Raw genomic sequence first — 60,948 nt, forward strand, 5'->3', positions numbered from 1 at the left:
CTATCGGGCAGGTAGGTACAGGAGGAGCAGGCGGAGAGTAGTCAGGTCACGAGCCGGGTACAGCAACTAACGGACAGGTAGGTACAGGGGGTCAGGCAGAGAATGGTCAGGGTCACAAGCCAGGGATCAAACAGGAGAAGTCAGCAGAGGTCAGGATCAGGCAGGGTCGGCAACAAGTCAGGCAGAAACAGGAATGCAGGTTACAAGATACAGGGGCCCATGGAAAAACACACACCAAGGCACCGACTGCAGGTCTGGCCATCCCTCAAATACACCACCTGCAATCAGCCCCAGGTGATGACTAATTGCCGAAGTGAACCTCTGGTTGTTGAGAGCACCCGCTGGCCAGCCCTGGTACTGCAGCCCACAAGGCAGGTGAGTTCCACCACTATTGGCAAGTCCATTCCTGACAGCAGCCGATGTGTGTGCTGTATAATACTGTAGCCCAAAGAACTATCAAAGTACTATCAAAGTAAACCTGGAATTGAACTTCAAAGTAGAATTTTGAAATACTTTTCCCCCACCTTGCTAACTTGTGTAAGAAAGATGTATATACTTACCTATTTTCAGGTTGTTTCGGGCCAGTCACATGATCTCCCGTCTTGGGCAGGGGTAGAGCAGGAGAGAGCACTTGACAACAGCTAGTAAAGCCTAGAGCAGTGATGCCACCTATAGACTTTTATGACCCATACATTGTTGGCACTTCCTCCTCTCCCCTGCAGCCACCGCTGGCACGTACAGGGGAGCTGGATCAGGTGATCAGACTGAAGGGGCCTGAAAATAGGAAAGTACATACAGTGTCTCACAGAAGTGAGTACACCCCTCACATTTTTGTAAATATTTTATCTTTTCATGTGACAACACTGAAGAAATGACACTTTGCTACAATATAAAGTAGTAAGTGTACAGCTTATATAAACAGTGTATATTTGCTGTTCCCTCAAAATAACTCAACACACAGCCATGTCTAAACCACTGGCAACAAAAGTGAGTACACCCCTAAGTGAAAATGTCCAGATTGGGCCCAAAGTGTCAAGATTTTGTATTTTCACCATTATTCTCCAGCACTGCCTCTTGGGCATGGAGTTCACCAGAACTTCACAGGTTGCCACTGGAGTCCTGTTCTACTCCTCCATGATGACATCACAGAGCTGCTGGATGTTGGAGACCTTGCGCTCCTCTACCTTCTGTTTGAGGATGTCCCACAGATGCTCAATAGGGTTTAGGTCTGGAGGCATGCTTGGCCAGTCCATCACCTTTACCCTCAGCTTCTTTAGCAAGGCAGTGGTCATCTTGGATTGTGTTTGGGGTCGTTATCACATTGGAATACTGCCCTGCGGCCCAGTCTCCGAAGGGGAAGGGATCATGCTCTGCTTCAGTATGTCACAGTACATGTTGGCATTCATGGTTCCCTCAATGAGCTGTAGCTCCCCAGTGCCAGCAGCACTCATGCAGCCCCAACCATGACACTCCCACCACCATGTTTGACTGTAGGCAAGACACTTGTCTTTGTACTTCTCACCTGGTTCCAGTCACACGCGCTTGACACCACCTGAACCAAATACGTTTGTCTTGGTCTCATCAGACCAGAGGACATGGTTCCAGTAATCCATGTCCTTAGTCTGCTTGTCTTTAGCAAACTGTTTGCGGGCTTTCTTGTGCATCATCTTTAGAAGAGGCTTCCTTCTGAGATGACAGCCATGCAGACCAATTTGATGCAGTGTGCTGCGTATGGTCTGAGCACTGACAGGCTGACCCCCCCACCCCTTCGACCTCTGCAGCAATGCTGGCAGCACTTATACATCAATTTCCTAAAGACAACCTGGATATGAGGCTGAGCACATGAACTCAACTTCTTTGGTCGACCATGGCTGAGGCATCTTATATAATAAGATTTTGAGTCATGGGGTCAAGGTACATCCTGGTGTCGGTCTGGAATATCATTTAAATAAATGATCTGTGACCTCTAGGGGTCGAATATTGGAGGTGAGGAGGCACTCTGCATATTTAGGATTGATGCACTGGAGTGACACCTTGGTCTGAGCACAATTTGGATGAAGAAGCACTTATTTATATATTAATTTTTTCACAAAAGAGTGATAGCATGATTTTGCACATGATAATACATGTATATTGATTGTAATTTAAACACTTGGCAATTTTTGATTATTCACTGTGATTTTTATTATATTTATTAAGACACTATTTATGTAATTAAGCACTTGGTCACTTTTGTTCAGTTGTGTGTGCACATGTATAACCAGTTTAGCCACTTGGGGGCAGACTGGTTTTATATTAAATAAATATATATATATATATATTTTTTTTTTTTTTTTACACATATTAAGCACTAGTCACTTTCGTCTTTATATATTTTTTTGTATAATATTTTGGTTTTATGTATAGCACTATTATAGCAGAGCGCTTCATCCAATATTTAGTATTTATTCTGTGTGTCCCACGATATAGGGTGTAGATGTTAGCAGCTAGCTATATTTAGGCAGTCTGTGGAGCGCAGGAGGATACTTATAATGCATCCCTATGTCTCCATTCACACTGCATTTAGCAACATTTTCATAACATACGATTTTATGCATTTAGGAAAAGTAAAGTAAAGTTGACTGCTTCCAGGAGCGATGTACCGCAGCTATCTGTACATAGAAGCAGTTAATTGCAGTACAAAGAAAAAAGTAAACAGTTGCATGAAGAAAAGGCAAAAATTACATGCGGCTGCATTTAGCTGCAGTAGTAAAACACAGATAAACAGTGTACAAACGCAAGTGATCTGTGTGCCAGGAGTGTTGGAATTTCAAAATGAAAAAACATGCATTTACAAGCAGAACAGTCCATGTGAAAGGGGCCTAATATACTATCTTACAAGACATTTATAATTCATTTCAACTATATTTATATTCACCGCCCCATGTGTTAAACTAAACATTTTGTTTTTCTGTTGCTCATTCAATTTTGTTCCAAGCTCCTTTCCCCAATTATCTAAGAACACTTGGGACTCCAACTAATTCAATTAGGATCTTGTAAATCCTAGCGGTAGCATGTTTTTGTATTGTACTTGTCTACCTGGTACTTAATACTCCCTTCCTGCCCAGGCCAATCTTCAGCTTTCAGCTTGAGTCCATGGAACATTTTATTTTTTGCCACAAATTTAAAAATGATATTTTTTTTATTTTTTTACACAAAGTTGTCACTATAACCACTTCCATTCTGAGCACTTTTACCCCCTTCCTGCCCATGCCAATTTTCAGGATTCAGCGCTCTCACACTTAGAATGACAATTGTGCAGTCATGCAACACTGTACCCATATGAAATTAGCATTTTTTTTCCACATAATTAGAGCTTTTGGTGGTATTTAATCGCCACTGGGTGTTATATTTTTTGCACTATAAACAAAAGAGAAAAAAAGTTTTTCTTTGTTTCTATTATAAAATTTTGCAAACAGGTAATTTTTCTCCTTCACTGACAAGCACTTATAGGTGGCACTGATCACCAGTGCCGATCTGTCTTCTGACAATTGCCAGGTATCGGCAGTACTTTCCTCATACTGTGACAGCGTGAGGAAAGTGCAGCCGATAACTGGCAACTGCATTCACCCGGTGATCTGCTGTGTCATTGGACACCGCTGATCACGTGGTAAAAGGCTGCTGTGATCAGCTGTGTCTGTAGGACACATCGATTACGGAGATCGCACCGGTTGTGGCACGTTCTGGGAAGATATCATATGACGCCCTCCCAGAACAGAATCACGCTGTAGCAGTCATTCGGCTATAGCACACTTGTCAAGTGGTTAAACTGAACATATGCTCTACAGGATACATATATCTTCCTCTGTCCTTAATGGTTCTGGGAGCATTGCAACAATGTCTTAATTGATAGTACTGCCATTCATCTAAATGTAGAAAGTATTTCCTTATCTTTTTTTTTTTTTTTTTAAATCATGTAAAGAACACAATTCCCCTTAATCTACAATATCTTTTAAAATGTGCATTACTATCCTTTATCCATTTTGATGAAATATATAACCAAGAAAATAACATTTTGAAGTCATACTGGTAGTTAATATAATGGTCAATAACTAATATTTTAATGGTTTGGCAAAAGTAGTATGGGGACATATTAGGCAATGCATTTGGGGGGTCTGTAATAGTAAAACATAAGAACCTCAAACACGGATACTCCATTGGATTGTGGCCTGAGTTTGTCATTTTAGGACAATGAGGTTTTTGGTTGTAAGCCACTTTAACTGTAGTTTTAGCTCTAGTGCATTTCTTCTGCAGGTCACTTTCATAATGTTCAGTTTTGTGGGGTTTCCCAGTTTAGACATGTCCAATGACTGGCTTCTCCCATCTCAGCCAAGGGTCTTTATAGCGCTTTTGGAGTTATCACTAGCTTCCTGGGTCCTTCTCAGACATCCTCATCTGATTCCTGAGTTTTGGTAGACTGCCTTACCTAGGAAGCGTCACACTGATTTTTTTTTTTTTTTTTTTTTTTTTTTTTATTTAATGGTGCTTTTTTTCCCCAAACATGGGGTTGTTTTTTTTTTTCTTTTAATCAACTAATCGTACATCTCCAAAACTTTCCAGACTTGTTTTGGTAGTTTTGGTTTTCATGATGCCATTTTTTAGAGAAACGTCTTACCCACTTCTTTGGCCAGTAATGTGAATCTGTGATCATTTTACACTTTAATTGCTACAGGTGCACTCCATCTAATTATGTGACTTCTTGGGGAAAATGGCTGGGCCAAAGCTTATTTGGGGGTTACATAGTTAGTCTGGTTGAAAAAAAAAAAAAAAAAGGACAAAAAAGTGCACCAAGTACAACCATTTAAGAAGAAAAAAAAAAAAGTTATAATCCTACACCCACAGTGGATGCAGAGAAAGGCAACAAAAAACCCCCCAGCAAAGCATGATCCAATTTGCTCCTGCAAGGAAGAAAAAAAAATTCCTTCCTGATCCCCGAGAGACAATCTGATATTCCCTGGATCAACTTTACCTATATGTTAGTATCCAGTTATATTCTGTGCATCCAAGAAATAATTCAGGCCTTTTTTAAAGCAATCCACTGAGCTGGCCAGAACCAACTCTTGAGGAAGTTTCCATAGTAAAGGAGGTGAACACTAGGCACAGTCAAGATATTTCAGTTTTTTTTCCCCTTATCAAATACTTTGAAAACAAAATACATTATATCACTAAACACTTAAGATAATTGATGTAGATTTGCTGCAAATTAAAATCCTAATTTAAAGCAGTTGTAAAGGCTCAAGGTTTTTTACCTTCATGCATTCTAAGATAAAAAAAAAAAACCTGTGTACAGCAGTGCCTCCAGCCCCCTCAAGACTTACCTGAGCCCCACTGAGATCCAGCGATGTGCATGACGGCTGTCCCTGGTCTCTGCCTCCTCACTAGCACCCGCTACGGTCAATCACAGCCAGCGAGAAGAGGGGGTGGGGCCAAGTCACAGCTCCAAGTGTGAATGGACACACAGAGCAGCGGGTGCCCCCATAGCAAGCTGCTTGCTATGGGGACACCCGACAGAAAGGAGGAGGCAGGAGAGTCTGCCGGGGACCTGAGGAAGATCCAGGCTGCTCTGTGGAAAACCACTGCACACAGCAAGTACAGACACTTGTTATTTTAGAAAAAAAAAATTAACCTTTTTTAAATCGCATTGATCTATTTATGTTCCAGACTGTATTACCACCAAATCTAAAGTCCAAGGAGAAACACTTGTGTAAATCGCCGTTTAAAAGCTTGCTTTTGGTTCTCTTTCCTCAAATTTTAGAACAAAGTTCTAAAGAGCAGGGCCCTCTGTTTCCTCTTGTACCAAATTGTATTGTAACTAATGTCTACCTTCACTTTGTGAAGCGCTGCGCAAACTGTTGGCGCTATATAAATCCTGTAATATAATAATAATAAAGCAAGCAATATCTAGGACCCTCCGTGTGACATTGACCCTATCAAATGCAACTGGTTAAAATGATTTGTTTCAATAAATTCTACAAATTCTTCACAATGTAGTAGTAGTAAGAAGTCTATAAATCCTGGATATTTAACATTATAGCTGAATATTTTGTATACGTACGCTACAATTATAACATTAATATCCAGTGAATTATGTGGTGTCAATATAAATTCATTAAAACAATAGGAAACTTAGAATGCATTTTAGTATAAATACTATTTATTAAATAATCTCTTACAGTTTACATTTTATGTATTTACATAGCTATTTCAGTACGTAAAAGGTAATCTACCAGGATGTTATTACTTACCATAGCCAAGACTTCCATACAACACTTGAGGCTGCCAAGGCCTCCAGCAACTAGTACTAGTTTTAGAGCAAGTATTGTGCATGATGCTTCAGAGGCGTATACTGCCCAGGAAACTGCAATGGGTGCCTCATGTGCTGGATGACATCTTCAAGCGGGCCAGGTAACACCATCCTAACAGGTTCCTTGACACATCATACATGAATTGCAGACATTTGCATTTAGAAATAAGCAATGGTATATAGACTTTTTAAAAAATCAAGTATAAAAGTACTTGGTTCATGTACCCTTGCTGCCAATGACTACTTCATACAGTCTAAGGATCTTAGAAGATTTTCAGACTACAAGAGGGAAATTGGACAGTCTCATAACTGAATAATTACACAATCATTGATAACTTTGCTGAGTCATGGTTCCTTTCTTTAAATTACCAATATGTAAGGTCAGGTTTCAAATCCCAGCCCTCTAAAAAGGAAGCAAAAAAAAAAAAAAAAAAATGCACCCCATGGGGAAACCTGGTACAATTTTAACAGACAGAATGTCACACATTCACCCAAGTACACCAAATTCTACATTACAATCGTCATTCAGCACACTTGCAAAAACGAGCACACACTCTCACTAATGCATATTGTACACTATGTAGTGACATGCTGATAAAGCAGCATTGTAGTAGCTATATATCCCTTTTTCTATTAGCTTTACTCTCAACATTCACAAGATCACTAAAATCTCCACCAGTAAAACTATACGTATATGCCTCATCAAACTGACATAACATCTCGACTGATCACATGACTACTTCATTTTAGTAAGTGCATGGGTTTTTCTTCGTAAAATAACTTGTGCGCAGACAGCTTTGTAAGGAAGAGACTAGATCGATATGTTAAGAGTGCAGAATTTCATACAAGTGACGGTAAAAATAAGCATTTATATTACAGTATTGCTTTTATAAACCGATGGAAAGATATTCACGTCTTTGGCGTTTCTTGTGAGAGAAATTAAGAGCCACACTTTGTTATTCCAAACTTTGAACACGTGAATAGAGGATTCGCAGCTGACTAAGCAAAAGGATTCATCTGATTGCATAATTGTACTATACAGATGAAAAAACAGACTGTACAGTAATTATACATTGAGTGAAGGTTGCAGTTCATAATGCCAGCCCATATTAGGATGGTATTAAACAATTACAAATGACAGGTGAATTGCCATGTACATCAATACACAATGCTATGGAGTTCCAGGATTTATGACAAAACTGTTCACAACCTCATAGCAAAACCCACAAAACCACAGCAAGTTTTGGTCCCATGCAAAATGGCTTAGCACATAGGGATAGAAGGTAAACACAATCTCCACAGAGATAAATGTGTAAGGGTAATGAATGTGTTATATGCATCTCCATAGTGTCTAAGGAAATATGACATTTAAAAACCATGATTTCTACCAATATGCGCCCACTACCCACAGTCTCTACTTCCTGCACAGTGTAGGTGAAATAACCAAAAGATTTCTGTGGGGGCTGACAACTTACCTTAAGAAGCTCGAGAGCTAAATGCAGGGACTTGCATGCTTGGAAGAACAGTGAGAAAAGTGTAAAAAAAAAAAACATTTCCTAAAGGGCATCATGAAGGTAAATATAACTCCACCTCATGCTTCTGAATTCATCTTCTTTAAATTCAATATAGTCATGTCTTTAAAACGCATGTTTAGACAGGGCAAGAACGCCACTTGGCAAAGTATTTAAAGTGGTTGTAAACCTCCATTGTGAAATCTGAAGCACAGACTGTATTTCTATGTTTATGTGCCTCTCTCCAGAGGACCAAGTTTAATTTCTGTCTGCTGTCTAGTTCCTCTATCAGCAGGAGTTACTTCTGACAAGCTTTTATGACACCAAGAGCTAAAAAGGTGACGGGGAGGACACAGCCTGTGATTGACAGCCTCAGCTCTGTTCATGTATGCTGCGTGAAGGGGGGTGGGTGTGTCTCTTCCCTTCAACTAGCTCTCAGAGCTCTTGTACACTGTGTAACCACATCTCCCCATCTCTTGCTTTGTGATTCTGTGAAAAATCCTTTTCACCTGAGTTTTACAAGGATGTACAGGACAAATGCCTGAACACAGGTACACCTTATGTATGAGGATTTGTTTCACCCCTGTGTATCACCTGAATCCAGTCACTTCACTGGGTATATGTAGGAGTTTGCACCCACTTTAAAGTAAAATTTTAGGCATACTTTGACTCTAGTTTGTTTGGGCTAAACAAAATATTTCCATTCTAACTGATGCAGCCACTGTGTGCTATACTATACTGTGGAGCAGGCATCACTAAATGGCAGACCGCAGTCCAGACCAAGTGACAGTCCTGTCTGGACCGCGACTGTACCACTTAGCCTGAGTGGACCCTCTCCTCCTGCAGCTGTTAATCCCAGCATTGTGGAGGGCAGCAGGAATGGCAGGGTGGACTCCTCTTCTGTGTGACCTGTCCTGCCACTGAACTCACAGCAGGAAAAAGGGCAGGAGGAATCTCAGGGTGGACGCCTCTTCTGATAGTACTCTCCTGCCGCCGCTGAACTCACAGCAGGAAAGAGGGTGGGAGGAATGGCAGGGTGGACTCCTTCTGTGTGACCTGTCGCCACTGCTGTTGAAGTCACAGTAGGGAAGAAAGCGGGAGGAACGGCAGGGTGGACTCCACTTCTGAGTGTACTCATCACTGCTGCCGCTGAACTCACTGCAGGGAGGAGGGTGGGAGGCACGGAAGGTCTACAGGGGGAACGTCAGCTGCCCAACTTTTATTATTAACAAGCTGGTCACTCACCTTTTACCAAGAATATTTGGGCAGCTCCTGCCCTCCTACCTGCAGTAAGTTCAGCGGCAGCAGAGACGAGTACACTCAGAAGAGGAGTCCACCCTGCCATTTCTCCCACCCTCCTCCCTGCAGTGAGTTCAGCAGCAGCAAGTACATTCAGAAGAAGATTGCACTTTGCCATTCCTCCTGCCCTGCACACTACTGAGTTAAGCTAGGGGGAAGATTAGGGGAGGGCTTTGATGTCAGAAGGGGAAGCTGTGATTTGGAGGGCTGTGAAGTGTGGGGGGGGGGGGCTGTAAAATGGGGTGTAATGGGGGGTGCTGTAATACTGGGGGCTGTGATGTGAGGATGAAGCTCTGAGTGGGGGAGCTGTGATGTGATAAGAGGGAGCTAGGATATAGGGGGCACTATGATATGAGGGGCTGTGATGTGAGAGAGGGAGCTGTGAGTTGGATGGGCTGTGGTGTAAGAGGGAGCTTTGATCTGGGGGTTGTGATTGCAAGCAGGACTGATGTAAGCAGGGCTTTAATGTTGGGGGGCTCTGATGGTAAAGGGATTTGCGATGTAAGGGGGGCTGTGATGGGAAAGCCTCGAGTCAGAGGGAAAAATGAGATTTGAACCTATGAGCAAAGAAAATGTTAAATGGTAATTCAGTATCCCTGCTGTAGAGTAACATCAGCTAGATATGGTAAGGGAAGCCGTGTCCCAGCAGCAGCACAGGCGACGTCCCATCTGCTGTAAGAACTGAATTGAGTCGTCCTGAATGCTTCTCCACCAATCCAGAGAAACCGGTATTTTTTTTTTTTTTTAATCAGTGAATACAAGGCTTCCTCTGACTGGTTGAGGTGGAAACTGAGACATCATCCACCCACCTCTCCAGAAATATGGAGTTTTTATTATGCAGATTTCACTAAAGGAAATCTTTAGTGGAAAAGTAAGGTGGTCTTCAAGGCTGGTCAGGTCTCTTTAAACATTCAAGCAGAGCTTGCACTTTTTAAGAGGACACTGGCAGTGTCAGCACTAAAATTGACATCATAGTATATCTGCTCTATTAGAGGGGAAAGGTGTTTAACGCAAATAAAAAGGATTTATGGTGCTATTGCATGGCTGTGTCAGGAACATGTGAGCCATAGCAATAATGCTACTAAAAGTCACAAATATTTCTTTAGACTGATGCTGTGCTAAAAATACCCGCCAGGTCTTGTCCTTTGGCTGCACTGATTCCTTTACAATTTATAGAGTTTTGTCTTTGGGTGCTTTTTTACCGGCATATTCAGGCTTGAGAATTGTTATTTTAGCCAATGGAAAGCTAGTTACTAGGAGGAGATGGTTGTTTAAGGCGAAGTTCACACCCAAGTGGCTCTGCAATTTGCCTTTGCACGCAAATCAGCCCATTCATTTCAATGGGCTACTGTGCCATTGTTTCATGCAGGAAAAAGGTTTCTGCACTTTTTTTTTTTTTTTAAAAACACAGCTGCAGGGATATTTCATGGTGCTATTGTGCTGTGTTTTCAGATGCGTGGGGTGCCATTAAGATTTAAGGCCTGTTATTCTGCAGAAGAGCAGCATGCTTTGGCTGTGGGTGGTGGAACAAGTGCAATTTACACGCTGTCCTGCACCCAAAACCACCCGCACAAGTGTAAACCTAACCTGAGGCTTTGGGACAAAAATAAAAAAAAAAAATTAATTTTCAGGTGTTTTTAGGCATTCTTCATGTGCTGCAAGTGAAGTCTATGGAGCCAAAAAATGCCTCCATTTACTTCCAAAGTAGATCAAGTATCTTAAGTTTCAGGCATTGAGCTACAGGTGCCTGACCGCTCACATGTGAACAGGCACAGTCAGATCATTGGATTCTGGATATTGAGCACTTTGGAGCTTTGAGCTTCCAGCTACAAAACACTGAATCAGGGTTTAGTGTTGTACTAAGGGTCATATAGTCATCTTAACATTTTCAGAAATGGGCAATGCCTTGACCTAACAAATAGCAATGGGAAATAGCACCAGATTAAAACTTAGTTACATCTTGCAACACAGTCAATATACATAATAAAAGTAACATTTTATCTGACAGAGCAATTGTAAATCTGGACCAGCAACATTTGTGACTCACATACTCCTGCCACACCCCAGAGCAGGCAGCAGCTACAGCAGTGGGAACATGTTACATGTTCCACCCTAAAACCAGGTGGAACATGTAACAAACCTATCCTTGAATGTATCCAACTCCAATGAAACATGCAGCTTTGTCCTAAAGCCCCCCAGAATAAACTACATCTGAGTGGTACTTCCACTTGCCCCAGTATGGAAAATCAGTATGTTCTATGGAGAAGACAGAAGGAACCTACAGTCTCAAAAGCCACTTACTACCTATGCAGTGGCTGGCTGCCAGTGCAGGGACATGTACAGCTGGAATTTATGGTACATAGATGTTTGCAGGCAGTTTGGAAAATAACTGGATCTTTTTTTTCTCTCAATATGTTTCTCTGTAGTTCTGCTTCAACTCAAGCTCTATTCACCAACACAAACTGGGATCTAGTGACAAGAAAAAAACCTCAACTACCATTTACATGCACTGTGTCATTTGATTCATGCTTAAATTCCTCACCAAAATAAACAGCTAAATTGTAGATTTTCCACATACAGAGATGCAGGTTTATTTAATTCTACACTGGGAAAATGAGGCACACACAAAAAAACGGGCAAACTTTGTTTTCATAAGTAATCCAGATGAGAATAAGGCTTGTTAAAAAAGCCAAAAAAAAAGTAAAAACTATGTTCTTTGTGATTTCATATGCTGGTTTTTGCTGCTTTATCAAGTTTTCAGCAGTTAAGGCAATATCAGAAGTCATTCTAGGTGACCTCACATGGACAACATACCACATTAGCAAGAGAACACAACTTTTTTTTGACTGCTTGCAAATGAATCTCTCATTGTGAATTCAATGCCTGTTACAAGCATGATGTGCAACATTACATGTACATGGTACATGTTAAAAACAACATATTTAAATAAGAGCTTGACATGGGTATGCAAATATACAGTACAATTCCATAAACGTGAAAAAAACAATATGTACAATATGAGGTAACATGCACACACGCAGCACATAAAATGCAATGAAGATACAGTCAAAGAATCTTTGAGAAGCAATCTTAAATCCAAACATTCACTAAGAATAATTTGATAAGAAAGTTGCTTCCAAAGAGATCAGTGGCGAATATCTCTTCACTGCACAATCACTAATGTTACCCAAAATATATATTATATACAAATCTGTATATAACACATATATAAACATGGCTTTAAGTTAAGTTAGCGATTACATAATAAACACTGGAAGGAACTCCATGTATTGTACAACAATTCGGTATATCAAAGGTTTCTAGCTGAGGCCATGTGATTTAGCATGATGGCCAAATTGAAATTTCATTCAAGTTCAAAAATGTGAAAATAGATCAAAATATAAAGCATGAAAACTATTTCTAATAGCTTTTGAGGTTTTTCAAGTGTGCTTTTTTGGCAATATAATACTTTACATCACTGTGAAAAGCACTGAAAATAATTTTTTATATAAAATTATTAACAATGCTTTTTACAAAAAACATATAGAGATCGAATCTGCACACAGTAGGTCACACACACACGATGCAGCGGTGCAGTGGCTGCTCACTGACTGAAGTATGTGTGCAGTACACATGCATATATTCAGGAACACAGACTGCATATCTGTTGTGCAGCCTAAATTCCTTACTACATTAGCAAGAAAAGGAACCAATCAGAACAAAAATACGGAACTGCCATTAAGAACTATTTTTTGAAAGGTGCACACTTCTGGGCTATTACCACGGTCCTTATTTTACTACTTAATGAGTGACGGATCTGAGAGAAGCACACGTAAGGTATCCTGATGCCGGTTATGCACACGCTTGTTCTGTGGCATTGACCCACCAATAAGTAAGGATTAGTCCAGGAGTATGCACCTTAAAACTAGTCAAATGGAAACTCCCTGGTTTTTATTCAGATAGACTTCCTTTATAGAAGGTCTGTACTGAGGACGTATGGAGGCTGCCACTGATGACCTATTCTGAAAGAGCTAGTTCACTGCCGGTCATGCTGATCCAATAGCGTCAATACTTTTTGTGAAGGACTCAGAATAAATATTCTGATCTGGAGTTCTGACTTTAACTTGTACGATTGTTTGCATTATTGTTTCAGGACAGTTAAGGAAAGTATTGCAGTTCAGTAACTTACATCTATAAAAGGACATCAACAATAGATGCTGCAGTACGTCTCTCCATGCAGGTTTCCTTATTTCTTGGGAACGCAGATGGAGCCTGCTATTCCTAACAGATGTTCTGAGCTTACGGTCCCAGCTGTACCTTATCAGTTTTGGTACAGAAATTATATTTGATCATAAGGACTGTTAGGAAAAAAAAATCGTCAGGTGGTACACAGCAACTTGATGAATGTATTACTGTGAAGTGGTTGGTTGCTATGGCAACAACTCCACTTTCATCCTACTTGTCCTAGTTTTCATAATACAGCCCAGTAGTGAGCCTCACTTATTGCAAAATGTGGAATTTGTACTGCCTGTATTACCCTACAGTCAAAGCTCAAGCGTTCTACTTGTGCTGTAAAATGCCAGCTCCAACTTTTATGTTTGGATCTAGAGGGTTGCTCCAGGGCAATACAGTTCAAATAACTGCTAAATAAGGCTCAGTGTTGTTGCTGCACAGCACACAAGTCACAAGGCGAACACACTGTTACGTATGTGCCTACACACCCCCAAAGCATGCATGTGTATAAGACTAGAAATGGATTAGAACATTTGAGGCAAGTTCCTTCTCTAAGCAATAACTAAACCATTAGACAGTAGTGGTTCCTATGAAGACCCCAGTCTTCATTTGTGGACAGCATTTCATTGCTTGCAGAACCGGCCGATGAAAATACGCTGAAAGTAAATTGCAGTCCTGCCAGCAGGATACAGTGCAACACATCATTAGTCCTAGGATTGTACAGGAATAAAAAAAATAAAAACTAAATTTGTAGCAGATGTTTCAGGCATCTCAGTCTGTATATTCAGCTACAATCGAAAGAAGAACAGTGATGTCATCTGGCTTTCCTCCTACAAAAAAACAATTTAAAAAGAGTTAGTGTTGTTAACTGCCATGTGAGTTTATAAAAACAGCCTCAAGACAGCACACCAACATGTAAAATACATGTTTACTGTTACGTTCTAGAAACATTCCTGTAATAAACCTAATTCACAAGGGAGTTTGAAACATTTTCAAATGTGCATACAGAACAGTTAAAGGGACATCAAACTAGATCATTTCCAAAAATAATCCACACATCTCCACTACTTAATGGACCTCTAATCTACTTTTCATGGTATCATTTCTTACTATGTTTTTCTGCCAACTTGTAGCTTTCTCCATGAGCAACTTCTCCCTTCCCCCTACCCTCACGTCCATTGGTATGGAATGAGCAGTGTACGTTAATTGCAGTATTGTGCAAAACAGCAATTCAGAAAAGGTGGCTATGTCCCTACATACAGTGGGAACATGGAGAATGAGTGCAGCTACCCTCTAACAGGGAGTTGGATTGCAGCACAAAAAAAAAAACAAAACAAAAAAAAAAACGCACATTTGGAGGAGGGCGAATCCTCATTGCTTCTCCATAGCCTCTTGAAGTTCCCATGCACACACACGATTTGTATGTGAGCTACTGAAAAGCTTAATTTTCCCTAAACTGTACACAGACGATGCATTAAACTTTTACAGCGTATCAGTGTAGAGGTAATAATCAATTACCCTAAAATGATTACTCTGGCATGAGAGACTACCTGCACAATAGGTGTTTATGTACATGTGTGTATCCAATATATATTCAACGGGAGAAAAAAACACGATCAAATCCAAATAGAATATATAGAACCTAGGGGGTGATAATTGTTTATATGTGCAAGGTGGAAAGGGGATCTTTTTGCGATTTCTATTTTTTATAAACCCAACCCAAAAGCAGCATGCTTAAATGTCTTTACAATGAAAATGGAGCAGAGACATGGACCCAATGTTGTTTTGTACCAGTTTCATCACTTTTATAGAGAAGAAACCTGACCATAAAGGGAGGAACTATGCTAAATGGAGAAGAGTATGTCCTCTACTAGGCCTCAGACCGATTCAGGAAAAGAAAAGTAGACGGAGGAAAAAAAAAAAAAAAGCATGGGGGAAGAGGGGTTGAGGGCTAAGGGTGGAATGGAACGAAGGGGAGGGTAAAAGGAGATTGTGGGGAAGTCACTGAGTATCTACAGTAATACCCCGGTTTACGAATTTAATTCATTCTGCAGGACATTTCGTATAACGAAAAATTTGTAAACCGAAACACTGTTTCCCATATGAATGCATTGAAAACCAATTAATCCGTTCTGAAGGTCAGAAAAAAAGTAAACGCTACTAAAATACCAAATGTTATTTTATTAAGTCATGTGGTATTTTAGTAGTGACAACCATGCGTTAATGTTTCAGCTGTAAGCAGGGTTCCCCACTGACAGCTGAATGTAAAAAAAAACAAAAAACAATTGCTGGCAATTAAATACAAAAAAAAAAAAAAAAAAAAATATATGAGTGGGGTTCCCCCTCCCATCCATACCAAGCCCTTCTGGTCTGGTATGGATTTTGGACCTCCACGCCATTTTTTTTTAAATTTTGGCGTGGGAGTCCCCCTTAAAATCCATACCAGACCTGAAAGGGATTGATATGGATGGGGGGGGGGCACCATGCAGTTTTTTTTAAATAATTTTATTAATTGCCGGCAATTCTATTACACTCAGCTAACAGGTGCCAGTTTTTAAAGGTAATTACCGCTTTTTTTTTTTCCTTCACTATACAGTAGTTCAGAAATTCAGCTATCACTTTCCCCCTCTAAAGAAAAGAGTTTAGTTTATTTCCCCAAGTTAAACAATGTTTCCTTTCAGTTTCTTAAAAGATATAAAAGTTTCCTGTAACTCCTGGGATAGTGACAGCTCTGTGAACTATAGTGAAGAAAGAGAAAAAAAAAAAAAAAAGGACTCCAATTGCATTTAAAAAACAGCACTGACATACACTTCGTATTGCAAAAAAAAAAAAAAAAAAAAAGAAGTGTAAAAAAATTTGTAAGCCGAGGCATTATTTTCAATGGATTTTCATTCTTAAACCGAAAATTACGTTAACCGAGGCATTCGTAAACCAAGGTATTACTGTATTTGGTTTGTGGGTGGCAGTCTTTTTTTAATTTAAATATTTATTAGTTTTCAACATATTAGGAAATTTAAAACCCACATTACAAATTCTTTACATTCATATGTATCAATAAGAAAAATAGAAAAACCAAATTATTCACTAATTTCCAATATTTTCCTTTTTTTCTCCCATCCCTCCCCTTAGCAAATCTAAGATTCCCCACCCTCACCCCTCCCCTCCCCTTTCACTCAAACACTAGAAAAAGAGGCCTTAAAATGTTATTACTGATGGGTAGGAATTAAGAGATACCTTTTTTCATCTATTCACTTTTGATCTAAACTCTTCCCATGTTTTCCATTTCGCATAATATGTCGCTAACCTATCTTCTTGAATATAAAATAATTTCTCCAATCTAACAATATGGTCCACTCTATCCAGTCTTCCTCTTTTGGAGCTTCTACTTGTCGCCAGAACTTAGGGATCAAACCCTTGGCTGCATTTAAGAAGTACCCTACACCTGATTCTTTATATTCATTTACTGATGATTCTGTATTACGTAAAAGGCATGTTCCAGGATCCAAACTAATATCAGTTTTCATAATAATAATTTCAGTGTAATATATCCTCGGCAAACATTTGTAATTCATTTCTACCTTCCGTGCACTTATATTCTCGTGAACGAAAACTAAATATTTTCCTCTGTTTACCCTCATCTATCTCCACCACCAAATCTCTTTCCCATTTTTCTATATACACTTTAATTTTTTTTCACCTATATCTAACTCAGTAAGAATTTTATATATTTTTGCCGTACCATGCTTTCCATCACCCCGTGATTCCAACAGCCTCTCAAACAAATTCCAGTCTGCTCTAGTTCTCAAAGGCTTAGGTAATTTCTCCACAAAACATTTTAATTGATTATATCTCCAAATATCTATCTTAGTGAAAATCTTTCCTTCTTCCTTTTCCAAATCTTTAAGTGCTCTCAATTCTACACCTTTCATTATATCTCTCAGCTGAACTCCCTCATTCTTGATCCATTTCCCTGAATTTTCCTCCCTTCCTGGCGGGAAATACCTTGAATTTCTCAGTGGCATCAAAAATGAGTTAAATTCCCACTTTAACTGTTTGAATGTGTTAAGAGTGTGGGAAAGAATGCACAAAGTGTACACACTTGTGCTCTCTTTTAACCCTCTATACTCTGATGGCACCCATATACTCCTACTTAAATTATTACCACTAAGTGAATTTTCTATTGTGACCCAATTTTTCCCTTTTACATTACGTGTCCAGTCAAATATTCTGGCCAAAATTACGGCTTTATATTATCTCTTAAAATCTGGAACCCCCAATCCCCCTTTCTCTTTATTTCTAGTTATCACTTCATATGATACTCTAGGTTTTTTATTTCTCCAAATGTATCTTATCATCTTTTTAATCATCCTAAAATATATCTCTGGAATCTTAATGGGGACCATTTGGAATTTATAAAGGATCTTGGGAACCACTATCATTTTTATCAAATTTATCCGACCCAACCAGGACTGCTTTTCACCTCCTAATCTTTTTAGTGAATCTCTAATTTCATTTAGCATTACTATATAGTTTGATTTATACAGGTTTTTATATGCCAAGGTGAGTTTTACTCCCAAATATTTTAATTCTCTCTCTTTCCATACAAAAGGGAATTCCCCTTGTATCCCTCTTTTTTCCTTATTTGGAAGATTTATATTTAATATCTCTGTTTTAGCTGGGTTGATTCTTAGATTTGACATCTCTCCATATTCCTTCAATGCCCTCATTAAGTTAGGGAGCGTTATCCTAGGATTACCGACATAAAACAATAAATCATCCGCAAAAGCGGCTACATTATGCTCTGTATTTCCTACCCATATTCCTTTTATATCTAAATTTCTCCTTATTGTTGCCAACAGTGATTCCAAGGACAATATGAACAACAATGGGGACAACGGGCAGTGTTGGTGGCAGTCTGAAAGTGATTTTAAAGGCTCCCACTGCTATCTCAGCCAATGAGAAGAGGGAGTCCTGGGATAGCTGGGACTCCTAGTCCACGTCGCCGAATTGAGAAGGGGCTTAGGTGACTATTAGGGGGGCTGGCGGTGATGCTGCACACACAAAAGTATTTTTGTACCTTCATGCACAAGATAAGGATCAAACCTTGAGCTTTAGAACCACTTTAAGTTTGTATCCTTGAAGACCAACCAAACCTGAAGGAAACCGGGTGTTGTGGAATGCCATATGATTACATCAAGAAGAATGAGAGGAAAACCTGTAAACATGTCATGGGAGTGTGGTATTCAGGTGTGAAGTAAAATCTATCCAGCACAACCACATTTTCCAGAATAGTTCTTGAAGTGGTAGTCAAGTCCTTTTGTCCACTTTTACCTACAGGTAAGCTTATAATAAAGCTCACCTGTAGGTAAAATGAATATCAACTAAAACATGCACCATTTAGGAGACATTCGCTCCTTTTGACAGCCAGCACATGCACTCTGAAGGGACGGCATAGCCGTGCCATGGCCCAGGACTCCCACACGCGGTTTACTCTCAGGGTGGTTTATTCCCAGGGCAGTTTACTACCACTTTAGGGATTTGAAGGCCACCAATAGATCTTCTATATATTTGATTTTTACACTATTTAGCCAAAGGATAATTGGTGGAGGTCAGGTCTCTTTCCAGTAGAGTGAGCCTGGGGAAAACAGCGGATGTAGGGACTGACAATATGAATGTGAAGATGAGCTAAATTGGGAATGTGCAGGAGGGAAGGATCGACATGGAAAAAAGGAAAAAAAAATAAATTACGGGTGCTGTAATTGCTTATTTCCTTCTAAAAATTACAAGCTACCCAAGTGTTATGCTGTTCTCTGGGCTGAATACCAGAGAATATTTAGGTGAAGAGCCAATGCAGGGATGTCAGTCTCTAATGCTGGCTACATGAGCTTTGAAATAAAATAAATAAAAGTATAGATGGCATGGACAGTGAATGTTCCTTATCAAGGAAATGTTTGATTTTACAAATGGTTTGTTTTGCAGCACTTTAAAAATATCAGGTTTGATAGTAAAAGCATGAAACATCCACATGTATATTTGAAATGATAAAGCTTTTTGCAAATCAAATCCCAGACTTACCTCTGACATTCAGTCCATAGTCGCATGCAAATTGTGCAAATGGTGACATGTAATTGGGATCGTAGGCTAGATCATGAGCTTGCTCTGCAATGCTGCGGGCGGTCTGTTGTATACTTTCATAGTTTGCATTCTGGAGGGAAGCAGTAAGACAAACGACTTTAAAGAATACCTATATAAGCATGTTCCTTCCAAAGCATATTGTGGCGATATGAGATGAAGAAAATACTTTTAAGGTGTTATCTGTAATATTAAAATGAAATGCGGTGGCATTTGTTTTTTTTTCTCCCCTCTGTTTTCACCTGGTGATCTGGCCAGTAACATCTGTATTAGCGAGACAACCCCCCTGGATTTAAAAACACAGAGAAAAAAGGAAGGGGAGTCATGTAAAAAAAAAAAAAATATATAATAATAATAATAATAATAATAATAGCTGTAACTGATTATAAACAAAAGCTAATCACGTTAACCACTATCCCTACAGAGGATTTACCCCCCTTCCTGACTAGGCCAATATCTGCTGTTCAGCACTGCGCTATTTCAACTGGTAATTATACCGTCATGCAATGTTGTACTCAAACAAAATGTATGTCCTTTTTTTCACACAAATAGATATTTCTTTTGGTGGTATTTGTTCACCTCTGAGGTTTTCACTTTACACTATAAACAAAACAAAAAAAAAAAATGAAAATTGTGAAAAAAATAATATTTTCCACTTTTGGTTATAAAAAATATCCAATAAACGCAAAGTTGTAACGTTAGGCCAAAATGTATTCTGCTACATGTTTTTGGTAAAAAAAATCTCAATACATGTATATTGGTTTGTGTGAACGTTTTAGCGTCTACAAACTATGTTATACAGTGAAGGAAATAAGTATTTGATCCCCTGTTGATTGTGAATGTTTGCCCACTCACAAAGAAATGATCGGTCTAAAAGTCAAATGGTAGGTGTATTGTAACACTGAAAGACAGAATACCAACAAAAAATTCAAAAGAAATGCATGTCTAACAAATGATGCACTGATTTACATGTTCATAGAGGGAAACAAGTATTTGATCCCCTATCATTCAGCAGGATTTCTGGCTACCAGGTGTCTTTCATACAGGTAACAGGCCGAGATTAGAAGCAGTCTCTTAAAGGGAGTGCTGCTAATCTCATTTTGTTACCTGTATAAAAGACCCCTGTCCACAGGAGCAATCAAACAATCAGATTCCAAACTCTCCACCATGACAAAGACCAAAGAGCTGTCCAAGGATGTCAGGGACAAGACTGTAGACCTACACAAGGCTGGACTGGGCTACCAAACTATCGCCAAGCAGCTTGCTGAGAAGGTGACAACAGTTGGTGCAATCATTCACAAATGGAAGAAACACAAAACAACTGTCAGTCTCCCTAGGTCTGGTGCACCATGCAAGATCTCACCTAGTGGAGTGTCAATGATCATGAGAACAGTGAGGAATCATCCCAAAACTACACGTGAGGATCTTGTCAATGATCTCCAGGCAGCTAGAACCACAGCCACCAACAAAACAATGGTAACACACTACGCCAACAAGGATTGAAATGCAAGGCCCCTCTGCTCAAGAGAGCACATGTCCAGGCCCATCTGAAGTTTGCCACTGAACATCTGAATGATGCAGAGGAGGACTGGTTGAAAGTGTCGTGGTCAGATGAGACCAAAATCGAGCTCTTTGGCATCAACTCAACTCGCCATGTTTGGAGGAGGAGGAATGCTGCCTATGACCCTAAGAACACCATCCCAACTGTCAAACATGGTGGTGGAAACATTCTGCTCTGGGGTGTTTTTCTGCTAAGGGAACAGGACAACTGCACCGCATCAAAGGGACGATGGACAGGGAAATGTACCGTCAAATCTTGGGTGAGAACCTTCTTCCCTCAGCTAGGGCATTCAAAATGGGTCATAGATGGGTGTTCCAGCATGACAATGACCAAAAACACACGGCCAAGGCAACAAAGGAGTGGCTCAAGAAGAAGCACATTAAGGTCCTGGAGTGGCCTAGCCAGACACCAGACGTTAATACAATTGAAAATCTGTGGAGAGAACTGAAAGTTCGAGTTACCAAACGTCATCCACCAAACCTTAATGACTTGGAGAGGATCTACCAAGAGGAGTGGGCCAAAATCCCTCCTGATATGTGTGCAAACCTGGTGGCCAACTACAGGAAACGTCTGACCTCTGATTGCCAACAAGAGATTTGCCACCAAGTACTAAGTCATGTTTTGTGAAGGGGATCAAATACTTATTTCCCTCATGAACATGCAAATCAGTGCATCATTTGCTAGACATGCATTTCTTTTAAATTTTTTGTTGCTATTCTGTCTCTCAGTGTTGCAATACACCTACCATTCGATTTTTAGACTGATAACTTTTGTGAGTGGGCAAACATTACAAATCAGCAGGGGATCAAATACTTATTTCCTTCACTGTATATTGGAATTTACGTAGCTTATACTTTGATTGCCTATCACATTTCTTGAGGTGCTAAAATGCTAGGGCAGAACAACCCCCCCACCCAAATTACTACTTTTTGGAAAGTAGACACCCCAAGGATTTTGCAGAGAGGCATTTTTTTTTTTTTTTTCTACACACAGTTGTCACTTTAATGATATATTGCTCATGCATGCCATGGGTATATGTGGAATAACACCCCAAAACACATCCTCTACTTCTCCAAAGTACATACCACATGTGAGAGACTTTTTGGCAGCCTAGCTACATACAGGCCCTCAAAATCCAATGACCACCTCCAGGCTTTCAAAGGGCATTTTCCTCATATCACTTCCCCACTACCTATCACAGTTTCGTAGGCCCTAACATGCCAGGATAGTACAAACACCCTCCCAAATGACCCCTTTTTGGAAAGTAGACACGAAGGAATTTGATAAGAGGCATGGTGAGTATTTTACAGATATTTTTGTCACAGGGTTTTGAAAAAGAATAAATTTTTTTCATTTTCCAAAAACATGTGGCAACAAATGAGATCTGCAAAATACACACCATACCTCTTAGCAAATACCTTGGAGTGTCTGCTTTCCAAAAAGGGGTCATTTGGAGGGGTTGCTTCTACTATCCTGGCATTTCAGGGCCAACATTAGAAGCTTATGCCACACTTCACCCACTCTTGAAGACCAAGCCTTTTTCTGACACTTTTTGTTCACATTAAAAAATTCAAAGTAGTCTTCTAGCAAAAAACAGTTTTTTCAAGTAGAGACCATAGAGAATAAAACAAAATCGCTTTGTCAAGAGCTGCTGCTCGGCCGCAAAATGCAGGTAAGCGATTGGCAAGTAGTGAAAAAAAAACACTTAAAAAAAAAAAAAAAATTCTCAAATAAGGTATTTTTAATTTTAACTTTTTTTTAAAAAAATACTTTTTATCAGAATAGTACAATGTTACCATAGCAACATTGTTCTAATGGGGGGGGGGGGGGGGAGGGGGTCAGGGATTTTTCTCTTTTTACACACTTTGCATTGTAGGAGAAATGATCTTTATTTCTTTGTGGTCCTGCTGAACTGTGACAAACGAGTTAGGTTTTTGACAGCTCAAGATAGTGATCTGTGATTGGAAGGAGCTGGTCACATAGTACAGGGTGCTGTGATTGACCCCATCATGTGACAGCTGTAAGACAATCACAGCTCACTAGGAGAAACAGAGCTGTTATGAATGAGATTGATTCATAACAGCTTTGCTTACATTGTGATCGCATAATGATCACATGATCACCAGGTCCCGTTCACCGGGATCTTCATTCTGCTGTGTGTCAGTGTTAAATGGTCTGTCTCACGCCAGTAACTGCAAGAGGGTTTTTTTTTTGTTTATAAACAAGCTTACTGGCTGAATCACCGAGTGGAAATAAAAGAAAGAAGCCTTAAAAGAAAAAAAAAAAAAAAGCAGCTATCACATCTAAGAATTGGTAAGCTGCAACATAATAAAGGTTGGGTTTAATATCACTATTTCGTAACACTGCTAGTTTTTAATGTTCTAACATAAGATCTGGCAACACATGTAAACATTGGTATTGCAATATCATGAAGAATCAATTACTAAAACGTATAGGCTTATTTGTTGCATGGTCAGCGTGCAATGAGGTGGCCATTAATCTAGAAATAGACCTTTACTTCTGGGGTGGGGATAAGGGGGCTAGCTAACAGCAGAAGAGATGTTATACCAGCAACAGCTCCCTGTCTTCTAGCCTGCTCTGGCAATCTCCCAGTTCACAAATGGCTCATCACACTTACCATGTAACCCAGGGAGTAACAGATCTTGTCAACTGCAAGATATTTTCCAAGTATCACAGACCTCACCTTCCCACCAGTGCTACCAATACGACACAGGCTGCTGCCGAAGATCCACTACCTCCACATAACCTAGACTCCCTTCTTTCCAGAGATCTTCCTCCATGGACTTCCCCAATTTGGGCCAACATTCACCTGAGCCTGACATGGATGTGGAGGATGCACAACTATTTGCATTCAACCACTGACTATCCACACAACTGAACCTGGGAGGGATATACATAATGTACAGAAGAGGCCCATAAAGCAGAGATGGCCCAGTCACTAGAGAGGAGGTTTTAAGGGTGGAACATGTAACATGTTCCCACTCCTGCAGTGGTCCAAGTCCTCTTTGTGACCGTAGTACAGGGAGAGTTCCCAGTACCAGCTGTCATTTTCTGAAAAGAGTGTGGCCGTGCAGGGCTCTGTCCACATCATACATTCACAGAGTTCTGTGAATGTATCAACTACAAGTACTGACATTGTAGTCCTTAATGAACTACCACAGCACTGGTGAGCAGCCTGGTAGTTCACGGATTCTTCCTGTCAGTTTGAAACTGCCTGCCCGTATGACGCACGATGTGCAGGCAGATTACACTGACAGTCTGCAGGAGTCCTGAATTATACCCATGATCCTCGGACTGGAAAAAAAAATAGTAGAAGCACATTCCCCCTCCCCTGGCAAAAAAAATTAGCATATTATTTTTTTTTTTAAAAGTTGACCTCATCTTTTAACAGAGGGAGCACCGGAGTGTGATTTGGCTGCTCAGTGTGCACTTGTACTGAGCACCCAAGTGCTTCCCATGTGTGCGGTAACCTGGAGGAATACAATTTTTCTTGTCTCATTGGGGTCGGCGCTTCATTTACTCATGCAGGTGTGCTTCTGCTGAGCATTAAGAGAGCCCGATACTGCCCTTTCCTGAGGAGCACCCAATTGATGCTCATCTGACTGCAAGGTCTCTCCCCTCACCGCATGTTTCCGAGTGTGGTGCTGGAAACAGGCAGGGAGAAGGAGATAAAACAGCACAATCTTAAACATATTACAAGTTTACGTCGCCATAAAGCCCCTTTCATTTTTAAAATCCCCAGAAATTCCTAAAAACACCTCAGATTTAAATAAGGTTTTGGATAAAATCATCTTTTTTATCAGGACAAGTAGATTGTCGTAAGGGACAAGCAGATTGGGACCCAGAGTTAGACAAGCAGATTTTTTAAATTTCCACACCCCTTGAGTAGTGTCCATGGCAGACAACCACTGCTCTCAAAAAAACCCCCAAAAAAACATATTGCTGTGCATCTGAAGTTTGCCAAAGAACACCTTTGCAAACCTCAAAGCTACTGGGAAAGGGTTTTATGGACTGAAAACAAAAGTTGAATTGTTTGGGAAGAATATTAAGCACTATGTATGCCACAAAATTGGCACAGCTTAAAGCGGAGCTATGGTCTAAATGTAAATAAAATAAAAGTCAGAAGCTACAAAAAACTGTAGCTGCTTACTTTTAAAAACAGACAGACATTCGCCTGTTTCACCAGCCGTCCCCTCCCTGAACTGATTAGTCTATGGGTTTCCTTACTTTTTCCTCCAGCACTGTGAATTTTTAATGGTCGTGTTCAATAAAGACACAAACTAGAATGGTTTGTATGTTAGCTTATGTAAACTCTTGACCAGGCCATTTGGGAGATTTCTGTTATTAGGATTTAAAAAGCAGCCAAAACAAGTATGTGACAATAAATTGCTTCATATGATCACTATACTTAAAGACCTATTTTTGGCATGATCAGCCATATTTTCAATATCAATGCCAAAATGTCACAATTTTTGCCAAGGTATGCAAACTTCGGAGCACATCTGTAGCTTCAGCTGCCTATATGTTTGGATAGACATGCTATGTAAAAGAAGGTAACAGGCTTGTGTCCAGTTTTCTTATGCAAGTATTAAGACATCCCCAGTATCTGTCAAACAAAGCATAATACAAATTGTAATGGACAAAAAAAAAAAAAGTCACATGTCTGGAATACCTAAGAGGTACAAGTAGATAAGATTAAATGTTATTGGTTTGGCATACCTTTAACTTTTTTAACTCCTGAAGAATCATGTAGTCAGGCATGTTATCAAAAAGTCCATCAGTGGCTGTAAGAATGATGTCACCAAGCTGAACATCAAATGAACTACTGTCTGCAGCATCAGGGCTATTAAAAAAAAAAAAAAAAAAAAAAAAAAAAAAGGGACACGTTAGTAAATCATAATTGTGTCAGTACTTCTAAAGCTCATCCAATTATACCCGAAGCATAATGCGTTTCTTTAATTTACATCACTCTTAGTTATGTGTGTATTTAAAAATACTTTCTACATTTAACATGTGTTTATTAGAACATTGTCACATATCAAGGTTCAGTTCAATGGTCAAGCTCCTGCTGAATGTGCACTGTGTGCCAATGCTGTCTGCTCATGTGATTTAAATAGAGCTCTCCCACACATCCTATGAGCAGCCTGGTTTCTGTACACTCCCATCAAAAAGAGAGCTTGCTGCCAAGTGTGGAACTGCTTTCCTTTTGCAAGTACACTATGTGCTGCTGGAAATTCTTTTTGCACTGATGTGAAAGCAACATGAGACCACTTTGATCACATGCCCAGTGTTTTGTGCTAAGGAAACGAGAGGTCAGATACAAGGCCGTGCTCATGTGTCGGAATAAAAGAAATACATCATTGACAGTGATTTTTATGCAGATAAGGGAAAGCCTGTACATTTAACTACAAGTCCCTGATCACACTGACTGTATTTAGGGCTTTACAGATGCAAACAATTGGTAAAATTGAGGCAGTCTGCAACTATCAAGGCAAAGCTGCAAAAACATGTTCAGCTCACACTCCAAACACAAAAGGAGGAAAAAGGACTGCTTGCAGGGGGTTGGGGGGTGAGCTGTACTCCCCTCGTACAGGAAACTTGCAACTATGCTCTGTTCATTATCTTAGAACATGTGATTTCAATGGGATTCATGTTACAAAGTGCTGTAAAAAAACAAACAGTTTCTCCACCTTCTCAGTATGGTTTACATGTGTTTAATACCACATACAGGATACACACCTGTCACTAAGAACTACTCCCTCAGCTTCGGGCGGTGCTATTGACAACTGGAATGGAGTGTTGAAGTAATGTTGCTGTTCGTCTGATCGATGTACAACTTCTCCTGCTCGTACTACTAGAAAGCCGGAATCACCTAAGTTTGCTGTGTGTAGTCGATGACTTGTTCTATCAAGAATCACTAGACAAGCAGTGCTGCTTCCTTAAATGTAGAGGCAGAAATGGCAATATTAGACTTCAACTCATTTATTTCTGATCAAGGCATGCAATCAGTACAAGTGCAACAGAAAAGTCTTAATACAAAAATTAAAAGTAGGATAACAACTCTTAAAGTAGAACTATAGCCAAAACGGGTACATTGTTCTGGCCTTACTAACACAGGGGCACGCAGCGCTACCCACCCATGACCACTGTGCTCACTGGAGACAGTGGAAGGAGGATCTCGGTGAACGGGACCTGGTGGCCATGTGATCGCAATGACAACAAAGCTGTTCTGAATCAATCTGATTCATTACAGCTCTGCTTCTCTTCCTAGTGAGCGGTGACTGGCCAAGAGCTCTCACATGGTACATGGGGCTAAATCACAGCATCATGTACCATGTGATCAGCTTTAACCAATTACAGATCGCCATTATTTTGAACAGTCATGAATTTAACCCATTCGTGACAGTTCAGAGCTATGGTAACCTTGAACTACTCTGATAAAAGTATTTAAAAAAATATAATTAAAAAAATACTGTATTGATAAATTTAAAAATTAAGTTTTTTTTTTTTGTTTTTTGTTTTTTTTAAATACTTGCCGACCACCTGCCACTGTGCAGGCAAGCGGCTGCTCTGCGCAAAGTGGCGTACCCTCACGTCGCTTTCTATTTTTTGTGTGTACGCCTGTGCGTCCCGCTGCCCCCCCCCCCCCTTCCCCATCGGTCCATGGAGAGAAGAGAACACCTCGCTGAGTAAAAGCACTACATTTTACATGCGCATGTTAGATTGGCACATTTAACCCTTTGATCACCCTGTCACCCTGCCATTAGTACAGTGTCATTATATAGAATTTTTCACTATTACTGTCACTAGCGACATCAGATAGTGTGCGCACGATCTAATACTAGCTGACCCTGACTCTTATCGCACTCATGCTACAGGTCGCTGATCACCGCCATGACTATTATAGTGTTTTTACAGATCAATATATTGATCATGAACAGAACTATACTAGTGCCTCCTTTGTACAGTGTTAGCAGGATCAAACCAGTTTGCTGCCAACACTAGCATTTAGCTCCTCTGCTGTTTTTCATTGAAGATTTGTATCAATTGATTGTGGACCAAAGCAATTTATACACACAATACATCGCCACCCACCCAAATTCAGCTCTTGCCAGACCATTTGCATGGAAACCTATAAGGGTTTCTGGATTTAAAACTTTTTTTTTTTTTTTTTTTTTAGGGCCTAACCCTCAACATGGACATTACAAAAAAGAATGAATTGCGGTCATATTGGTCAGACCCAATTCATCATATGCCCATGTTCTCTGCTGCTACATAAATGCCCAACATGGACCAGCAACATACTGGTACACCACTGGACTTTGAGTGGTTATACCGGGATGATGCCTGCAACTACGATCCTGGATCATTTTTTTCCAGTTGGTGGTCGGCTTTCATGGGGAAAAAAAAAAAAAAAAAAAAACAAAAAAAAAAACAATCCTAGCAGCTAATTAGCGGTTGAATAATTTTTACAAGCAGCAGGGATGTTCCCACAAACTTCATGGTATTTGCTAAGGGGCATGGTGAGTATTTTTCAGATCTCATTTGTTGCCAAATAAGTTTTTGGAAAATGAAGAAAGAAAAACTTAATTTTTTTTTTCTTTTTCACAATCCTGATCTGAAAAATACTACCTTGACGCTTATCAAATTCCTTGGGATGTCTACTTTCCAAAAAGGGGTTATGGGGGGGGGGGGTTGTACTATCCTGGCATTTTAGGGCCTTTGAAACTGATAGGTAGTGAAAAACTGATATGAGGAAATATTCCCTGTAACAGCCTAAAGGTGGTCATTGTATTTGGGGGGTCTGTATGTGGCTAGACTGCCAAAACGTCTCTCACGTGGTATCCTCATACTCGGCAGAGTAAGGAGAATGAGTTTTGGTGTGTTATTCCACATATAGCCATGGCATACGTGAGCAATACTGTATATCTAAGGGACGCTATAACTTTTACACAAACCAATTTTTTTTTCAAAGTTTTCAGTCTTTTTCGTGTATTTCACAAAAAATTAAAAACCCAGTGGTGATAAAAATGCTACTAAAAAAAAAAGCTCTATTTGTAAGAAAAAAAAAAAAAAGGACATCCATTTTGTTTGGGTACAGCGTTGCATGACCGTGCAATTACCAGTTGAAATTGCGCAGTGCTGAACAGCAAAAAAATGGCCGGTCAGGAAGAGGGGTAAATCTTCCGGAGAGCAAGTGGTTTAAAAAATAAGCCAACCATTTTTTTTCAAAGATATCCTAAAAACAAGAAAAAGAAAAAAACAAAACAAAAAAAAAAAAAAAAAACCTACACACTGATTTAGACTGCATTCATACTACAGTAGTATATGAAAAATGTGCATTCACAAAATGCGCTAAACCGCATGTTATGTTTGCAACGACATTGATTTTTTAACAGCACACCAAACGTGACAAGCAAGGTGCATGGTACTGAGTGCGAAAAAAATGCATGACTAAAAAAGCCCAGGACCCAAAGCTGAAAAATACACTTGTGCTCATTTACTGCGCTTCATGAACGTAGGACAGCCCATTAATATAAATGGGCAGCCCTATGCAGGCAAGAGTGGAAACATTCATACACCCGACATGCTACAAAGTGTGAATGGGGGCTAAACATTTTTACAATTTAAGCTTTATGTATATGAGGACCTAGCCGAACTATTCAAATCAATCTGTACCCACTGAGGCATATCCCTGCAAGACATAGTTGTCAAATTTGTCAACTTTACGCTTCTTGGTTTACTGCACTTTGCCATGCATATTGGGTGTTGCATCCTGTGTTCACATACCCTTCTTTGCACATTAACTGTAGTCAACTAACATATTAGACAGTATTTGAAAGAGAATCTTTTGCAAGCTGATGAGATGTTATTGGAGTAAACCCATCTGCAGTGACTGTTTACACTAGAGAAACAAGCAAAGAACAGGCTGAAATGTGCTCACTAGCATCATGCGGTGAAAATTTCACCACAGTTTTGTGCAAGAGCAAAGAGCTAGCATGCTGTGTAGCACAACCTTGGTACAAAGCAAACTTCTGTGGAACATAAATCAGCATATACTTCATAGTAATCAGTAAGTCTCTAAAATAGAATATGCTTTAGGGCTTGGGTTTATGGCTTCTTTTTTATAAACCATTCCTAATTATATGTTTACAATATCAGACACTCAGTACCAGATCTCTAGTCAATACTCAAGGATCAAAGTGATACTAAGCTAAAAAACAAATTTCTATTTCTCTGCCGCCGCCAGTTGAAATATTTCTCTTTTCGATCTACGCTGTGTTAATGACTTTCAATGATGTAAGGAGCTCTCTGCTAGATTTTAGCACTTGGACCAGTTATAGTGGGCTCTTTCTGAACCCATTCCCATCCGGTGTCCCAAGTTATTAATATAAATGCCTATACTTAGAAAGCAGTAAAATGGCTTCCAGAAGAACATGCTGCTCCTGTCTGACATTTACATTTAGGTAGAGAACATCATACTCTCTATCACAAGACCTGCAAGTGTCCAGCAGATACATTTCAGTATGCACTTTTTAAAAGGCTAGTCATTACTCTGCTCATATATAGCAATACGTCTAGTAATATTTAAAAATAAAGTAGGATTTTATTTAAGGATTCTGAGTATTTGGGGGAACACTTGCAAAGGTATTTTTATCCTGGCTGATCAAAAATGCAAAAGCATAGAACAAAACACTACTCTATTTTGCATTATGTGCATCTACATGTACACTCAGCGTGCGTGTCTATTTCATGGTACTTTGGTGACAGTGTTGATTGGCCCTGTGCTGATCACATGCACTCTCCCAAGAAAAAAAAAAAAAAAAACTCTAGCAATACACACCAAACCGAGCATGTGCAGCTTGCCCCAGGCTGTTTTATCAGCCGATGGCCTAAAACAGTAGAAGGGGAGGATCAGAGAAGACCAGATCAAACATCCTTTTTACACAATGTGGAGGAATAAGCCCTTAGGTTCCAGAGTATAACAAGCATGCTTTACTGCATATACAGACTGATTTTATTGTTGTGGATTTAGTAACACTTTAAAAGCCTGTTCCAAAGTTAGATCCACTTTCAATTTAATTGTAACTAAAGGCAATACTTTTTTCATTTTTTTATGGAGTAAGGGAAGGCTATAACCCCTCCCAAGTTTTTTTTTGGCCAGCCATGCTCCATAGAGGAGATTTCCCTTCACTTCCCAGTCCACAGGCAAAACAGGACGTGAAAATCCCTCCAAAGTGAGGGAATCCCAGGGTATCACCAGTGTCACTAAAACTAGTGCCCATGTTGGAAGATTTCCCCACTTGGTGCCCACATTGGAAGATTTCAGCCACTATTAGTTTTCTGATGTCAACCCAAAATTTTAGATTTCCTTTCACTTACTTTGAGAACAGTAAATAGGACAAATAGAGAGGGTGAATTTCCCATTCACATGCAAAGACTGACTAGGGAAGTCTAAAAACTTGTTTTGAGCGTGCTTGGTAAATCACCTGCACATGCAGAGATGTGATGACAGGAGCAGGAATTGAAAGGCTGGACAGAGCCTGTGGGTACATCTGCTATTGTGCTATAATGGTGGTGCCTGAGGAGAGCAGAGCCACCTGGGAAGTGGACTTCATTTCTGGTGATGTTTAATTTTAATGGCCAGTTCACACCAGTGCGTTTTTTCCTGCATCAAAAATGCACGCAAAGTGTTTTCCATGAATTCCAATGGCCCTGGGGTTAGCTCCAGTGCAGAAAAAAAAAAAAGATCATGCTGCATTTTTTTTTCTGCACAGCATTGTACTGGAACTAGTGGTGCACCGAAATGAAAATTCTGGTGCCGAAACCGAAAATTCAGGATGCACTTGGCCAAAAACCGAAATGTATATATATTTCAAAAGCAATTTTTTGGTTAAAAAAAAAAACAAAAAACAAAAAAAAAAACACAACTTTAATGATTAAAAGGAAAAAACAACAAAATATATATACACCCCATTTTTTTTGTAAAATATGAAAGATGTTACGCCGAGTAGATACCCAACATGTCATGAATTGCACACGCTCGTGAAATGGTGTCGAAATACGGTACTTAAAAATCTCCATAGGTGACACTTTAAAAATTTCTACAGGTTACCAGTGTGAAGTTACAGAGGAAGTCTAGTGTTAGGACTATTGCTCTTGTTCTGACGTTCGTGGCGATTCCGCACATATGGTTTGAACACCATTTCCGTATGTGCCAAACACTTCGTTCGTCAATAAAACCCCACACCTCTCCTCTACAATGTAAAGCATTAGATAAAAAAAAAAAGCATTGATCTAGTGCTAAAGTATAAAAAAAAAAAAATTGGTCGATGGTTTCTCAGGTAAGGCTGAGAACTACCAGGAAGCGGTGGGTGGCGGCGAGGGGCGGGGTTATTTTCAGCATCTGTATCAGTGTTTATTTTCATAACTACCAAAAGCAGATAGGGGTGTTTTCAGCCGAAACGTTTTGGCCACCTAAATTTTGGTGCATCCCTAACTGGAACACAGCAAAACGTATCAAAATCACACCAGGAAGGAGTATGGTGTGAACTGTAAGCAAAAATGCATCCGGTATACATCCAGTGTGTTTTTGTAGTGTGAACGGGCCCTAAAGTAGAATTCCAGGATAAACCTAACTAGTCCTAAAGTGGTTGTAAAGGCTGAAGATTTTGTTTTTACCTTTAAGCATAAAATTCTGTGTACTGCTCCCCCAACAGCCCTCATCCCCCCCAGCCTCCCCAATTCTTACCCAAGCTCCATCTTGAACCAGCTCTGTCCACGGGAGCAGAGTCTCTCCTATGCCTCTCTCTCCTCACTGATTCCCGCTCCTGTCAATCACAGCCAGTGAGGAGGGAGAGGAGGACAGGGCTGTAACGCATTTTGTGTCTTATAGACACACAGAGCGGGGCTCGGGAGAAAGCACACACAAGCAGCTTGCTCTGGGGGCAATCAGCAGTAGGGAGGGGCTAGAAAGGTCAAAGGGGGACCCGAGAAGAGGAGGATAGGGGCTGCTCTGTGCAAAACCCATTACAGAGAGCAGGCAAGTATGACATATTTGTTATGAAAAAAAAAAAAAAAAAAAATCAGAGCCTTTAGTGTTACTTTAAAAATTGCTCCCTCCGTCCTCCTAAAACCTATGCTTGCTACCCTGTGTAAAGGTGGGAACACACTATAAGGAAAATTGTCCAGTTTTTCTCGATGTTTCACAGGAAGTCGAAATCGAGGATAGAACTAATAAACGAAAATTCTTGTACAACAAAGGCTTTTTTTAATGTTTGTTTCTGATCATGCACAGTCTTCCATATCAGATTCTGAAAACTGAACAAAAACAGTACACATTAAACAAAAATCACTGGTTCAGTTCACGTTCGAGAAAAATTCTGGCTTTTGTCCCTTCGATTCAGACTTTGCAAATGAAAATGTCCGGATGTCAAAAGTTGTGTACACACTACAAAAAAAATCAAACGTTTGTGCCTCAAATGGAATTTTTCTTGTGATTTTCTTAGTGTGTACCCTACTTCAGAATGAATTATATACTTACCCATTTTAAACTTACTTCTTTCACGTGATCTAGCTCCCGTGTCAGTCAACGGCTCCTACAGGGGAGAGAAGAGAGGGCCAACGGATGGGGCCTTAGGAACCTGTGGGTGATGTCACAACTCCAGACTTTACCAACCATAGTCAAGAGTTCTTTCCTCTCCCCTGCAGTCAGTGCTGCCTGATGCAGGGGATCACATAACCAGACCCGAGCAGGCTGAAAAGGGGTAATTATTTTTTTTTACCCAGGTTAGTCAGCATAGGTGTAAAGAGGGGGGAGGGAGCATTCTGACATTGGGGGGGACTGACTAACTGCCACGGTCATCCCAATGACACTAGTACAGCGATCAGTGCTAATAAAAAGCACTGACACTGTACTAATACTGGGCAGGAAGGGGTTAACATCTGGGGCAAAGGGTTATCGGTATGCTGTTTTACATCATGTGCTGTGTGCATTTTGCTAGGGAAACATACTGCAGTGTATTTCTTTGTGCATAGAAATACACAGCAGCATGTTGTTGCTGGCAGGAGAGAGACTTGTGTTTACACATAGGTCTCTCCTGTCAGTGTTATTTCGGTGATCGCTGGGAATCTCCGGCCGGGACCCAGTGATTGACATCTGTAGCCACCAATGGCAGGGCGGGTAGGGCAGCATGAGCGCACCCCCTACGCGGAAATGCAAATCATGTATGTATATATATATATATATATATATATATATATATATATATATATATATATACACACCCCTGATTTTGCGCAGCCGTGCCACCCTGTAGCAGTACTTCTGCTACAGGACAGAGGGGAAGCGGTTAACCTGACCATAACCTAAATGCATAAGGGTCCTGTTCTTATGTGCTAATAGCTGTGCATTGGGCAGTCCACTGGCAAAGTTTACCAATTCAGAACATAAACTGAAGCCAATTGTTCAAAAAAAACCTAATTGCTAAAAGAAGCGCAGAAAACTCTCAAAGTTCAACTTTGCCTAAAACTAACAATTTCTAGCCAAATCTCATTCTGACAAAAAAGGGCAACCATACTCTACTGTTGGGAAATCTCAAAAGGTATCAGAAACTGGTGGATGATCCAGTTTTGGGGGACGTTGACCTGTAATATTACCTTATGATTTATTTCAGGTACTGATATAGCGCCTTCAATTTATGCAGCACTTTACATAGTATATATTGTACATTCACATCAGTCTCTAACCCTCAAGGGGTATACAAACGAAGGTCCCTAACTTACATTCATATAGTAGGGCCAATTTAGACAGGATCCAATCCACCTACCAGCAGGTCTTTGAAGTGTGGGAGGAAACCAGAGTAACCGAAGGAAACCCACACAGGCACAGGGAGAACATGCAAACTCCAGGCAGGTGGTACTGTGGCTGGGATTCGAACCAACAACCCTAGTACTGCCAGGCGGAAGTGCTAACCATAATGAAGACATACATTGATCAGAAAAGGGTACCATTTGTGTGCTTAGTAATCCATACCTAATAAAGGTACTTTGTTCTGAAGCAGTTCACGGTAACTGGAGGTGAGAATCCCAACAGGGCTGGTTGGCACAAACCGTCCTTCCTTAACCAAACGTTCACATGTGCGCATCAGAGTCTCTGAAAATTGAGAGGGGTCAACCCCATAGTCTCTCCATCCACCCACTCCATCAGCCACACCTGAAAGGAAAAAGGACAAAATATTACTTCTATTATAGCACAGTATGAATCACAAAAAGTCTGGAAATTAAAAAAAGCATATGTTCTGTCTGAACAAAATACTTCCTTAACTAAATCTTATACAGGCTAATATCCTTCTGTACTGCAAATGTATAATTCATATATTACATGAAGAGGCACCTATTCAATAAAATGCAATAATTCACATTAAGGATCTATGCACACTAGCTTTAAAAACGCTCCAGGCAGCATTTTTTTTTCTGTTTCTAGAAGCAAAACAGTATTATCCTATGTGTCCATGCAGTTTTTTTGGAGTGTTTTCCCAGCAGGAGGGGAAAAAAAAAAATGCTGAACACTCCAAAACACCACTAAAGTGCACCTAACTGCTTTTTGTGCTTTTTTTCCCCCTTCATGTATTGTAAAATGCTAATAAAACGCTAAACACTCCTAAACTCTACAAAAACGCTTGCGCAAGCTGCCACGAAAACGCTCCTGCAAGCTTTATCAGCGTTTTTATCCACCATTTTTGGAGCTTTTTAAAAAAAAAACAAAAAAAAAACAAAAACAAAACACTAGTGTGCATGGAGCCTAAACGCTGCCATTATAAGGCACGATATTACTAGAACACCAGACTTGTAATCTTAACAGTGGGATGATGCAGTGGCTATTTGTCAGGGCAGGAGCTGTGGAATGGACAGGCAGGCCTAATGGCAGGGTCACGCACAGACTGACGACAACCACCACCCACAGACCGGAGTCCCTCAGGGCACGGAGTCTAAGCCCCAGGCTGCCCTTCACCAGGGCCCCTGATGGTGGGGATGGACTTGACGCAGCCAGGGACCAGGTCGCGGCCCCAAGGAACCCCAGCTGCGGTAATGGCCGCCGCCAATGGCATATAGCTGGTAGGAACCAGATAAGAACGATAGCGTAGTCGGACAGGCCGGGTCGATAACAGCGGGACAGACAGTACAGAACGGTAGACAAGAATACTCAGGTCACGAGCCGGGTTCAGCAACGGGAGGTCAGATAAAGGGATAAGGCAGAGAATAGTCTTAGTCAAAGCTGAGTCGGTTTCCAGGAGAGCAACGAGAGTAGAACCAGAGCTTGCAACAACACAATCAAACAGGACACGAATGCAAAGAGCAAGTGCAGACAACAGGCTTAAATGTGATCAACCACACCCCTCTGGAGGAGGGACCGCAGAGGCCTGAAAGCATAAAAGGCTCCCACCGTGCTTTGCAGAAACCCAAGATGGATGTCAGCACATGGAGCAGCATAACCTCTGGGAAAAGGTAGGACCTTGACACTATTATAGGCTGTATAATAAACTTCCACATTTTTTGAGATACTGGATGTGCTCCTGCCTTCTATCACCTGGAGAAGGGGCATGCATCAACTGCTCTACAAGTGGTTAGCCCTGCCCGTTTACATACAGGGTCAGGAGAAGGTGGGGAGTTCTTGCTTCTACTAAAAAGCTCATTATGCATATACTTGCAACACGTTCTTCAAACCCATAACATTCAGTACCCATTTCCACATGAATGTTTCGTATACAGTGTGAAAGTACTTTCAGCTGCGTAAGCGTGCCCTTCAAGAAAGACCTTTCGGACTGAGAATAGGAGATTTTGCCTTGACCTAGCTATGAACCTGGTAATCTGCAAACTGCCTGCTGCCAGACTCACACCGCTTGCACAGATTAATCAGATTCAGCCCAAAAATAGAGGTCAACCCTTCAACCACCTGCTCGCCTCAACACAGGTTATCGTTACTAAAGCAAGAATGTATGCAGATCTAGGAGACCCACATTTAATCTACTCATGCATTTATTAAGTCTTTAAAGCGGAGTTCCACTCACCTGTCAAAAAATTAAAGTCAGCAGCTACAAAAACTGTAGCTGCTGACTTTAAAAAAAAACCAGCCACTTACCTGTCCCTTGGTCCTGCGGTGTGTCCCCCGCAGCCCATTTCACCGGCCATCCTGTATTCCAGGCGGCCGGTATCTTCAGTGTGGGCACCCGGCTGTGAAGCCACAAGCTGTCACCCACTGCGCATGTACGAGTAGCGCTGCACTTCATGAATGGTCCTGTAGTCTTCTGTGACCTGTCACGTGTCCCAAAAGACTACAGGGAGGGAGGACAGGAAGTGGGAGCGGGTACTGTCAAATTCAGGTACCCGCCCGCCAAAGGTGCCAATCCTAAAACGGGGAGAGGGGGAGCAGTCCTTAAAGCAGAACTTCCCCTTTTGGGTGGAGATACGCTTTAAATTAACTTTTAAATTGTGGCAGATTCTGACTTTATACTGGCCTACAGAAAAGCCCTGAAAGAGGAAGGGGAAGCACTTCAAGCCAATCAGACACTACTGCACAGTGCTGTCAGTCTAAGGCTACATTCAAACTAGCGTTGTGTGCAGGCAGCAGAGAGGCGTTTGGGAAGCGTTTTTACTGCTTCCCAAACGCCTCGGACAATTCTGCACATCGCAGCACATGGTGCTGTTCTAACGGGAGCGTTAGCGTCGCGGCAAAACAGACGCCTCTGGTCGAGTCAGGGGGCGTTGAAGCCTCCTATTCTAGTCTATGGTGCCGCTCTGCAAACGCCCGGCTGGCGTTTGCGGCACGGTTGCAGGGCTTTTGCGGAGCAGTAACATCATTTAAACTTCATTATAGGTGTTTGTGGGGCGTTTTTAAACACTCGGCAAACGCCTAGCAACCGCCGCTAAACCGCGCATGCGTTAAAAAACGCTCCGCAAACGCTGGACCGTTTGCCAAACGCTAAAGGGGCGTTTGCCAAGCATTGGTAAAACAGTCAAGTGTGAACAAGCCCTTACACAGAGACCTATTAGGCTGGGAGAGGTTCCCGATTGTCTTTACCTTAAAAAAGGTGCGTCTGTTGCTGCACATCTATGGGATTTTGGCTGTACTTCTCCTGTGGATCAGAGTGCAGTTCATTCTGCACTCCTGTGACCCTCTTTCAATAGTGGGCTGAAGCCTGCTATCTGCCAATGTCACTCAGCTGGTCCAGGCTGGGGAAAAATCCTGACTTTAGTGGAAATAAACTCTGGATTTTTATTTTTACCTAGAGGTAAGCTTATAGTAAAAGCTTACTTGTAGGTAAATTAATATTTCCCTAAATGTGCACCATTTAGGAGATATTCCTTTTGACAGCCGACGCATTCACTTTGAAGGAACAGCATAGCCGTGCCATTCCTTCAGAGCACTGTGCTGTGGCCCAAGACTCCCGCACGCATGTGACGTCATCGCGGCTCAACCTGTCAGACGGCCCTAGCTTGCGAACAATGAATGAAGACTGGCTGAACATGGAAGTCTCTGCAGCCTGAGCCAGCCGTTCTCTCCCCCTCCACAGCCCAGCACTCCAGTGAGCAGCTCACAGATCATGTGATCGTCGAGTTCTCACACTTGCAGGGGACTGATGCTGCATCCACCTAGATAAGTATAGTTTAGGGGGGGGGGGGGGGGAACTTCTCTTTTAAGGTCATACAAGAATAGTGGAAACCTCTTGCGCTACTATGTACACAATAGCATAGAAAAGGGAGGGCCTGCTAGCACCCAACCATACACCAAATGTGTAGTAGGAAAACAATAGATGTATTGGTGCAGAGTTACCCTAATTAAACCTAAATATCAATCATATAAACCCAATAACAAATTTGAAAAACACTTAGAAAGTGACAAATCATACAAATGTATATAAGGTGAATAAATATGATCATAAAATGGAATGATCCTTAAGCGGATCTAAAAGTGAAAAACGTGTAAACAAATGATGAAAAATAGTGAAACTGAAACAAGTCCAAATGGACTAAGGCTACGTTCACACTAGTCTTGTGTGCAGGCGGCAGAGAGGCGTTTGGGAAGCGTTTTTACCGCTTCCCAAACGCCTCTGCCAATTCTGCACATTACAGCACATGGTGCTGTTCTAACGGGAGCGTTTGCGTCGTGTCGCGTCGCTGCAAAACTGACGCCTCTGGTCGAGTCAGGAGGCTTTGAAGCCTCCTATTCTTGTCTATGGTGCCGCTCCGCAAACGCCCGGCTGGCGTTTGCGGTGCGGTTGCGACGCGTTTGCGGAGCGGTAACACCACTCAAACTGTATTATAGGCGTTTGTGGGGCATTAACGCTCGGCAAACGCGCATGCGGCGTTTGCGGAGCGTTTGCCGAGCGTTAAACGCTCCGCAAACGCCGGACCAACGCTTGCCAAACGCTATAGGGGCGTTTGGCAAGCGTTGGTAAAACAGCCAAGTGTGAACGAGCCCTAACAATGATGTGAAAAAATATATCTGTACAAAATAAAAGTGAACACCTATAAATGGGATCAAGATCCTCACAAGAAAACGTGACTAACAGGCTTTGAATATGCCAGAATATTTTGTGAAAAAACAGTGACGTCTGTGAATCCCAGAATGTAGGACAAAATTTCACAAGAGAACAAGTGGTGTGATATATCCCAGAATGCCGGAAAACATTTCCACAAGGTGACAAGTGCTGTGATAATCCCAGAATACGGGACAAAGATTTATAGGTGACAAGTGATGTGATAAATCAACATTCATATATGTGACCAAAAAAAAATAAAAAATACAAAATGTGAAAGCAAAAAAAAAAAAAAAGAATCATAAAACAAGTCCAAAGAAAAAAAAAGTCCACAGGTGTATAAATACCAAAATATTTGGACTCTTCAAGCTTAAGATGTGCAGTTGATAAAGTGGATAAGCATGACAACCAATAGGAAATAATCCATAAGCGGCTGAATTGCCCCCTCACCTCCTTGAAGCGACCCAAAGGGCCAAAAAATTGTTGAAATATCAAAAGGACCTTCCACTTTCAGATTCCCCTACCAGGATGATATCCGTCCACAATGGTGGTATTCCTTCATAGGTATAAGGATAGAAGGAGCAGGTCCCCTCCAGGGATGATAAAATCAGATACAGCCAGCTCCCATTAAGACATAAAAGAGATCTCCATAGTGTAAAATCTTTTTATTAGTTATGAGCACAAAAAGCCAATTGCCCACTCACAATTGAGATAAAACAAGCTGTGAAAACCTCATGCTATGGGTGTATCTGCAAGGGTTACAGGTGTAGCAAGATGGCGGCTGCGCCAAAAATATGTCCAAATCATTGTCAGTCCATTTGGACTTGTTTCAGTTTCACTTTTTCATCATTTTTGTTTATGTATTTTTCACTTTTAGATCAGTTTAAGGATCATTTCACTTTATGATCATATTTATTCACCTTATGTACATTTGTATGATTAGTCAGTGTTTTTCAAATTTGTTATTGGGTTTATATGATTGATATTTAGGTTTATTTAGGGTAGCGCTGAACCAATACATCTATTATTGTTCTCTTTTAAAGGTATTATTCTTTTATTGAGAGAAAAGAGTCAAACCAAATCAGATTCCATTCTTTAAACGCTGACTGTAAACATTCATTTGAGCCGCAACTAAGCAAGTTCCATCTAACAAAACTGGAATTAGCGAAGAGCAATATAAAAAGGGGTGTTAAACAATAGCAACCAGAATTCATCTTTTTTTTTTTTTTTTTTTTTTTTAAACAACCAGGATGGTAGTTTATTAAACAATGATATAGTACAACAGCAGCAACCACCAACCAGTACAGTGAGACAATATTCAGCCCTGCTTTACACTGATGTGGTGCAGAATTCATAGCGTTTTCAGTGCAAATTCCGTACCGCATCAGAATCGCACCCCGTTCCTGTGAACCGCTGCAGATTTGTATGTTAACACCCCGAAAGCAGTCCGCAAAATGTGGTGCGATGTGCAGAATCGGATCACATAGGTGTGAATACCCATGCGATCTGATTCTAGTGCTGACCCAAAAAAAGGGTTCTGCACATTTCTGGTGCGGGTGTGGTGCGAATATAGCCATAAAAAAAATGTATGGCTCCAATCACACCGCACACAAATCGCATGTGATTTGCACAGGAACTGCACATATGTGAACCCAGAGTCAAAGACAAAAAGAAAAAAAAAATACAAATTAAATTAGTGCAATCAATTAGTTGTAGAGGAGCAGAGCTCACAGCAAGCTCAGTGGCTATGCAACCAGGGAAAAGTAACACAACAAACTAGCATATTCATTGTTCCGTTGAGGGTTACCAAACTTCCCAGACAGTCTCTATTAATGTATGTCAACTGGCACATAAGTAGCACTGCATTAATGGACGCATTCTGCGAAACCACGGGGGGGGGGGGGGTCCAATGATGAAGTATCTCCTTGGCATAATATAATAAAGTAGTAATTTGGTGTGGCGAGGCTTCTTTTCATCATCTTGTATGCCCAACAATGCAAGCACAGGGGAGTGGAAGGGACAGCCGGAGCTGACTATTGACTCAGGTAAACACCTCCGTCCAGAACTGGTCCACCTTAGAAAAGATCCAAAACATATGAAAGTAGGTGCCCTCCCCGGGATGACGGTGGGGACAGTCAGCGGACCTCTGCGGATAAATTCTGTGCAATCTCTGAGGCGTGTAGTATGCAATATGCAAAAATGTCATCTGCAGCAATTTATCCCGAGAGGAAATCACCAATTTAGAACTAGCTTCAAAACATTCCTCCCACGTTTCCCTATCCAAGGAAGGAATATCCTCCTGCCTTTTTGCCAATAACCTATCCATCTTGGGGGGAGTCCACACCGAGAAGAGCCAATAAAAGGAGGACAATGGTTTAGAGAGGGACTCCTGCAGAACCAGAATTCATCTTTAGTTAATCGGACTACAAACTAAAAATGAAATCTGCCTGTTTGGAATGGATTACTGCACTACTCAACTCCCTATAAAATGGACCTGAAAATGTCATATAAAAAGGTAATGTCTAGGGATATGATAAATACTTTCATTCTCTGTTCATTGCACAATGTATATCCCTCCAGGCACACATATCTAACCCTTAGGCACACAAAGGGACTAGGGATTACGGCAAATGAACACTGTTTACAGCAATAGATTTTCTGCATTGCACCACCACCAGGACGTGGGAAATGGATTTTTGAATCGTATAACACATGGAATGGAAGTTCCTGCTTTGTCCTGCATGATATTAATAAACAACAAATGACAGATATAATCATGAAAGTAAAAGCAGCCATAACACACCTTTTGTCTCTACTCCAAAACACGCTGAACGTCCAAGAAGCAAGAACTAATCATGTTACCCTGATTGTGTAAAAACTGAATTTTTTATCCGCCTTGCCTACATGAAGGTATCCATATGAAAATAAGTTGTTTACAAGAGAGTGCACAACCTATATGCTGCCATGTTCGATTTACTACTAATCAGCTTTCTGGTAAAGCACCCACATCATTAAAGTGTTACTAAACCCAGGACCCTGCATTCACTATATCTGGTCTCCTGCAGTACACACAACATGGAAATGCAATTTTAGTAAATATAAACTGCTAAATACTTTTTCTCATCAACAGTAAAACAGTCTTGTGACTTCTATGAATGCCCAGCCAAGCACTGGCTGAAGCTTTTAGGAGGAGTTTTTAGTCTCCTCCAACTGTCCTATAGGGCTGCATGACCCCCTGTCTGGACAGTGCTGATTGGCCCAGTCTTTACCAATATACACCAAACTGAGCACGTGCAGAGTGCCTCCTTGGGCTCTGTACTATCAACAGATAGATTGGGGACAGTGGAAGAAAAGGAGGATGGGAGATGACAGGATCAAAAAGTTTTTTTTTGTTTTTTTTTACACACACAATGGAGGATTAACCCCTTGGGTTCCACAGTGATTAAAAGACATGCTTTACTGCATATACAGGCTGATTTTACTGTTGTGAGAATTTAGTAACACTAATTAAAAGTTTAGGATTTAAAATCAAAATGATCAAATGTGATGGCTGGCATTCAAAAAATGTTAACTTTACTGTTCCAATCATACAGCACAGTGCAGGTCCCATCTGTGATGACTGTAAGGAGCAAACTCTGACATCCTGTAGGACAGTATACTTCACAGGACATACAGCAGCACTCGAACTGCACAATCACCCCCCAGGAAAGCCCTACAAGTGGGCCAGTTTTTTATGTACAGCCTCCACAGAATAGCCTGGAAATTCCTAACATTCTAAACAGCAAATTGTTATATTTCAACAGTTTATTCAGAAAAGCTTTAGGTAGAACCTGTACAGGGTGAGAACAGAACTAAAGTACAGAAATGACAGATTACAAGAGCAGCTAACGCCCTATCCCAAGGCTAGCAGACAAATTAAGGAGAATATCAGATTATAACAGAACAACTTGTTACGCCTTGGCATGCCACAGACTATAAACAAGAGATCAGATTTAAATTAGCAGTTTTAACCACTTGCCCTCCAGAGGATTTACCCCCCTTCCTGACCAGGCCATTTTTTCACTGCGCTGTTTTAACTGACAATTGCGTGGTCATGCAACACTGCGTGGTCCTGCCAAAATTAATTTAAAAAAAAGGCATGGGGGTTCCCCCCCACAATCCATATCAGACCCTTATCCGAGCATGCAGCCTGGCAGGTCAGGAAAGGAAGGGGGGGGGGTCATGAGTGAGCACCCCCCCTCCTAATCCATACCAAGCCACATGCCCTCAACAAGGGGGGGCTCTCCCCCAAGGGCCTCTTCCGCACAACCCTGGATGGTGGTTGTGGGGGTCTGCAGGTGAGGGGCTTATCGGAATCTGGAAGACCCCCAGCTCCCACTCCCCCCCCCCCCCATGTGAATGAGTATACGGTACATCGTACCACTATCCATTCACAAAAAACAAAAACAGTGTAGTAAGAATGACAGAAGAGTCTTTGATAAGTGCTTTATCAAAGAAAAGGTTCCTCGAAGTAAATCCAACGTCAATCACAATGCCTGCCAAGAAAAAAAAAAAAAAAAAAAAAACTACTCTGCTCTTGACCCTGGCTGTGACAGCTGAGCAGGGATTATAGTCCTAAATACTGTGAGAACGTCACAAGGGGGTGTCATGCACTGTGATTGGCCAAAGAAGTGCACCTGACCTGTGGTCAGGTGTACTGCTTTGGCCAATCACAATGCACTGTCAGTGCACAGTGCATTGTTGGGCATGGCGGGCAAATAGCCCGCCGAACGTCCTTACCGTTCATCTGTTCAGAAAACACATAAACGGCCCATGGTTGAGTCGAACTTACATAAATTGACAGGACTATATACCTTTAATAAAACAATCATAGGGGGCTTTTTATACACCTTTCCCAGCAATATGGAAAAAAAAAAACAGACGACTAAAGAACATGGCCATTTCTTCCAATTCAATCTGTTGATTGGATTTCCAGCATGACTACCATTTAATCATCAGATATATTTCTGTGTAGTGTTGTACAGCTAAACAACGTTTTTCAGAAACAGGTAAGCTGGTCATGCACATGGCCATTTTCAATTAATTACAAACACTTTCCACTCACTGGGAATTGCATACATGACTGCAAGTAATCAACAAACTGAACCGTCTACCACCAAGTTTGATTGACTATCACAGTTCAACTGATTGTGTAGAAGGCGAGAGACTACAAACAAATTGAAGAAAAAAAAAAAATATGGCGAGTGTAATAAAGGCATTCAGATTTTTTTACTGGGGTCAAGCTGGCCATTTTCAATCCTATCTCCATGTAGTCAATTGAAATCACCAATTTGGTCTATGATTGCTTTGAGATTTCTACAAAAATTTGCCATTTGTATGGCAAGGGCAGTCAGTGACTTATCAATAACTGTTACAACTAGTGGTGCACCGAAATGAAAATTCTGGTGCTGAAACTGAAAATTCAAAATGCACTTGGCCAAAATGCGCAGTTTTTAAAAACGAATATATATTTTTTGGAAAAAGATTAAAAAAAAAAAAATGCATACCCCATTTTTTTTGTAAAATATGAAAGAGGATATTACGGCCAGTAAACAGATACCCAACATGTCACGCTTTTAAATTGTGCACGCTCGTGGAATGGCGTGAAACTGCGGTACTTAAAAAATCTCCATGGGTGATGCTTTAAAAATTTCTACAGGTTAGCAGTGTAAAGTTACAGAGGAGGTCTAGTGCGAGAATTATTGCTCTTGCTGACGTTCGTGGAGATACCTCACATATGTGGTTTGAACGTTTACATATGTGGGCGTTCACCACTACGTGCGAGCACAGGAGCACTTTAAACTTTTTTTACTTTAATTTTTGTTTTGTGTGCACTGTCCCTTAAAAAAAAATGTATCACTTATTGTTATCACAAGAAATGCATGCATCCATTGTGATAGAAATATTTAATGACAGGTCCTCTTTATGAAGAGATATGGGGTCAATAAGACCCCACATCTCTCCTCTACAATGTAAAGCATTGGATCAAAAAAAAAATAAATTGATGAAACAGGAAGGACATCGCTCCGGTCCTCCAAGGGCATAGAGATGAGTGGCGGCTATCTTTCCTTCACTCATCACTATGCCCAGCGCTGGGATCAATGGTTTCTCAGGTAAGGCTGAGAACTACCAAGTGGCAGCAGCAGCAGCGGGCGGGCGGCAGCGAGGGCGGGTTTTTTTGGCACCTGTATCGGTGCTTTTTTTTTTCATTTCAGTCAACGGATGAAAGGGGTGTTTTTGGCCGAAATTTCGGTGCATCCCTAGTTACAACACAGCCCTAGTAGAGAAACAAATGCTCAAGTCTTTAAAGCAAAAGCAGGATATGTATGGCCAGGAATGCCTAAGCAATTTACTTACAGCGGATGTATAGATTACAAAAAAAAAAAAACCTTTTGGACTGTATGCTTGCTTGATTTGAAGACCAGACACAAGGTAACCATCTAGCTATGCCACAGAGAGAACAGCAATGGCAGATGAGAAGTTGAACAAACTCTGGCAACCACCACCAGCAAACCGGTCACCATCAACAGAAGGGTAACCCAACCAAGTCACTCACCACAAGAATAAATCAGCATTTCTGCTCATCCTGTTTTAGTAAGCCTTTGTCTTTTATTTCTCAGGAATTGTATGATGTGATTGTAGCCGTATTAGTGCATTTGCGACAAACAATTGAGTACTGTCCGTGATACTTTTTTTATTTGCACTAACATATAATTTTGAGGACAAGCTTTCAGAGAATGTCCCCTTCAAGGTCCAAGCAGTACTCCAGTACTGCAAGCAGTACTGCTTGGACCTTGAAGAAGAGAACATTTCCCGAAAGCTTGTCATCAAAATTATGTTCGTGCAAATAAAAAAAGTATCATGGACAGTACTCAATTGTGTTCAGGAATTGTAAAAACACTTTAAAGCATACCTTGTTGATAAAGGTCTTTTAAAAAGAAATCTACTTACAGATTCATGAAGTGTCTGTTAGGAATTCAAAAAAGATAGATTAGAATCATTTACACTTCTTGCCGTATTTGCACATGTGGCTGGTTTATCTTTTGCTAAAACCTAAAAAAAATTTAATCCCATTTGTTACAAGATGCAGTCCTGGGCTTGGTGGTATAGGAAACTACAAAGAGCTCAGAGGTGCCATGGCATCTTGATGTGCATAAGGATGTCAACATGGACATACCTGATATTTGGAGTCTCCACATGTAAACGGTTACTGCTAAACATGTCATGGGGAAAGCAAAAGCCTTTTCAAAGTATCAGGGAAGCCCTTTGTATGACCTTCAGTGTTACCAGCCCTATACAGCTTTGTACCAGCTTCATGCAGCTTTCTTTGGAAAGAAACCAGTAAAGCATTTCACCTTTCTCACACTTACTGTATCTACAAGACTGACGTCCAAACACAATGCACTGTCACACACTGACACTTTATTGGAATTCACACAAATATTTCATCGATATAAAATGTGTACCCATTTCTTACTATGGCTTAATTGATGGATGCTTCTAACCTCAGTCATGTGACCTAAACCCAAATAAAAGGTTATATGGGGGTAGGTTTACTAAAATTGGAGCATTCAGAATCCAGTATGATTGCGCATAGAAGCCAACAAGCTTCTAACTTTAGCATGTTCAATAAAAAGGATAAGTGCACCTTTTGGACAAAGATAATAAATGCACTTTTTTTGCTGGTAAAAAAAAAAAAAAAAAAAAAAATGTATATTTATTATTTTTTATTAAAAGGAGACTGGTAAAGCATTGCACCAGTGATCAGTAGATTGCTGATACCATGCAGGTCTCCTGTAGACCTGTCGGAATATCTGCTTGCTGTACGGGATGTACGGTGCCTTTTTCAGCTGCTGCATTTTTTGGAAAGGGCCAGGGACTTTAGATGCAAGACTGTGTTTTAGGTTCAACAGAGTTCCATTGAGACGCTGCAGAAAAGCATGTAGTGGGTTCTTGACGTGTTTGACATATTTTGTGTCTTTTTAGTCTGTCCAACAACAAAATTGTGGCCCCTCCCCCCCCCCCAAAAAAACAAAAAAAACCCACACAGCATGAAAAACCCATGTACATAAGCGCAAAAAAGCGCTACAGAAAAGGATCAACAGCAAAATGCATAGGTGTGAAACAGGCCTAAGATAACCAGATCAACGAGCACCATCAGTGTGCGCCACTACAAAGCAGAACCTCCCTATGTAATGAACAAAAATGCCCCGCATAACTTTATCAATGTTTCAGCTTTTGGAACATAGTTACAAACGATGTAAATTAGATTGATCTTTCAAATGTGTGTGTAGTACATCTTCGTGTACACTGATAATTTCACAAATATAACAGGAATATCTAAACCACATTTAAGTTGAAAAACATGTATTCATGGTATTCAATCATTTCAATCTTCCCAATTAATGAGCAAACAGGGTTAATCCCTTATATGGCCTGAATCAAATAACAGAATTAGTCTCGTGTATGAGTCATTGAACTTTTTTGGTCCTCACTGTGGAAAAATTCACAAGATCAAGCACAAAATACTTCCACTTCTGTGACTCATTCCATATCTATTGTTCCCTATTCCAAAGAATCCTAAGGCAAAACTTTTCAACTAAAGTGGCACTCTTAAACCATGCAGTATAAACCATGCAGTATATGACTTTAGAATTCAAAATGCATTTATCACTCCATGGGGGTGTGTAGACTTTTTATATCCACTGTATAAGCCTGGCAGCTTTTTCTTCCTTCACCCCAGCGGGCTGAACAGAGGAGCTTGCTGTACTAACTATGCAATGTTAGTACAGCGATCTCCCCGTTGAGCTATTGTGTTCGGTCAGGGAGACTGCCACAACTCCTACCCCCCCCCCCCTCCAATCACCACCACCAGAACACATCGGTCAGCACTCGCGGCCATTGGCAGCAAACACTAATTGGATACCCGTTCAACAGATGCCGGACAGGCTGCTGTACACACTGGCTGAATGTGGGCCAGTTTCCGTTGGATCAGCCAATATTGGACCTGTGTATATCAGTCTTTATTCTGTACATACTCCATTGCATTTGTGGTTGCACATGCAATATACTATGCACTCTGCAAGACCAAAAACCAGAAGAAGAAGTATGAACCCCATGGTTCAAGAATTCAGATCAGCTCCTGAATGTGGAAAACTGGTGCTGCTGTGATGAGGTCTGACAAGTTCTAAACTGTGTGGAGAGAATGCGCAAGTCACTGGAAAAAAAAGTCAGACGTAAATCTTATGTCTGTGAGCAGAGAGAGAGGAGACTTGGCATACAACCACCCACCTAAAACAACCAGCTCAGAAGTTGCACAGGCCTATTAACCCCATGCATACCAGGTACTTTTACCCCTTTCCTGCCCAGGCCAATTTTCAGCTTTCAGTGCTGTTGCACTTTGAATGACAATTGCGCAGTCATGCAACACTGTACCCAAATGAAATGTTTATCTTTAACACAAATAGAGCTTTCTTTTGGTGGTATTTAATTGCCACTGGGGCTTTTATTTTTTGCACTGTAAATGTAAAAAAAAAATAAAAAAAAAGCAAAAAGATTTGGAAAAAAAAAAAAGGTTTTGTTTCTATTATAAAATTTTGCAGATAGGTAATTTTTCTCCTTCACGGATGTGCATTGATATGCAGCACTGATAGGCTGTACTAATAATCAGTGCAGATCTCCTCCATCACATTTCCCAGTTATCGGCAGTACTGCGACAGCGTGAGGAAACTGCTGCCGATAACTGGCAACTGTATTTACTTTTTGATCTGCTGTATTATTGGGGGAACTGGAGAAAGTACAGAGAAGGGCAAACCAAACGATTAGAAGCATGGAGGAGATCAGTTATGAGGAAAGATTAGAGGAACTGAATGTATTCTTTCTTGAGGAGATTAAGGGGGGATATGATCAACATGTATAAATACATCAGTGATTGTAAACTTGGTATGGAGTTATTCACCCTGAGGTCATCACAGAGGACAAGGGGGCACTCTTTACATCTGGAGGAAAAGAGATTTAATCTCCAAACATGGAAAGCTTTCTTGTGAGAGCTGTGAAAATATGGAATAGACTCCCTCAAGAGTTGGTTCTGGCCAGCTCAGTGGATTGCTTTAAAAAAGGCCTGGATTCTCTTAGATACACAGAATATAACCGGATACTAACATTTAGAGGTAAAGCTGATCTAGGAAAATATCCGATTGCCTCTCGGGAGATCAGAAAGGAATTTTTTTGCGTGCAGGAGCAAATTGGATGTGGGGTTTTCTTTTTCCTTCCTCTGGATCAATGTGTATAGGATAACTTTTTTTTTTATGGTTGAACTGGATGGACTTTTGTGTTTTTGCAGCCAGACAAACTATGTAACTGTAGTTGATCACGTGGTAAAAGGCCACTTTACCTTGTCATGTGATCCGTAGGACATAGCGATCACCGACAGCGCTAGGGGCATATTCTGGGACGACGTCCATTGACGCCCTCCCAGAGCTGGAGTACAGCACTGAAGCAGTCTTTCGGCTATAGCGTGGTTGGCAAGCGGTTAAAGTGGTCGCAGTCCTGGGATCTCGGTCTAGTGCTGTGCACATCTGCAGCGGCTCCTCTCCTGGCTCTCACAGGCTTGTCTGAGAGCAGCAAGAACCATTAGCTCTGCATTTGCGATTTGCCTCGGGTGTGTTTAGGAATATATTGACACCCACAGCAAAATCTCACACCCAGTGAGTTTTGAACACAGTGTGGTTTCCCACACAGTTACTGGTGTGAACAAGGCTAGAGAATAGCAGTCAACAATAAAACAAATCTTCCAGTTCACTGTCCGAGACAACTTTATTGGCCAACAAGGGCAATAATTGTAGGGGAATGGCAGTTGGTAGAACTTAGTAATGAAGGTTAAGTCAGGCCTTGGTTGCAAAGTGAATATAAATCAAAGAACATCAGAGAAAGTGTTGCTGTCAAATTTTAAAAGGTTATAGATTACCTGTGGTGTCTGATCTGGGATTATGGGACTATGGGATTTGTAGTGTTCATAGAGCAATGGAAATGACCACAACCTGTATGCACTGCTGGTTCCAAAGAGACTGGAGTGAGGGAAAAGATGTTCAGAGAGGATATTACAAGGAGGCCAAAAAAAAAACCAAAAAAAAAAAAAAAAACAGACAGTAAGAAATGATTTCATGAAATATAGGTTCAGGGCCATTAAGAATTGATGCTTATGGATCTTTGGAAGATATTTAGTCCCCATTCTGTTTCCATCCGACTGCCCCATAGAAAACACAGGCTGTTTATGCTCTGCAGAGCAAAGCGGAAATGGACCTGTCATCCACCTGCTCAGTGGGGATCATCAGACAGACTCCCCACTGAACAGGCAGATCCACTTGACAGATTCTGCACCTTCTGAAAGGGGCCTTAGTGTCACTCTTTAAGGGCAGTTCATGGCCCATTCTGTGCTTTGCAGTAAAGTGTGCTAAAATACACGTTTTATCACACATTACCGTAACAGACAAATTGTGGTGCACTGCAGTGACATTCATTTCAAACGGTTCTCAAACGCATTACAACAGATGTATGTGGTATGCAGCTCCCAAACCCCGAGTCGAGTCACACTAATGGAAAGACAGCTACTAAATGCTAGCAGGGGCAAAAATCCAAAGAAAAAGACCCTGCACCTGAAAGAAAATCAAAACGCTGTCCATACGCATGCACATTTATACAAGTACCCCCCTATAGGCATGGAGGCCTACTTTGTAAAATAAGAATGCAAAGTGTTAAATATAGTATGAAAAGCATTTTACATAACTGGAAGGCATTTGCCTATTCACTTAGAGCTTATTCACACTTGTCTGTTTTATTGCAGCATAAACTCATGCGTGCCAAACAGAATCCCATTCTTTCCTATCAGACTGGGTTACGTCTACAGTCAGGTCCATAAATATTGGGACATTGACACAATTCTAACATTTTTGGCTCTATACACCACCACAATGGATTTGAAATGAAACGAGCAAGATGTGCTTTAACTGCAGACTGTCAGCTTTAATTTGAGGGTATTTACATCAATCACCTGACATGAATCTGATTGAGCATGCATTTCACTTGCTGAAGACAAAACTGAAGGGAAAATGCCCCAAGAACAAGCAGGAACTGAACACAGTTGCAGTAGAGGCCCGGCAGAGCATCACCAGGGATGAAACCCAGCGTCTGGTGATGTCTATGCATTCCAGACTTCAGGCTGTAATTGACTGCAAAGAATTTGCAACCAAGTATTAAAAAGTGAAAGTTTGATTTATGATTATTATTCTGTCCCATTACTTTTGGTCCCTTAACAAGTGGGAGGCACATATGCAAACTGTTGTAATTCCTACACCGTTCACCTGATTTGGATGTAAATACCCTCAAATTAAAGCTGACAGTCTGCAGTTAAAGCACATCTTTTTCATTTTATTTCAAATCCATTGTGGTGGTGTATAGAGCCAAAAATGTTAGAATTGTGTCGATGTCCCAATATTTATGGACCTGACTGTATGTGCTGCAGTTTAGTGTGAAAGAAACATTATGAGCCTGTTCACTCATACATGTGTACATAACTATAGGACTGCATACACATGAATAGTGTAAACCCAGTCTTAGAGGGAATTCAAGCTGAAATGCAGAGCGACAGGACGTTCTGTGTTGCTGGATGCACTTGGGTCAGTGTGGTGCACGATTCAGCGCATCACTTTGTTTTCTTTTTTTTTTGTATGAGTTTTGATTGAAGTGTACAAAACCTACACTTCATTTACTGAAATGTCAGGCAGTGTGACATTGCAGTACTATTCAGCATGGTGTGATAAAATGCAGCAGGTCTGCAGAGCTAGGTTTCGTTGCAGTGTGAATGGGACACCTAGAAAACAACTGTTTTACACTGCAGTAAAACATCTGACATTACAGATAGCGTGAATTAGCCCTTAAGCCACAAATCCCAACCACGGCACAATCTGCCTGGAGTTTGCATGTTCTCCCTGTGCGGGTTTCCTATGGATACTCCGGTTTCCTCCCACATTTCAAAGACATGCTGGTAGGTGAATTGGCCCACATTTCAAAGACATGCTGGTAGGTGAATTGGCTCCTGGCTAAATTGGCCCTAGTATGTGTATGTATGAATTTGAGTAAGGGCCCTTCGATCAGGCCTTGAAATTTCCACTCGCCTGCTCACATTTGGCGAGTAGAAATAATGTGGAGGTGAGTGTGTGCTGACACTCTGCACAAGACAGAAGACAGATCGTTTCACCCAGAGGAGAGCTCGGTGCGTGCCTTCAGGTAAACAGCTCCCCTTCTCCCGCTATCTCCCACCACCACCTCCCCTGCCCACAGCCTGGCAAGAGTCACATGTGCCGGGTGGGCGGGGCCTCCTCTCCGAGCTTCATTCATAAATCCTGAGGCCGGTGACTGAGCCGCAGCTGGAGCAGGAGGTGACGAATTGAGCACAGGAAGGCCACGCCAGGCAGGAAAGTATCAGTGGCCGTCGCAGGGTGTGCACGGGATCTGGTAGGTTGGAGGTGGCCATCCTTGTGTTGGGGTTGGGGAGCACCGGCTGCTAAAAATCCGTATTTCCTCTGTGCCAGTTGGGCTTTTTTTGGGCATAGCATCTGCGAGGCTGGGATCCGGGCTCATTAACATACGGGGCTTTACTGGCTGATCACCCAGGGGAGAGCGGGGACCAACGCTGGCCTGGGCGGACTGTCAGCCAGGGGTGGACGGTGAGCCAAGCAGGTAGGTGGGGTATGCCCCTGCCCAGGGATACTGCCTTATAGCATACATTGCATGGCATGGGCAAACTCATCTGTCATTGATTGATCTCCCCTCTGATGATGGATGTAGTGCTCTATACTGATTTGTAGCTGCCAATATGCTCCTCACTTCCCAATTGACAGCTGTCATACATCCAGTGCCTGATCTCTTAAATACAGATTTACAAAAAAGAAACCCATCTCAAATTAATTGATCTGATCTCCTCTCTGATGATGGAGTGTTGTATACTGATTAGTAGCTGCCAATATGCACCTCACTTCCCAATTGACAGCCAGCGTCAGACCCTCTTGAATACATAGTTGCAAAGACGATCTGGAAGCACTTGATCTTACCTTTTTATATGGATGGATTGCTGTATCTGGCAATATGATCTCTACTTTCCAACTGACAGCTGCCATGTATCCAATGCCTGATCTCTTAAATACATACTTACAAAAAAGTCACCTGTGAGCACTTCATTGATCTTATCTCCCCTCTAATGATGATGTATTGCTGTATACTGATATGTAGCCGGCAGTAAGCTCCTCACTTCTCAATTGACAGCTGTCATGTAGCTAGAGTCAGATCTCTTCAATACATTGTTACAAAAAGATCTGAGAGCACTTGCCTCTTATTATTGATGGATTGCTGTATCTGGCAGTATACTTCTCACTTTCCAATTGACAGCTGTCATGTATCCAGTATCAGATCTCTTAAGTAAATATTTACAAAAAAAGTAACCTGAGAAATCTTCATTGATCTGATCTCCTCACGGATGATGGATGTAGTGCTGTACACTGATATGTAGCTGGCAGTATGCTCCTCACTTCCCAATTGCCAGCTGTCATGTATCCAATGTCAGATCTCTTAAATACATTGTTACCAAAAAGGACCTGTGAGCACTCTATTGATATGATTTTCCCCTCTTATTATGGATATATTGCTGAATCTGGCAGTATGCTCCTCACTTCCCAATTGACAGCTGTCATGTATCCAGTGTGTGATCTCTTAAATACAAAAAAAAGACCTGTAAACACTGTATTGGTTGGTCTCCCCTCTGATGATGGATGTATTGATGTTTCTGGCAATATACTGCTCACTTTTCAATATGTATCTATCATGTATCCAGTGTGTGATCTCTTAAATACATAGTTACAAAAAAGTAACCTGTGACCACTTCAGTGATCTGATCTCCCCTCTAATTATGGATTTATTGCTGTATACTCTTATGTATTTGACAATCTGCTCCTCAGTTTCCAATATGCATCTGTCATGTATCCAGTATCTGATCTCTTGAACACATAGTTACAAAAAAAGTAACCTGTGAACACTTTATTGACTGATCTCCCCTCTAATGATGGATGCATTGCAGTATGCCGATATGCATCTGGAATATTGTCCTCACTTTCCAATTGACATCTGTCATGTATCCAGCATATCTAGTATATGGTCTTTTTAAATACATAAAGCTATGTTATAATTGCAGTTTTTTTTATATTTTGGACTCTCTATTCTAAAGAAAATTTTTATTTCATAAGCTTTGAGGCGGCGTGGTTGGGGGCAGGGCCGGGGGTAGAGTTGGAGGCAGACCTGGGCAAGGTTGGGTGGGACAACTGGTGGAGAGTAAGGTTTGTGCCTGGCTAGTAGGTCTAGACTTGAAATTTTAAGCCCTGCCTTAGATTGTACGCCCTTTGAGGGTTAGGGACTGATGTGAATGTACAATATATATGTAAATTGACGGCGTTATACAAGTACCTGTAATAAATAAGAAAAAAAATTAAATATTCTGGGTATCAGACTACCTAATAAGTGTTAGTCAAAGTAAGTTGAGCATATAGCCTCAAAGCTTTGTTAAATCCAATACATAAAATCCACATAAAAGACAGCAACAGTCTGAACACAGACAGAAATTAAGAGCCAACAGGGCTTCAAGCCTTCCCCTACTCTACTGAGTTTTTATAAATGTATGTGTTGCTGTTGGAGACTTCAGGGGTTCTAACCCCTCCCTGCTCCATCCAAATCCAAGATAAACCTTTTGGCTTGATACACACTAATGAAAAGATATGAGCTGGCTCTCAGCAACACGATTACAAAGAAGACAGTGAGTGATCTGTATATAAAATAAAATCTTATGGTCCTGGCTTCGTAATCGTGTGTTAAACATGGCTACAGGCAGCAGGGGCCACACTAGACATTTCCTGAGGGTCCTAGAACACTCCAGGTAACATATAAAGCAAAATAAGGTAAAGAAAGCAAAAATAACTGGAGCATGACCTATGTATACTCATGCCTCGACCAGTATATATCTTTGTGTGACCTTGGGTATTGAAGGGCTGCACAGTCAGCACTACCGTATGAACATGTACATTTTTAGACGACGGTATTAACCCTTGCAAGGTCACCATAGCTGCATTACAACTTATCAGAGAGGACATGTATTCTACAAACATTCCCCTTCTAATAAGATAATGGAAACACACAAGGTGCATGTTCAGCACACAGAAAAGTTTATTTTATATACACTGCCAAAGAAATCAATCCAGCAAAAACAAGGCTGGGGTAGGGTTTCATGCCAAAAGAGGTAGGGCACCATGTGCAAGGCTCTGTATCTGTGTCCTCTAAGGGCAAAACATCTTTCAATGTCACCAGAACAAGGCAGGGAAATGCTCCGCACCTTGATTTTAAGGTCATCAAAGCAAACAAATGAAATGCAATATAACAAAAAGCAAATCTTATGAAATGCAATCTAATGCAAAATAAACTGTTGCAGCATTTGTGAAATTGCTTGCACACCACTTGGATCCAATCAGGTAAGCTCGCCACACCACATACTTACCAATAAAGTGTTAGACTTTTCTTTGTAGATTTGGATAGAGTATAAAAGGGTTAAAAGCACCTGCCAGTTTCTTTTTTTTTTTTTTACTGCCCAAGTGCCATTAGAAACAATTCCCATCACTTCCTGTCCAAAGAGTTGCAACAGGAAGCTGGAGGAAATCTCTGAAAAATGAGGGGGAATTCCCTCTTAAGAACAGGCATCCCCACTGGAAGATTCCCTTCCTACTTGCTCTGGAGAGGACTAAAACTTTGGATTCCCCTCTCTATGGAAAAACAGATAGACACAGGGTCCAACTATTCCCCACTATATACAAAACTGAGGGAGGGAGGAACACCAAAAAATAAAAAATGTGTAAGAAACCGGTTATTGATCCTGCTGCTGACAAGTCTCCTCCAGGATTGCACTTCTGGTCATACACTACGCAATCTGATTGTACATTTCCTTTAGCTTTACTATGTAAGAGGACACACCAAACATTGTTAATGGTGAATCTAAGAGGGGATTGTACAAGACTGTCAGTGTATGACCAACTTAACTGCTCCCAACCGCGCTACAGCCGAAAGACCGCTACAGTGCGGTTGTCCAGTTCTGGGAGGGCGTCCATGGACATCCTCCCAGAATGTGCCCACAGTGGCACGCACCCGGCACGGTCGGTGAGAAGGTAAAAGGCCAAACAGAGCGGACTTTTACCACGTGATCAGCTGTGTCCAGCGACAGCTCACAATGTAAATACAGTTGCCGGTAATCGGCTCACACTGTCACAGCATGAGGAAAATACTGGCGATAACCGGCAAATGTGACAGGGGAGATCTGCTCTACTAATCAGGGCACTGATTATCAGTGGTGCCCAGCAGTGCCACCCGTCAGTGCCCATCACTGCACCATCAGTGCCTCGTCATCAATGCCACCTATCAGTGCAGCCTCATCAACGCACATCAGGGAAGGGAAAAATTACCGGTTTACAAAATTTTATAATAGAAACAAAGAAAAACGGGTTTTTTTTTCAAATTTTTGGCTTTTTTTCCATTTACAGTGCAAGAAATAAAACCCCCAGTGGAGAATACCACCAAAAGAAAGCTCTAGTTGTGTGAAAAAAATGATAAAAATTTCATATGGGTACAATGTTGCATGACGGTGCAATTGTCATTCAAAGTGCAACAGCCCTGAAAGCTGAAAATTGGCCTGGTAAGGAAGGTGGTACAAGTGTCCTGTAGGCAAGGCGTTAAAGGAACATGAACAACCTGATTGTATAGTGTATGGCCAGCTATAGACACAAGTGGGGGAATTACCACACATCACATCCTGATTGATGAATAACACTCCCTATGCATACACAGTACAACACATCTGATCACATGGTGCTAATACTGCACAATCCGGACGGATCCCAGTGTTCAGAAGGGAGGTCGGGCACGGGAGGCGCGTACGCCGGAGGTCGGCGCGTACGCCGGAGGTCGGCGCGTACGCCGGAGGTCGGGCACGGGAGGCGCGTACGCCGGAGGTCGGCGCGTACGCCGGAGGTCGGGGAACACCGGCAGAGCGAGTCTGGGGTCAAAGTATGGAGGTGTCTGGCCGTGTAGTCTCAGCACCCGTGCCCTCCAGTACTTGTAGTGACACCCCCCCTCCTCTACGATACTTGTAGTGACAACCCCCCCCTCCTCTCTGGTACTTGTAGTGACACCCCCCCCCCTCTGGTACTTGTAGTGACACCCCCCCCCCCCTCTGGTACTTGTAGTGACACCCCCCCCCCCTCTGGTACTTGTAGTGACACCCCCCCCCCCTCTGGTACTTGTAGTGACACCCCCCCCCCCTCTGGTACTTGTAGTGACACCCCTCCTCTCTGGTACTTGTAGTTACACCCCCCCCCTCCTCTCTGGTACTTGTAGTTACACCCCCCCCCCCTCCTCTCTGGTACTTGTAGTTACACCCCCCCCCCCTCCTCTCTGGTACTTGTAGTTACACCCCCCCCCCCTCCTCTCTGGTACTTGTAGTTACACCCCCCCCCCCTCCTCTCTGGTACTTGTAGTTACACCCCCCCCCTCCTCTCTGGTACTTGTAGTTACACCCCCCCCCCTCCTCTCTGGTACTTGTAGTTACACCCCCCCCCTCCTCTCTGGTACTTGTAGTTACACCCCCCCCCCTCCTCTCTGGTACTTGTAGTTACACCCCCCCTCTCCTCTCTGGTGCTTGTAGTTACACCCCCCCTCTCCTCTCTGGTGCTTGTAGTTACACCCCCCCCCTCTCTGGTGCTTGTAGTTACACCCCCCCCCTCCTCTCTGGTGCTTGTAGTTACACCCCCCCCCCTCCTCTCTGGTGCTTGTAGTTACACCCCCCCTCTCCTCTCTGGTGCTTGTAGTTACACCCCCCCTCTCCTCTCTGGTGCTTGTAGTTACACCCCCCCTCTCCTCTCTGGTGCTTGTAGTTACACCCCCCCTCTCCTCTCTGGTGCTTGTAGTTACACCCCCCCCCTCCTCTCTGGTACTTGTAGTTACACCCCCCCTCCTCTCTGGTACTTGTAGTTACACCCCCCCCTCCTCTCTGGTACTTGTAGTTACACCCCCCCCTCCTCTCTGGTGCTTGTAGTTACACCCCCCCCTCCTCTCTGGTGCTTGTAGTTACACCCCCCCCCTCATCTCTGGTGCTTGTAGTTACACCCCCCCCCTCTCCTCTCTGGTGCTTGTAGTTACACCCCCCCCCCTCTCCTCTCTGGTACTTGTAGTTACACCCCCCCTCCTCTCTGGTACTTGTAGTTACACCCCCCCTCCTCTCTGGTACTTGTAGTTACACCCCCCCTCCTCTCTGGTACTTGTAGTTACACCCCCCCTCCTCTCTGGTACTTGTAGTTACACCCCCCCTCCTCTCTGGTACTTGTAGTTACACCCCCCCTCCTCTCTGGTACTTGTAGTTACACCCCCCCCCGTACTTGTAGTTACACCCCCCCCTCATTTCTGGTACTTGTAGTTACACCCCCCCCCCCCCCCCCGTACTTGTAGTTACACCCCCCCCTCATCTCTGGTACTTGTAGTTACACCCCCCCCTCCTCTCCTCTCTGGTACTTGCATATCTCCCCCCCGCCCTCCCCGGGTCCCGTGCACTCACCCAGCACATCGGCGGAGCGGTGTCGGGCGATGAAGCAGGCGTCGTCCCCGTAGCACATGCCCTTCTTGAGGATCCCCTTCCTGGCATCCTTCCCGAAGCCGCAGCTGGCGGTCACCAGGCTGTAGTCCCGGGAGTCGGTCTGTGAGAGTCCTCCGAGCACCGCTCTGGCCACCAACCTGCCGTAGGAGAGTACCGAGAACATGGCCCCGGCCGGCCACCTCTTCCCCCTCTCCTCCTTGTCCTCCTCCGTGTCTCCTCTCCGCCTTCCTCAAGGGCACCCGCTCTCCGTTCTCCTGCCGCCCGGCCGGTGTGGCGCCCAGGCGCCGGCTCTGTCCTTTTCCTGCCGCCCTCGTTGCCTCAGTCCCCCGACCTCTCTTCCAGCACTCAGTGCCGGCTAACACGAGTCCGGCCGACCTCTGCCGCCATCTTGGACCGCACTGACATTCCGGAGGCCGGAGGAAGGAGGCGACTGCAGCAGGCACGTGATCGCCCGACGTCACTCCTACGTCACCAGGATTCCCCGCAGTGGCTCGCTGTGTGTGCGGTGAGGGAGGGGGGCTCCGGTGACGTCGGCGGGTAGTAGTGGATCCCTGAACACCTCTCCACTCACAGGGCTCCCCTCCCCCATGTATACACCGAGCTCCACAGTCTACCCAACTAGACCAGCATGTTCAAAGGGAAGAAACTGTACAGATATTTTCTTAATACAATTCCGTACAATAAACCCTCCCAAAGAGCACTGTACGCTGCACTGTTTGTAGTCAGGCCTAGTTCACACTAGCATTGAAAGCAGGAATAGTGGACGTTTTAAACACTCCTCAAATGCCTATGCAAATGATACTATGGGCAGCACACAGTGCTGTTCACATTATCAAAACATTAAGCGTTAGTGTCGCTTCAAAATGGAATCATGTTGAGTCTGGAGGAGTTTGAAGCCTTTCAACGCCTCCCATTCAAGTTTATGGTGAAGCTCCACAAATATGCTGGCAGGCGTTTGCGGGACGTTTGCAATGTGGTTGTGGCGCGTTATTACCATAGAGTTTATTATAGGCGTCTGTGGTGCAGTTTTAACGCTTGCAAAACGCTTATAAAATACCTCAAAACCGCGCATAGGGCGTTTGGGGAGCTTTTTTAATGTTTGTAAAACACCCATACTCACCATCGCCTGTCTAACGTCCATACTAACGCTCACCATCGCCTGTCTAACGTCCATACTAACGCTCACCATCGCCCGTCTAACGTCCATACTAACGCTCACCATCGCCCGTCTAACGTCCATACTAACGCTCACCATCGCCCGTCTAACGTCCATACTAACGCTCACCATCGCCCGTCTAACGCCCATACTAACGCTCACCATCGCCCGTCTAACGCCCATACTAACGCTCACCATCGCCCGTCTAACGCCCATACTAACGCTCACCATCGCCCGTCTAACGCCCATACTAACGCTCACCATCGCCCGTCTAACGCCCATACTAACGCTCACCATCGCCCGTCTAACGCCCATACTAACGCTCACCATCGCCCGTCTAACGCCCATACTAACGCTCACCATCGCCCGTCTAACGTCCATACTA

At 42.0% G+C, this 60,948-nt stretch overlaps 1 protein-coding gene across 1 annotated transcript; it reads right to left on the reverse strand.

Annotated features, from left to right (window-relative positions):
- Positions 1–6,171: 6,171 nt before the first annotated feature.
- PPTC7 (protein phosphatase targeting COQ7) lies at positions 6,172–59,838 on the reverse strand. Its single transcript, XM_089676695.1, has 6 exons — positions 59,369–59,838; positions 35,136–35,315; positions 26,840–27,038; positions 25,820–25,943; positions 19,462–19,591; positions 6,172–14,216 (listed from the first exon to the last, which is right to left on the reverse strand). Exons 1-6 carry the CDS (start codon positions 59,568–59,570, stop codon positions 14,158–14,160), a joined length of 894 nt encoding a protein of 297 aa, XP_089532821.1. The 5' UTR covers positions 59,571–59,838; the 3' UTR covers positions 6,172–14,157.
- Between the last annotated feature and the right edge of the window lie 1,110 nt (positions 59,839–60,948).

This window comes from Staurois parvus, unplaced genomic scaffold (genome assembly GCF_062004578.1).
Source record: "Staurois parvus isolate SC_StPar_1 unplaced genomic scaffold, SC_StPar_1.0 ptg000014l, whole genome shotgun sequence".
NCBI lineage: Eukaryota > Metazoa > Chordata > Amphibia > Anura > Ranidae > Staurois > Staurois parvus.

Bases quoted from the DNA above. Each gene is read 5' to 3' on its own strand.
- PPTC7 (XM_089676695.1), bottom strand. From the start codon at position 59,570: ATGTTCTCGGTACTCTCCTACGGCAGGTTGGTGGCCAGAGCGGTGCTC. The intron at 27,039-35,135 runs GTATGGATTACT...TCTACATTTAAG, and splicing joins GAACAAAGTACCTTTATTAG to GAAGCAGCACTGCTTGTCTA. The intron at 14,217-19,461 runs GTAAGTCTGGGA...GTTTTTTTGTAG, and splicing joins CTATGGACTGAATGTCAGAG to GAGGAAAGCCAGATGACATC.